This window comes from Phragmites australis, chromosome 7 (genome assembly GCF_958298935.1).
Source record: "Phragmites australis chromosome 7, lpPhrAust1.1, whole genome shotgun sequence".
In the NCBI taxonomy this organism is placed as follows: domain Eukaryota; kingdom Viridiplantae; phylum Streptophyta; class Magnoliopsida; order Poales; family Poaceae; genus Phragmites; species Phragmites australis.
In genome coordinates, this window is record NC_084927.1 from 17,606,361 (window position 1) to 17,678,449 (window position 72,089).

The following is a 72,089-nucleotide window of genomic DNA, read 5'->3' on the forward strand; positions in this document are numbered from 1 at the left end:
TTTCCGGACGTTCTTGATCGAATTTTCTTCATCGTCGGTAAAGGCAAGTGAATGTATTGTATGACTATGTTTTAATCTAATATTGGGTTGCCTACATTCTTTAATTGCAGTGCATTCATCTAATCTGAATGACTGATTCTGAGCTGAGTACTATGTTGTTTACGTTTCCAGAAGTTTACTCGATGATTGATTTATGAAGTGCAGTAGGCACGATATGCCATTCTGCAGTTGTGCATTAGTGTTGTATGCAATGTTTTTTTTTGAAGTCTCAAGCATATTCCGGAAGTTATGTTGGTTATGCTTGAAGCACGTCATACATATACATCTCATGCATTGGAAGTTTATCGTCGTCTTCTGGCCGCGACCGTATCGGTACAGTACCGTATGTCACCCGAGGAGGGGTACGGTGCACACCCTTACGTTACCCGAGGAGGGGTAAGGGTGAGAAGAGCTTGTCATGTGCATGGTTATGTATTCTTGTGAAATTCAATGAATTATTCATATCAAATCTTATTTCCTTTAGTTAGCGTGTATATAGATATATATGCGGCTCTGAAGGCTTATACCAACCGAATGTTAAAATGTTTAATGTTATCGTTGGACTTGCTTAGTCATAACTGTTTCTCCTAGTGTTGGCGGTCTGTTTAATTACTAGTTTCTATTTAGAATTGTTAGCACATTCAACTGTGGCTAAATAACTTTTTGTTAAAGTAACTTTCACTTGCTGAGATTTTCGAATCTCACCCGTGTTTTTTTCAGAGGTATGTTTAGATGTTGACGTGCATTTTGGGGATGGATCTCGGTAGTTGCACACACTAACTTATCACGATGTCGATAGCTCAACTGGTGTATACAAATGGTGTGTCTGATGGTCTGTCATTTGCTTTTGTTTATGTTGTGGTACGACGCTGGTAGCGTCGTGGCGAACTCTATATATGCTGGTTATATCTGATTCTGTCTGCCTGAGATTTCTCTTTTGGTCAGTTATACCTCTCTATAGAGGAAATACTGCCAAAATTTTCTCTTTTTTTTTAAATAAATAGGCTTGGTTGTAAAGTAGGGTGTTACATCAGACGAGAACATCCAAGCGAAGCGCGGCAACACCGTGCCCTACTTTCTAGTTCAGAACCTAGACACACACGAAGCAAGGGAAATGAAGAAATGAGAAGCAACTCATGGGCACCATGACATCGCAAGACAGGAAAAAGTAATTCAGAACCTAGACTTTGAGTAGGGCACTACAACCAACAACTCCAAAATTCTCTTATTTAGTTCCTTTTTCTACGGAGTGATGCAGAGTAAAGAGTCCCTAACAAAAAAAAAAAAACGTGAATAATACCACATAGGATTCCTAAGTGTTTTCAGATAGATCATACTTGATGTCGTCTGTGTTGCCGTATTCCATGCCGGCTATGTGCACAGGGCTTTCCTGGTAAAGCTGGATACGCATGTGTTTCTGCCATGCCGTAGCTGCTGTTGGCCACAGTTCGTGATTCCCCGGTGCCCGGGTCATATAGATGCCTGCCATTTGCATGGTATTCGTAAGTATGACCAAGGCCAACATAATCCCTTACCTATCCGTGTCAGATCTATGCTGTAGTCCAGGGCAGCCGCAGGAACACTTCATCGACGAGCTCCTCCGGCAGTGGGAGGACCGGCCTTCCTCCTCTTGTCTTTTGCCCGGGCGCCATGGCCTTCGTCTTGCCTCGGCGGCGCCTCGCCATCCTGGCCTGGACTGCGACACGGAGCCGGAGTGATAGGTCGGAGTAGCAGCTAGCTAGGCCATTCGAGAGAAAAAAGCACGGCTGGGATTGATCACGTACGGATTGTTCTGATTTCGAGGGTTAATTAATTTTTTTTTCCACTATACCGGACAGCAACTTTCCAAATGACACGCACCGAACTGATGTTCCAAAATGAGACATGAGCCTCACAAAAAACTTTATCATTTTGAGACTTTTTCCACCGCCACTTGGCATTTTTTTTTACCCTTGCTTGGAATCAAACGGGAAATGACATTTGTTTTTTAGATATACATGATCGATGTAGGATCACATAGGAGAGACTTATACGGCATGCACAAGGACATGTCAAAAAGTCTAAGTTGACGGGTGAAAGGTGGTCTCGTACTTAAAACACCGGACGACATTTATGCACCCGATCCAAATTGGATAGCTATTTAATCCGTACAAAGTTCGTACAAGTATATTTTTCTTCAAAGAACTTGGATACTTTTCTGGTTTGACCATAATCCGGTTCAGATACAATTCGTTTGATCATATTGCGTGTTGGATCTGGAACGCCTAGTCCTTTGCTTCGTACGTCGATCGACTGATTCGATTCGTCCCGGCCGTCGGCGCCCACCATCACACCATGTCAAAGCGTTGCGGTAACAAGAACAAGATGAGGAAGACAGCCACGGCGCCGGTCCTCCCGCTCCATCTTAAAGCATTTAGAAATCCAGTGTGGTATTGTTCTTGTTTCTCGCACATTGTTGCAATAGGAACTATAAAAGTTATTCTACATCCCTTTAAGGTTCAGTAGGTTTGCTAGTTATCTTTTCGTTCAAGTGGTGAGAGTAAAGGCAAAAACCTAAAATTAAAAAATATACATGAGCGTATTTGATGAAATAAACAACATGATATCGTATTTACAATTTTAGCATTCGTTTTCGGCACATTATTTACCGAAAATATAATTTCGGTACACCGTACGCCGAAAAACCGCGGGCCCGATCATATTCAGCACACCGTGTATCGAATACGGCACTGTAGCCCATATTTAGCACACCGTGTGCTAAATATCAACCGTAATCAGCACATTGTGTGCCAAATACGAGCTACAGTGCCGTATTCGGCACATAGTATGCCGGATATGGTCTTTGCCTGCCGTGCGGTCACTAATTCGGCACACGACCATATTTGATACACCGTATGCCAAATACGACACTGTAGCCCGTATTCGGCGCATCGTGTGTCGAATACTGGTTACAGTGCTGTATTCGGCATAGTGTGCCAAATATAGTTTTTCGACGTATGGTGTACCAAAAATTCATTTTGGGTAAATGATGCATCGAATACAGATGTTAAATTTGTAAATATAATAACATGTTGTCTATTTCGGCAAATATGCTCATGTATATTGTCTAATTTTAGATTTTTGCCGAGAGAAAAAAATATCAAAGACCGTCAGAAATTGAACATTCATAGACTAGTGACTACATTTCAGAAATCAAGACTCCAGCAAAACATGTCCTCCACAGCAGATTAACAATCAGCAGGCCACACGTTCCCATTGGTTCTACCCAGCATTCTGAGGATGAAGTGAAATCTCAACTTACATTGCCAGCGCATTTCAACTAGGAATGGCAACGTGACGGGGCTAGAGGCTGGCCCCTGTCCCCGCCCCAAGCCCTGAAATCCGAGCCCCACCCCGGCCCAACCCTGAAAATCGGCCCCATCCCCGCCCCGTCAGGCCCGTGGGTGATACAGGTGACAGGAGAACGGGAACGTATGCAGCCGCGACAAGCAGAAGGCGAGCAATAGCGTCACTCTCAGATGTGTCCTGCTGCACATTTTGCGTGTGAATTCAGGAGGAGAAATTAAAGAAATTGCACTGCTGCCCATGATGAGTGACGAGATGGGGATATGAGCCGGCTTGGTCCAGGTGTTCTTCTAAGCTTGTGGAGCAGAGTTCACTGGTACAGAAAAACAAACACTTCAGATATGAGGAAGGGAAGATTCACCTGCTAAGAGGGGCAGGCGCAGCACAGGACCTCCTTCAAGACATTCAACCAACACACAAAGCTAGAACATGGATTGGAGGGGGTGGCGCAGCAGTAGGTGGAGCGCGAAGCTGGCAGCCAGGATGTAGGCGCTGGTGCTCTGCGCCTGCAGGAACTTCTGGATGTGGAAGTTGACGGCGTACGCGAAGATCTGCGGGATGAGTCCGTAGGCGAACTCATGGTCGCTGGTGCCCTGCACCTGCAACTGAGTACTGCCCTGGAGCCCGGCGAGAAAAAACTATCAAATGCCCTGCTCCGACTTGAACTGCCCCCCCCCCCCCATGAGGAAAAACTGTCCCCGTCCCTACCCCGTAAGGATCCCCGCCTCCACAGGAAAAATTGCTCAACAAGCAAAAAGTACACATTTTAATGCAGTTGATCAGCTACATGGTACTTAGGTGACAATAGATGTTCATTCATCAAATTTAAGGAACTTCTGGGCAAAACTTGACAGGGGTAAAACATGTTTGTGCTAATCTAGGCCTTGATAGCATACTTCCTCATGGGGAAATACTTCTCACGCTTCTTCTCCCTCTCAGTCTTCAAGGAGAGCTGTGCAATGAAAACAACGCAAGTCAACAAACAGTTAGTGAAGAATAGACTACTGCAGTTAGTGAAGAATGCAGATACATAGGTGAGGATTTCATCTCAAAGGAAAACAGGACCTAATGTCTAAGCAACCAAGTAGTTAAGTGGTGCACTGAACAACGTCTAGAAAACTAGCACGGATATGTAAAGCCCAAAGAATAATCGAAGACCTAAAATAGCTGTGGTGACTAGCATTTACTAACAGTAACTTTTGGATGGCTTCTCAAGATGTTTCTTACAGTGGCCAAAAGAATCATAAACACAGCAAGACGTATACAACAAACAAGTAGCAAGAAGACATACCATGACATGCAACCCACACAATACAACTAAGACCTACTTTGACTATATCCAATTACAAAAACCGGAAGAAAAAAGCTGTCCTCAAGTTTGTATTTATTCACTAGGAACAGATTTGAACACCCCAAAGACATTAGACAAGAACCACAGCTCACTCAAACCATCAGGCCATTTGTGAATATTATGTTCTTGTAGGAGTACTACTAATTCAACCAGTACTATTTTCTCCAGCTCACTCAAAACCTCAAGCCATTTATGAATCCAATATTCTTGTAGGAGTAGTACTAATTAAATCAATGGTGTTTTCTCCTCGCTTGTGCCACCAAACATCTCTATTCATTTCTGCCTTTGGATTGGAGCTGAACAATATAGACTGCTTAATATTGCATTCAGTCAAACGAAGTAAATACTCAAGCCACCTAGCAATTTCACTGGCAATTAAACACACAACACACTGACACTACGCCAAGTTGAACCCAAACACAGAATCACTTTCCAAACAATAAAGTCAGCGAGGTCACAAGCCAATTAGAAAACAGCAGAAGAAACGAATTAAACAAATCACTTGCAAACAACTATTGAATAAGCCACACATACATCTTAAATGACACTGCAACCATCCATAACAATTTTTGAAGTATACCCATCTTTTCTACTAATACATAAAAATGGCATTTTGGACAAGTACATTTGACCCACATTTACATGACGCACATCAATTTCACTGAACACATCTAACATTAATAACTAGGGTTACCACACAACATTAAAACCTCCGTCAAATCGTAAGTTTCAACAAGGTAACAACACAATACGTGTAGGCGTTGTAGGAAGGGAGAGAAGAGCATGGCGTACATACCTGGTGCTTGGTGAGGCGCCTGCGGATGGCGCGGGTCTTCTTGGGGCGGAGGTCGAGCGGAAGCAGCTTGTTCTTGTACGCCTCCCGCAGTGCCGCCTTCTGCTTCTGCGAGATCACGGTGAGCACGCGCGCGACGGAGGTGCGCACCACCTTGCTGCAAAGAAGAAGCCACGGATCCACACCTCGGTTTCAGTCCGCCGCGAGCGCAGGGAGATGGAGAACAAGATACACAGTTTAGAAGCGAGGGCGGGGGGGGGGGGGGAGTGGAGCAAGCAAATCACATCTTGGAGAGCTTGTTGGGGGCGCCGCCGGTGACCTTGGCGACGCGGAGGAGGGAGAGCTCCGCCTTGAGTTCCTTGAGCTGCGCCTGCAGCTCCGCCTTGCTCTTACCCCGCAGCTCGTGCACCTTGATCCGGGCTGCCATCGTCCAAACAAAACAGGGTGAGATCCGGAGGCATTCAGGAACGGTTACGCTACTGGAGGCGACGGTGACGAGGAATTTCTTTCGATGCTTACCCATGGCGATCGGCGAGCTGGGGTTGCAGCGGCGGCGGCGGCTGATGAGGCGGCGAAAACGAGGGCTAAGAAGAGGCGCAGGCGGCTGCGGGCGGCTTATATATGTGTGCGCGCTAAAACTCCCGGGGATTGAGGAAACCCTAGACCTGTTATGGGCTTTTAGGCCGGGCCCAATAGGCTTGATAAATAATTCTAAATTCTCTTATGGCCTTTTGGGCAGTGGTTTGAGGACCATTACATTGCTGGTTAAATGTCTTAATCACCTAAAAAAATAAATTCCGTTCATTAATGGCTGATTCTTCACATGTCTCTGTTCTGATGCGTTTTCAATTTTTCAGTCATTTCGAACTCATTTGATTATCTATCCCTGATTGCAAAGATGAATAACAATAGATTCAAAGACCCAAGGATGGAAGAAAAATCATTGACACTATACTGATGAATTTAAAGAAAAAATTGAAATACGGCATATTCTAATTCCAGGTCCAAACATTTTATTTCCAAAAGAAGTGCAAACAGTATTACAAAGTACAAACACTGGTACAGATGTTTTTGGCCGTTAAAACCTGGAGCACATCACTAAGGTCTCCTCTTGACCTCTTCCATGAACATTCCACAAAGAACAGAAAAGGTAAGTACAAAATCTAAAATTTTCAACACTATTGTTTGAGCAGATATAGTACGTCGATAAAATAAACGGTCATCATATCTATATCAATATGCAGTTCTCCAAAATGGAGGTAGCTACGGTTCCTCCTTGTTAAGTTTGCCGAATGCAAGCTGGGCAAACAATTTCTCATCTCGAGCTCGTTTCTTCGCCAAGGTTTCTTCATCCAACACTTGGATAGGAGACAATTCTGAGAGAGTATACCAGTCTTTATTTCCGGAGAATTGTTCTTTCAAGGCATCCCATTGAGGGCCAGCTTCACTGCAGCGTAGTCCAATGCGCTACCGGCAGCTGCGATGGTGACCACATATTTCACTGTTCCAAAGTGTCCACCTGTGGTCACAAGCAGTCAATAGAGTGTACATAACAAACATCATTTTTAGTAGTTCATGTTGATAAATGAAGAGGGATCACATAAAAGAAAAAAAACGATGAGATACGAATGGGCCAATGTAATTCTCTATCAGTAATTTAAGAGAACACAGTTCCCGTTTCTCTAGAAGAACATAGAAGAATCTGACACTCAAGACACACAGAAACTTCTATTAAGTGCTCGGATGTATAATCACGTAAAAACATTCCGGCAAGTTTGGATAGGGCTCCAAACTCCAATCATTTGACACAGAAAGAGACTAGCATAAACTAAATACCCAAACATAACTGCAGATTCAATTGCATTGCTTCGACTCACAGAATACAAACAGTTGAAAATGTGCAACAACGCTTGAATTCAGCTGATTGCTAAAAAGTCAACTAATTAAGTTTTGGCAAGTTTAGAACAAAGATGCTAACTAGTAACTAATTTAAAGTAAGCAGATCGGCATTGAGGAGTGAAAATGTGCCGCTACAGCATTATTCTCATACATTATTGTCACACTGGATCAGAACCCAAGAAATACCACTGATTGGTCTCGAAGTCCATCCTTAGGAAACCGTACAAAGATATCTCTAGTAGTTTAATTACATTAGATCTCAGCAAGATTTTGATCAATCTGAAATCTTAAACATGTGAAATCAAGTTTAAATCTCGAAATTCACTGTAAATTGCATGCAGTATGTGCTGTCAACTTGCTACGTCACGGTTTTTAAGTTGCAATGTGAAAGCTTTGGTTCAGAAATTTCCATATGAAATCATTGAAACTTATTGGGACTAGTGCTTAGTGCTGGCTGTTGTTTCTGAAACCACACGATATTAATGGAGGTCCAAGAGCTAGGCGCCAAAACAGATACTAATCAATTTTGCATCTAGTTGAAGATTTGAAGACACTCAAATTTAGTAATAATAACCCTACCCCAGTACACATGCACCCTACCTGTGCGTACAAGTAGTCAGTGAGAATGAAGGGCACATCATCAACTAATATAAACTTGTTCCTATTATTGCCCATGATGCTAAATATGAGCATATCTACTAACTAGTGTCTATTTTTTTTAAATGAAAAAGAAGAGCTTCCTTAGACTAGACATTCCAGTGCTTATAGTATGTTTTGGCTTAAGTATGCAGAGTTTTAGGTTTTAAATACTATTTAACTCCACCTGAATGAATAAACCTCATCATAATCAAACTTTTAACTGGATTTTAGCCAGCACTATACATTGCTTTTATCTGCTAGACTGCTTGTATGCAGCAAGTAAAATAAGCTCCAAATATCTAGGTACTGATCTCATAATTAGCCTGTAAAGTTTGTGCCACTCCCCTAACAAACTTCAAAAAAATGATGAGTGGTTTTGAACCAAAATTCAAAAGTGATCTGAGCAATACTCTAAATGCTTCTCACTGCAAAACTTGGACTGGCCAACATTCAAGTACGAAGGATGGCGTTCAATTTAGTAACCAACCTTGTATTCGACCATGAACAGCTCCACTTGCTAGTCCACCAACAACAGAATTCATGGTGCCATCAGGTGTTGATGCTCGAGCATCTCTTGCGAGTTCACGTGCCCCTGGATGACAAGAAAATGATGTGTTTTATTGAAACACGTCGTATCTAATACATACACTTGGTTGGCAACAATACATCTGTAGTACTGTACAATACTCTATTATATAGATCACCTCACGGAAGCTAACAAACATTTCAGAAATTGAGCTAAAAGTGGTAACACATGAAACCGTGTAATATAAATATGCCAATGTCCAAATGTCAAGGAAATTTATATATCGTATTATCGTTGGCGGGTGTGATAAGCTTGAACATAGCATACCAAACCATACATAAAACATAACCCGGTAAAGCTATGAAAAGCAAACTGAAAACTATTACATAGAACATAAAAAACTATAACTACCTTTTACGTTTAACAAGTCCCCAGCAATTTCCCCGATTTTTCTGTCATTCGAGCAAAAGAACACCAGCCTTCGTAACTTTCACTAGTCAAGTTCTGCCAAAGTGCCAATAAGTCAATAACTAACATCCAGCAGCCAGCAGGCGCTGTAAATGTCCCGTAGAAGCTGATTGATTCAGTCTAACCTTAGCTGCCACAACTTATCTAAAAACATTGGTAAAGTACAAGAGCAAAACTTCTCCGGTTCTCCCCTCCCACACCAGAAATCATGAAACTAGTGAAGAAATTCTACTCCGAACACCCGCAATCGAAGTGTAAAGCCTAATTTACAGTAACAAACTTAGCTTTATTCACACCAGAACCAACGAAACAAAGAAATTCAGTTCATCTCAAAGTTGCAAACTTTGCAACACACAAATCTGACGCCCCCGGACCAGAGACCTCACCTCCGTAGCAACCGACGACGATGGCGATGTTAGCGGCGTAGGTGGTGGCGGCGCGGAGGCGCATCCGTTGCCCAGGGTTTAATTTATCAACGATAATCAGTCAAAATTCGCGGTTACTTAGCTTACCGCTCCGGTCTGGTTTCAGAAACCGAACGGTAACCGAATTTGAATTCAAAAAATTTGAAAAAAGAAATCAAAAAAATTCAAAACAAATCCTAAAATAAACTAGAGACAATTCTAAAACCTTATGTGAATTTATTTTCAAAAATAATGTCATTTGCATCATATTCTGTAGGTAGGAAGTTTGAAAAAAAAAGTTGAAGTGTGCGGCTCAGTTATTAACTCATGTTAAGGAAAATGTTAACACACAAACACATATTTTTCTTGTGTACGAAGTATCTTAAGAGATCTTTAAAATTAATTGCACTTCATTTAGAGTTTTATTAATTTCTCCATAATTTTTACAAAGTTCACAAGCATAAAATGAATATATTAAGAAACAATATTGTAATTAATTTTTTTCATGTCTACCATTATTTTTCCTACATAAAGAATAGTATAAATAAACTAATAAAAGTGGTTTCACTAATTTTGGAGGTGTGATGGGTCAGTTATGAATTAATCTACCCACAACACATTTACACAATCCTGCATGTTACAATAACAAATTCATGAGTTCATGTATTTTTAAAAGGCATAGCATCATGTAAGAAGACTAAAAAAATTAGTTTCATGATTTTTGGATTAGCAAAGAGTAAACTATGCATTTAACTTGGTTTAAAAAATACATTTTCTCACAGAAAATTTTCAACTTTTTTATGAGTATAAATACTTTTATCATGTAAACCATGTTACAAATAAACCAAAAAAATTTGTTTAACTTGATTTGAAGCTCATATGAATTAGTTATTGATTTTATAAGATTGAGCTAATTTTTAGGTTTTTTTTAACTTCACTGAAAATCGAGAAAACCGCTCGATAAATCGAGAAAACCGAGCGGTTACCGACAAAACTGAGCAATTACCGATAATACAAAAAATTCAAGAAAATCGCTCGTCGACCGGTTACCGAACGAAGAATCTGGTATTTTTTTTTGTCCAAATTTCAAATTTTAGCAAATGAATTTTATGCGAATTTCAGCCGAATTATCACGATAACCGTGCATTTTCGGTTACCGCTCGGGAGTGGTTACCGTTTCAAAAACGGTAAGTAAAACCCTACCGGTGCTGCGATAGCAGCCCGAATGTGGCTCCAACCACGCCTACACAGCAACCAAAATGACAGGGCCAGACGGATCAGGAACGCGGCGTGTTCTTCGCTCCAAGAAATGTAAGCGAGGATGGGTATGAGGCATGGCTCACCGGCGGCGGCGGCGGGGATGATGATCCGCTCCCTCCAATTGCCAGAGAACGGCGTGGTTACTTCCGGCGTCCTTGCGCCGGCTACCTCATCGGTGGAAGCAGCCGTCTTTAGGATGGCGGTGGTCGTGCCCTGCGGGGACCGTGGGATTTTTTTATTTTTATATTTTCTAACATAAATATTTATTTAAATATATTCATATGAAAAAATTTATGAAAATAAACGCCTACCACTCTTTTATGTGGTGGTTAGACCTTACTCGATGGCTTCAATTTCCCCTCTCATCTTCTGTATTCAAAATAGTATTCTTCTGTTACTCAAAAAATCCTATAACTTTTGTACATATTTTATAATCTATGTGCAACTTATTTTAATTGAATTAAAAAAATGTGTAGAATTTAAATTAAAATTCTCCAAAAAAGACTACTTTTATAACTTCTAATAATTGTTAGGGTCTCAAATAAATTTCTAAAAATTTGAAAACATTTACTAATATTATTCTTATATGATGTGATAATTTCTAAAATTATTTCTAGCCCTAGGTTATACGGTGAAAAACTCAGTTCCTTTGTAATGCTATATTTATATGTATTTTTTATTTATGGTGAAAAATCTAGCATTATAAAGGAACTTACTTTTTCACTATATAACTTCTGATTGGAAATAATTTTAGAAATTATCACATCATATAAGAAGAATATTAGTGATTTTTTCTAGTTTTTTAAAAATTTATTTGAGACCCTAACAATTGTTAGAAGTTATAAAAGAAATCTTTTAGAGATTTTTAATTTAAATTCTACACAGTCTTTTTAGGTGAATTCAATTAAAATAGGTTCCACGTATAATATGAAACATGTACAAAACATTCTAGAATTTTTGGAGCAACAGAAGATCATTGTTTGAATAGAGAAGATGGATTGGAAATTGAAGTCATCGAGAACTATTCCTACAGGTTACTGTTTATGCACGGGAGCTAACCGCTGTTTCACGGGGCTGTAAGGCCTACCCGCCTAATAGGAGAGTGGTAAGGGACTGTGGTATGAACGGGGCTGCTTACCGCCTTCTCAGGATACGGTAAAGGTCTAACTGTCCTATAAGGGCGGTAGCCGTCTAATTTTATAATTTTTTTATTAGTATATTTAAATAAATATTTATATTGAAAAATATAAAAATTAAAAAAAAAACTCGGGACGGAGCACGGCTCGGGTGATCGTTTCGGCTCTCAGCCTGCTTACGTGACTCGGCCCGTTGATCTGATGAGGCCCATCTGCCCATGAGGCATCTCCCCTGCAGTTCGAGAGGTCAAACTTTAACCTAAAAACAAGAGAGAATTTCTTATTTACTATTAGAAGGTAAGGTAAGGTAATTTCTTATTTACTATTTTATGAAATGATCTTTTTTAATTGTCACTATTTCTAATTTTTATTTGTTCGTCAATGTTATCTATTTTACTCATAAAAAAACACATTTATCCTTAGAGAGGAAGTATCTATTGTAGTCAGGTCACTTGTTATTTTCATATCTATTTTTCTATAATAGGAAACACAACAAACGCACATTAAAATTATCTACACAAAAATTTTCTACAATTTTAGTATTCATTACAAAAATTAATTCTAATAACCCAAGCAGACACAGTTCCGGGAGAGGGCGTCAGGGCCATGAACAGTGGTCCCCGAGTACCCGAGTTCCCCGAGAACCAAGAAAGGGCATATCCGGGAGAGAGTGCTCGGGGCTATGAACAGTAGTCCCCGAGCACTCACAGTTTCCCGAGAACCTGAGAAGTCCTTCATCGGTGGTCCCCACAAGGGCTCAGCGGTGAGGTGTCAATTGTGAGAGGCCCGATGCCGCATTTAAGAGGGAGCATAGCCTGTCACTTCCAACCACTCCCCCCACGCCTGCTGTCAGTCCTTGCCACTGCCTGGCAGGGAGGCGTGGGGATATTTAATACGGCGGGTCCCATCGCGCGTCATCCGGCGCGCCTCGGGATAACGTCGCAGGGCTCGAGGCATATCGCCTGCCGCTCTGCTGTGTCAGGCTCGCTCTGACCGGGCGGGCACGCGGGATTACTCGGTGGCTGCCCGGTGGGCCCTCCTCACACCCGCTAAAAAGCGGGATGATGACTATAGGACCGGACGGGGGCACGCTTTCAACCCCCCGTAATAACAAACTGCAGCCCATGATGGTTGCTTTCCATTTATGACGACTTGAAACTCACGTCATCTTTTCTGGGCATGCTAACCTCTCCGACGGGGTATAAAAGGGGGCGGGCTCCCCGGAGAAAGGAGATGGAGCTCACTACAGACCACATAGAAGACAACGGCTTCTTCAGGACCGAGACAAGTTGACGAAGAACAAGAAGCACGAAGCTCTAGACTTAGACAAAAATCTTTGTAACACAAGAGATTCTCAGAGAGGCATTTCCAGAGTATTTATAGCATACGCACAGGAAAAGCGTATTACGCTCCGTACGGCCCGAACCTGTCTAAAATCTCCTGAGCATTTATTTCCACTAGCATCCGATCATCCCTTCCATCTGCATCTCATTTACTCCCATTCATTTCGCGTACGAGGTAGATTCAGAATCATCCCCCGGCCGAATCTCAAAGGGGGTCCCTCCGGATCCCCGCTTGTGGAATTCATCTTCCGACAGGCGTGCACCGGCAACCGGGAGAGAAGGTCTCCGAAACCCTCGCTCTTGAGATCTTGAACTGGGAGAGGGCGAATAAGGTTTTTGAGAAGCGCTCTGCGCGACTGCTCAAGTTCTTCACCACAGCTCGTCTTCCTGGTCGCTTGGGCGCTGCCTGCTGTCATCGTCAACAATTTTAGCGCATCGTTAGCAGGATCGATCATGCCATCAATACGGTGCAACCAGCATCTTCAACAACCTCAATAGCGCAGGACGAGTACATAAAAATTATGTTACTCGTATTTTATTTCCTGCGATTTCTAATTTCGAGTATAGTAGATCTAGTCATTTGTTGTGCTTTCATACACATGTCTAGATTATGCTATGATAATATAATCATATCAGTTTATCAGTTTCTGCTTATGAATTATTTATGGATTAAATTAAACATAAAAGTGCATTATATTCCAACAGCTACATATCCAAGCAAAGAGGATAGAATGGCTGACAAAACATACATAGCAAGAAGCATCAAGGACCTGTATCGGTATTCATTCACATGCTACTTGCTTTCTGAGATTAAAAGGCAAGGCTTGGCAGCATGCAATTCTGAGTCCGGCGATGGCCCTGCAGCCTAGTGTGTCAGGGACTATAGATCTGCTCTTTTTCAAACTCCAGCATACGCAGAAAACATAAACACAAACAATTGTTATAAGGTCTTTCAGTAGTGACATAATATCATTAATTCATCATAACCAAAGGGCCAACTTCTTCTCCTGTAGTAGAAACAGATTACATACCTTTTGCACTTCTCTGTGAGACCTGAACAACATAATGAGAAAACACGTACAAATTATGTGAATTATAGCATCAGAATCATGGATCTTCCACATGTCAAACCAGACTACGTTACATTTGCATCACATAACTTGGCTCATGAAGCAGTTTTAATGACACAAAACCCATTCTTTGCTATCCAGCAATGTTCACTTTGTTAGCAAGCTTGGCTCTCAAGAGTCAAGATGTACACATATTTGCTATCCAGCAGCTGTGCATCAACTTTTTTCACACTGATCTAACCGAGTGTGCAGTGGCTGCTTTTCCCGAAAGCCACAACATTTGCCAGGTCAAGAAGTAAGACGTGTGCTTAGAACATAGTCCATGCTCTTATGAAATAATAATCTTTTCTCTACGTATCACTTGTTGCAAGTTACCGCTTCAACATTTACCACTGGATAATAACTACAGGTATAACAGTGAAATGTCCAATGGTTGTCAACCTGTCCTACCAGACCATGCATCAAAAGTTCAACAGAATCATAGGCACAGTTTCCGCCAATCTATACACCATGACCATGAATCAAAATTTGAACACAATCATGAGACATATTTGCTCCTCCAACATACAAACTCTTAATCATCCTGTAAAACAGGCATTGCAGATTTGCAGCTCAACCACTGTAAGTGGTATCCCTAATACTTGTACGGTATAGGCCAGTTATGACATTTTGCATATCTACATACTCTACAGCAGTTTCCTGGAATTTATCTGTAACCCGCTATTTGGTATCCAAAAAATCCCACAAAGTGTATCTGCAACAAAACAAAGAAAAGAAGTGGAGGTTACAAAGGTATACTTAGAATACTCCACATAAATTCATATCCATCACAACAGCACTTAAGCACACCAACATTTACCCAATGCGCTCAAAGAAAAATATCACAGTTAACATCATCCTCGATCAGATCGGTAGGGGACAATAAATAAGGTTCCAATCCCAGACATCCCCAAACTTTTTGGCCCATGCCCTCAATTCAGTGGCAATTATGTTTTACATATCAAATTTTGACACTGGATCTTGTCTTCCAAGGATGTCCCACATTTGGCCAACCAAGTACTAGATCACCATGTGCATTGACCTCCTAAATCAGCAACCTCACTTTTTCTTGTGTTTATTACTTCTGAATTCCCTTTTTGCTTCAGCATCTAGATCGCGACCATGGAATTCTCCATCAAAACAGCTGCAGAGGTAATGCAGCCTGGCACGAGCTAGTGTGTAGTTACGAACAAATCATTCTTCCTACCAGTATCCCTGAAAAACTTTGAAGTCATCAGAGGAGAATTTTCTTTATTACATTGTTCATCAGAATTGTTGGATTATGATCCAAATTCTTGTTGGATCAGATAAGGGACGTCTTCAGCCCATATTTCGGAACAGTCCGTATTAGACTCGAGTCGTATGTGTCCACCCCTATAAATATATCTTGTAAGCTGCAAAGAGAGCCAAGACGTTCATTGTAATCTCCTGCATTGTACACATCCTTGATATAGTGAAGATCGTCGATTGACGCCCATGGTTTTTTTCCGCAAGGGTTTTTTCACGTAAAAATTGTGTCTCGTGTTCGATCCTATCGTGTTTAATTCCTAATAAGTGGTACCAGAGCCAGATCAAACACAGCTCGAGCATAAAAAAAATAGATCTATTCGCCGTCGAGTTTTTCTCTTCGTTCAGTCGACCGGTCTCCTGATCGCTGCTGCCGGTCTTTCGCCGATCCACACGCTTCCCCGCTGCAGGCCGACACAAGTCCCGAGCTCCGATTCACAGTGACCCGCCTGTCCACTAGAGAAAAGGCAAGTCCACCGGAAAAAAAAAAGCAAGTCATTCACCCATCGAATCAGAGGTAAAAAGGATCAAATCCCGAGAACACCGTGACATCTCAGGTGAAGAAAAAAAAATTCAAATTTGCCAGGTGCACACAAGAATCATACCAGAGATTGGCTTCTGGTTTTATTGCTGCGCGTACATGAAGTGTACCAGGACTTCTGCAGTTTATTGCTTGGTGCACACAGGCTATTTTGTTGCTGATTATTCTTCTTCATGGCTTCTTTGAAGTATGATATTTCACTGCTAGATCGTGATACAATGTTTTCTCTGTGACAAGTAAAGATGCGGGCTGTTCTTGCACATACTGATTTGGATGATGCTCTTAATAATTTTGGGAATAAAGATCAAAAGTCTTAGTCTGATGAAGAAAAGAGAAAAGATCATAAGGCTTTGTCACAAATTTATCTTCATTTATCAAACAATATTTTGCAGGAGGTTTTGCAGGATAAAACTATTGCTGCTTTATGGCTAAAGCTAGAATCGATCTGCATGTCCAAGGATCTAACCAGTAAAATGCATCTGCAGATGAAGTTGTTCACGCACAAATTACAGGAGGGTGGTTCTGTGTTGAATCACCTTTCAGTCTTTAAGGAGATCGTTGTTGACCTACAGTCTATGGAGGTAAAATATGATGATGAGGATTTGAGTCTTATTCTTTTGTGCTCATTACCTAGTTCTTTTGCAAATTTCAGAGATACCATATTATACAGTCATGATACACTAACTTTGAAAAAAGTTTATGAGGTCTTACATGCTAAGGAAAAGATGAAACAGATAGTGTCTACTGATGGCTCTACTTCTAATGGAGAAGGTTTGATTGTGCATGGCAGGACAAAGGAGAAGACTTCGCATAATAGCCAAAGAGATAAAAGTTCGAATGGTTACAAGGGTCGTTCAAAGTCTAGAGGCAAAGAAAAATTCTGCAGGTATTGCAAGAAAAATAATCATGACATATCTGAATGTTACAAGTTGAAGAATAAAGAAAAGAGGAAAGGTAAATCTAATGAAGAAGTTAAAGCATCTGTTGCTGCTTCCGATAATATTTCTGATGAAGAGACTCTTATTGCTTTTGCTGGATGTGCTAGTAGTGGTGATGAATAGATTATTGACTCTGCTGCATCTTTTCATATATGCATATATAGAGATTGATTCACCACTTATAATTCTGTTCAAGATGCTGGTTCTGTTAGGATGGATGATGACAACCCACATCCAATTGTTGGAATTGGATCAATTATGATAAAGATGCATGATGACATTGTTAGAACTTTGACAGATGTGAGGCACGTTCTAGGTATGAAAAGGAACCTTATTTCTTTGAGTAATTTTGATAATAAAGGGTATGATTGGTCAGGTGGAGATGTTATTTTGAATGTGAAAAAAGGTTCTCTTATTGTAATGAAAGGTGATTTAAAGTCTGCCAATTTCTATCATCTTCGAGGCACTACAATCATAGGTGATGTCACTGTAAGTTCACATTCATTATCAGAATCTGATGCTACTAATCTTTGACATATGCGTCTTGGACATATGAGTGAACTTGGTTTGGCAGAATTGAGTAAGAAAGGTCTTTCTGATGGACATAGTATCGGCAAGCTGAAATTTTGTGAGTATTGTATTTTTGGCAAGCATAAGAGGGTGAAATTCAACACTTCAGTTCATACAACAGAAGGTATTCTTGATTATGTGCATTCTGATTTATGGGGACCATCTCGTAGGTCTTCACTAGGTGGTTCTCGTTATATATTAACTATTATTGATGATTACTCGAGAAGAGTTTAGCCTTATTTTTTGAAGCATAAATCAGAAGCATTTAAAGCATTTAAAGAGTGGAAGGTTATGGTTGAAAGGCAAACTGAAAAGAAGGTAAAGAAGCTTCACACTGATAATGGGATGGAATTCTGTTCTGATGAATTTGATTCATATTGTAAGTCTGAAGGTTTTGTGAGACACTACACTGTTCCTGGTACTCCACAACAAAACAGTGTAGCTGAACATATGAACAGAACTATCATCTCGAGGGCCCGTTGCATGTTGTCTAATGCAGGTATGCATAGGCATTTTTGGGCTGAAGCTGTTTCCACTACTTGCTATCTTATTAATCGATCACCCAATATTGCCATTGATAAGAAAACTCCAATTGAGGTATGGTCTGGTTCTCCAGCTGATTATTCAGAATTGAGAGTTTTTGATTGTCCTGCTTATGCTCATGTTGATAATGGTAAATTGGAGCCTAGAGCTGTTAAGTGCATCTTTCTTGGTTATAAATCTGGTGTTAAAGGTTATAAATTATTGAATCCTGCAACACAATAGGTGGTGATTAGCAAGAATATTATCTTTAATGAATCTGCTATGTTGCCAAATGCTCCTGTTCAGAGTCAGCAGAGTTCTAGCGTGCAGGTGGAGCATTTTATTAATGCAAAAAGTACACCAGATAACGTTGTCCAAGATACACCTATTGCTGAAAATTTATTTATTGATCATGATTCATCTAGTGCTCCACATTCTTCATCCGTTGTGTAGCTTACACAAAATTCTATTCTACTTGATAGGCCTAAAAGAAAATTAATCCACCCAAAAGGTTAATTGAGGAGTGTAATATTGCTACTTATGCTCTGAGTTGTGCAGAAGAAGTTGAAGGTAATGCAGAACCTTCTGATTACAATGAGGCTATTACTTCTGCTGATTGCAATAATTGGATGACTGCAATGCAAGATGAGATGGAGTCACTTGAAAAGAATGGTACTTGGGATTTAGTCAAATTGCCAAAAGAGAAGAAGCCTGTTCGTTGCAAGTGGATTTTCAAAAGAAAGGAGGGTATTTCTCCTAATGAAGCAGCAAGGTATAAAGCAAGGTTGGTTGCTAAAGGTTATAGCCAGATTCCAGGTATTGATTATAATGACGTCTTATCCCTTGTTGTGAAGCATAGTTCTATTCGCACTTTACTCAGTATTGTTGCTATGCGTGATTATGAACTTGAGCAATTAGATGTTAAAACTACATTTTTACATGGGGAGTTAGATGAAGATATTTATATGGATCAACTTGAAGGTTTTGTTATTCCTGGAAAAGAAGATTTTGTCTGTAAATTAAAAAAATCTCTTTATGGTTTGAAGCAGTCTCCTAGACAGTGGTACAAGAGGTTTGACTCCATTATGCTCTCTAATGGTTTTAAGCGTTCTAATTATTATAGTTGTGTCTATTTAAATATTGTTAATGGTTTGGCTATTTATTTGCTTCTCTATGTCGATGATATGTTGATTGCTGCAAAGGATAAATCAGAAATAACCAAATTGAAATCACAGTTGAGTAATGAATTTGACATGAAGGATTTAGGTGCAGCAAAGAAAATTCTTGGCATGGAGATCATTAGAGACAGGAAAGCTGGAAAGTTATATCTTAGTCAGCAAGGTTATATTGAGAAGGTCTTTCGTCATTTCAATATGCATGATACAAAACTAGTGAGTACTCCATTAGCTGCATATTTTAAATTATCTCAGTGGATTTTCAGATATCTGCGTGGTACTTCTAGTGCTTGTTTGCAGTTTGAAAAATCAGGAGATTGACTTGTTGGTTATGTTGACTCAAATTGTGCTGGTGATTTGGATAAGAGGGGATATCTCACAGGTTATGTTTTCACCGTTAGTGATTGTGCTGTTAGTTGGAAAGCATGTTTGCAGTCTACTGTTGCTTTATCAACTACTGAAGTTGAATATATGGCTATTTCTGAAGCATGCAAAGAAGCTGTTTGGTTGAGAGATTTGTACACTAAACTTTGTGAAGATAATTCTTGCATTAATATATTCTGTGATAGTCAGAATGCTATTTTCCTTACAAAGGATCAAATGTTTTATGAAAGAACAAAGCATATTGATGTGAGGTATCATTATATTCGAGATGTCATTGCTCAAGGTGATATTAAAATATGCAAGATAAGCACTCATGATAATCCTGCTGATATGATGACAAAGCCAGTTCCTGCTACTAAATTTGAGCTATGCTCAAGTTTAGTTGGTGTTACAGTTTGAGTTCTAGAGACTTTTGGCGTCGGTGATATTTATTATTGAAGGGAGTTTATTGATGATTCTTTATTTGCTACAAGATGGAATTCGTCTCAAGGTGGAGTTTGTTGGATTGTGATCCAAATTCTTGTTGGGCCAGATAAGGGATGCCTTCGGCCCATATTCCGGAACAATCCGTATTAGACTTGAGTCGTATGTGTCCACCCCTATAAATATATCTTGTAAGCTGCAAGGAGAGCCAAGACGCTCATTGTAATTCCCTGCATTATACACATCCCTGATATAGTGAAGATCGCCGATTGGCGCACATGGTTTTTTTCCGCAAGGGTTTTCCACGTAAAAATCGCGTCTTGTGTTCGATCATGTCGTGCTTGATTCCTAACAAGAATTGTAGTCCCAATAGCCTTTATAACCTCTGGCAACACCTTTTCCTGCAAATCAAAGTTGTATGCCACTCTCTGAGAATGGACGCTCTCTATCTGCAGTCCTATTTCTGAATTGGAGCTCCAAGTTCTTTACACATTCACTATTTCCACTATCATCACTCAATAACTTTGAAGGCATCAGAGGAGAACTTGTTTTATTACCATGTTCATCAGCATTGTTGTCTCAGTTGCCTCCAGAATCTCTGGCAAAACTTTTTCCTGTAGATCTCATATGTCTGCCACTCTCTGAGAATGGATGCTTTCTATCTGCATTCCTGGTTCTAAATTGGTGCTCCAATTTCTTTACCCATTCATTGTTGCCACTGCCATCACTCAACAACTTCGAAGAAGTTATCACAGGTGCACATCCAGGAGTACCAACCACCTACCCTTAAAGGAGATAACAGACAACTTAAGGGAAATTACCGCAAAGAAAATGGGTAGTAAGCTCAGGAGTCATATATCATCATTCTATTTCTCTCTAAGTTCTCATGACAAGGAAAAAGTAATGAGAAATAGGCAAGAAAGCTACAAAACATCCAAATATTAGCGCAAAATATTGTCAACCTAACATAGATGACATGGCTGAACCATGTAGGAGAGGAGGGTTGAGTATCTGATACCATTTAAGTTTGATTGAAAACAGCTTGATTTTCAATACTAGATTATTAGTGCCATTGGTCAACTCAAAGTTTCATCGAATATATTCTTAGTAGTTGAGACACATGAAAATATAACTGTTTTTGAGTTTCTTAAACCAACAATTCAAGGTCATAGAATCAGTCACACAAACTGAAGTAGAAAGTGATGAATTACTATTGGATAATGGGTGGCCCTAAAACCTAATAAGTTAAGGACCTAGGTACATTAACTCACATGAGTTAGTTATCTCCTTTTACTTTCTAATTACTTAGTGCACTGGATCCTTTTGACTGGAGAGCCGCCTTCTAACTTCTGGGTGGCAGAGCCTACCTTCAGATGAAGCTAGCTTTCAGGTGGCAGAGTCAACCTTCAAATGAAGCCCAAACCTTTGTGATCCTGAGTGGCAGAGCCGGTCTTCAGATGGATCATAACTTAGTATGAATTTAGTAGTAAGAAGATGTGGCTTACCGGGGAGACCACACTTACACAATGGAAGTCAACACTTTATTACTAACACATTGATACAACACAAAAGATTCAACCCTTTTCCTAGTGGCTACTCCTACACTCTACTAATGTCATCCTATGGCATGACACTCTTCATGGTGGCTATGTATGCCATGCCATGGCTCCTATGGCTTATTGTGACTTCTTCTTGGAACTCCTATTCCATGGTCTTGCAAGTAAAGGGGAGAACACCTATTTATAGGTGCTCATGATCATTGGAATGTTTTCATTCGCACATTCCACACACTTCTTACAAAATATCCAAACTCTAGAAATTTCCTCATCCTTATTTAAAATCTACTTATTTTCTACTATGAAAAAATATCTATGTTCCACACATTTCTTTACTTTGCCATGAAGCATGTCAACTCTTGTCATCTTCAAACTATTCTAGAGAATTTCATGTATGTATTGCTACTTCAACACTAACTATAACCTAAGTAAAGATTTTTTTTTTTATTGTTTACCTGCCTACACAACAAATTGTATGGAATTTGCGACACTGCCACTTTAGTCATAAATATAGTGGATTCAACTTTACTCAATAAACTCAACACTAATTATATAGTCGATAATCTAGAAAATTGCCTACATTACCTTAATCTAAAATAGCTCATAGAATCGTAGAGCTCCTTTTTTCGCTATTTTAAACTCTAAAGCATGTAAACATGTAGCATGTGTTCATTAAAGATGTCCCATACAACTTAGTTACAAATTATGGTTCTAGGACATGTATATTCAATGTAGTTGGCTAATAGAAGTTTTAGTTTTATTTTGCATCATTCTAGTAAACTACACAAATGATTCCATTGTTTCAAATTTTCATGTGAAACATAAAACTTTTGTCTTAACCTTAGGTATTGCACCTCTTTACAATAATGGTAGATGTTACCGGTGGAGCACTCCAAGTCCAATTTGAACATGACCAACATATAGTATGCTACCTCTACAAATTATTCGTATGAATTCAGAGCAATGTAAGGCATAATTTATTCACCTCCATAAAAGTTTTGTTTACTAACCTAATATTTCAAGATCAAATATTTCAACTCGTATGTGGTTTACATACTTCAATGGAAGTTATCATATCTATCACCCCGGCAAGAGGCAAACGTGACAAATTTTGATGTGTTGTAAAAGAATTTAAAATCTGTGACAAAATTTTCTTTTACAAGCTAATCATGCAAAAGGAGTTGTTAACAACATTCATTGCCATGGAATTAACACATCATCAAAATTGCTAATAATTGCAAACATAATTCAAAGCCATGATACACATACCTGGTATTGGTGCTTCTTAGTATCAGCTGGGGCAAAATACCCCTCTTCCTCCTTATCATTTTCACTGGTGTGCAGACCTTTGATAACTCATACTCATATTTCTTCATTCTCAGCACGCCTTACCATGATTTATTCTATTAATCACAATCACAATCATAAACACCCCTTGGTTATTTCCCAAGATTCACTTCTGAATTCAATATGACATAATTCTTGCACTAGAAATAAAGACAACCTTGGAGAAGAATCTAAAGCATGCGAGCATTCCTCAAAAAAGAAATGAAAGAAAGTGCATGTGACAAAGAATAGCAAAGGACCTTCTTATCTTAGGTATTAGGGAAATCCCATGATTTACATCGGGGATTCTGGGAAGAACCCTTGAGGTCTTTCTTTTTAGACATAATTCTTTAAGGTGGAGCCGCTTTGGCCTTCTCGGCTGCATCCACCCTAAGAAGATTCAATAGAAGTCAAGAAACCAACTTAAGTCAGTAGAGAGATCAATTGAAGCAATCAAGCATTGCAAAAGGGGGAAATTAAGCAATCAAGAACACTTGGAGCGAAACAAAAAAAACAAAGATGCACCTCGGTAGCGGTAGGGGTGGTGGCCACAACATTGGAACCGGAGGATATCACGATATAGGAGGAGGAGATCACAACATAGGAGGAGGAGGAGGAGGAGGAGGTCACAACATAGGAGGATGTCGAGATGGTGGTGGCAGCAGTGGTGAAGGTGACATGGCTCCGCCATCGCCTTCCTTGTTGCATCCCACACTGGAGATGGGCTCTTCCCTAGTGGGCCGCACTTCGTTGACATTGCTGCCACGAGTTTGACTTTTTAATCATTTTGTTCTCTGCTTTTCCCCTTTCCTTTTTGAGAAATTATGAGAGTTCCTAACCGAGGGGTTGTGGTGTTAAATTTATATGTGCGAAGGAGCACAATGAGAGAAGCCACCCTCTATGATGCAAAAAGGAGCCGTTTTTCTTTTTCGAAGCAAACAAAAAACATGTTATCTTTTTCTTTGTGGGATCAAACAACATAGTACCATTAGTCATGATGAAATCTTATGTTTAGCACTTGTTTTGAAAGAAAGAGGATTGCCCTAGCGATTGTTTTTATTCAGTACAAATTTGAACTAAATTTTAGGAGTTTGGATCTTAATCCCTCGTTTTCAAGCATGCCCTATGAGAAAAATCACCTTTAGCTCCATTGCGAAAAAGAGTCTCCATTAGCTACTCATATCGCACTTTAGATCAATGCATAATCTTTTCCACACATCGATCGTGTAAGAAAAAGGTAAGGGTTCGCTTGAAAAAAGAAAACAGAAAAGGTTAGGGTTAGCGTTCACTGTGATAGAGATCAATGATGCCTTTGTCATATGATTAGGGTGTGAAGTGGCAACTTGCTGTTGGTGCAAGCCACATGACTAGGCCAGCCAGCGAATTTTTAATATTCAGGCATCCACCATGAAGTTACATGGTGATCCACTTGTTCCTCTCCTTCTCTTTCTCCCTCTCTCAACCGGAGGCACCACTAATGTTGGACTTGCATGCCCTAATCTTAAATGTTAATTCATTTTTATTTTATTTTTAATATAAGTTGAACCTATCCAAAAATATTGAATTGAATCTTTTCAAACTGAGTTGAAACATTTTAGAGTTTTGCTAAACGTTTTCAAACCCAACTTAAAAAACATGTGAATTGAGCTAAACATTTCAAAACCAAGTTTTAACTTCAAAAGTTTTAACTGAGAAGTTTCAACCAAATTTGAACTGAAAAGTTTCAAGTGAATGTTTTAACAAGAAAATCTGAGATCACACAGCAATTTTTTTTTTTAAAAATAAAGTTGGCGTGCATTACTTTCCCAGCACATGCCTGCTATGTGTCAATTTTAGGCCAATCGATGTGGTCGATTACTACAGCTAGTCACGAGGGAAGAACAATTCTTTGTAACTAGCGATAATTAGCATATTTGGATGACAATACAATTTCCTCTACATAATAATCTTCTCCAAGAAAGGCTAGGGTTAAATTTCTGGTTCAAGGTTTACCAGAGTTAGCATATAAATAGGGTGGAAGGCAGCAACCTGATGGTTTGAGGAGGTGGTGGTGAGGGCACCACTTGTGGTTACGAAATAATGCCATTACCATTTTGGTAGCAACAGTCAGTCCAGATACTATTGGTGATATGCCATAGAGACAATCATAGAGATGATTGTATCATGTCTATATTTCTGTACTTTTGAATAATGTGTTATTCGGTTCCTTAGATAATTATTATTTACATTGATTAGCAAGTATGTGACTTGTTTGTGAAGCTATTTTTTTATTTTGATGTTATTCTAAACGATCCCTAGTCTTATATATTATGTTGGATAATAATGATTCACAGACTAGCACATGTATTGATTGATGATGATTATTCATGGATTATAGATATGGAGATATCAAATCAATAATGTTGACACATGTTAGAGAATATGGTATTGGATAGACCCACCTTGAGATACTGCTGAGATCATGGGCGGAGCTAGGATTGGATGATAGGGGGGCAAAGAAGAAGCAAATTTGAATCGGTTGTAGAAGCTATTGAACTGATCTTGTAAAAGAACATATTTCTCTTGATATTGGTTAATTCATTTTCAATTATTTATAAGAACAAAATATAGGTGTTGCGATGAATCCATATTTCATGATCAACATAAAATATTCTTTTTTCTTATTCACACAAAAAATTTCCCACAGTAGCAAATGTATTACATTTCATATAATGGATGATGATATCTATCCATTCAACGTCTTGATATTGTCTTTGCTAGTTCGATATGGATCTACCATAGAAGTTGCTAAAAAATCTCTATAATTGAAAATAACTAGAGCTCAGGTCAATAAAAAGTAGATTAACGGAACATGAATTATGACTATTAAGGACATGTTTTAATTTGGTAAAGTTTGTGACATTGATTACTGGATAACTACCATACCCGGGCACCCCAGGGTTTCCTGTAATTCTCGGGGCATATCTCTATCTCCAGAAAGGGAATATCTGGATGAAAGGAAACTACCCGTAGGTACCCAAGACATCCCATAAACAGGGAAGTTTATCACCAAGAATAGGAATAATGACTCCAGAGGACATATGACCTCCCTATATATACGGAGTCCGAAGACGGTCCAAGCCGAGCAAGGAAGTCACCGACTAGGTTTAGATCCATCTAGGCTAGTTATACATCAATCTATAACAGGTTCAAGCTAATACAAGACAAACAGGATGTAGGATTATTATCCTCAAGGAGGTCCAAACCTGCATAAAACCACCTTGTGTTCTAGTATGATTCATCTACTCAAGGCATCCTCTCTTCAACCTACAAATTCGTAAGATTGGCGGTTCACCAATCGTCGACAGTTGGCGTTGTCTGTGGGGATCATGACAATATGTGTTGAAGAATCTACACAGAATATACCACCAGCATCGCCCAAGCCTTCACCGAGAACCGGTTTTTTGGATGAGGGATTCTACGAAAACTTTACCCCTCTCCCCGGTGAGCCGGTGATTGATCGGGTGAATTTTGACGATGAACTTTTCGACAACGATTCAAGCAATGAGGTAAGTCGAATTATAGATCAATGCACCAAAGATTACAGCATCGAGTTCGAATCACTTGGCTGCCAAGACAATTGTGAACGTTCAATTCACAACAAGTCGGGATCTACCCCCGCAGCTTCTGACAACATGAATTGTTAAGACACCAATCCGGAGCAATCCGATAAAAAATCCATGATGGATCTGGACACTTACTCTAGCAGAGGTTACCCCTAAGAAGTCTTCGCTATCAGAGACATGGTGATGGTCTGGGCAATCATGACAATGACCCTATAAACGGACAGGGCCCTCCAGCTCTCGGTAGGAGTGATGGTCAGCACCAGATGAGCAGACCTCCCCAGATCCTATATGAAGCACTGGTTTTATCGTATCTTGACCATCAGCAGGGGGCGGAATGCTTCAGATCTATGACCACGAAGTGGATCATTCTTCTACAAGAGGCCCTCATGCGTCCTCCGACCACAGATCTAGTAATCCCAACCGGTAAGGACTGGATGAACTCAGCCATCAACTTAACAAAAGAGGTCATCATCTAGGCTGAGAATTCTCATCTGGCCCTAGCCTGAAACAATTCTAATAGGGGTCGATCACGTAATCCCCCGTCGTGAGACGTACCAGATTCGGAGAGGCATAATCCCCAGAACAAGGCTTCCTAGGTTGGCAACCGAGCGAATAACTGCCGATGAGCCTTGCCAATCAAAGGTCATCCAATCAATGACTTGTACGAGGTCAGCGAGTCCAGTGAAGATAGTTGAGGACCCCTGAAGGGGCTTTGTCTACCCATTGGCAATCCGATCGGGGGACGCCCTGACACCAATCAAATCGGGGTTGATCCCCAACCCCCATGGGAAACACTCGAGGCTACTGGAACAAAGCAGGACACCATCAACGGATGCCTGACCTTCTCTCCAGATCTACGAAACATAAGCTAGACAGCAAGATTACGTCCTGAGATGATCGAGAAATACAACGAAAGCATAAATCTCATTGAGTTTCTCCAAATCTATACCACGGTCAATCAAGCGGCTGGTAGGGACAAGAAGGTAATGGAGAATTACCTCCCTACATCCCTTTAAGGGGCAGACAAGACATGGTTGAGTAACCTATCGTCGGGAACAATCTACTCATTGGATCAGCTTTGCGATGTATTCTGAGCCAACTTTCAAGATATATACGTTAGCCCAGCACGAAAAATGACTTCTATAGTTGTGAGCAGACGGGGAATGAAACCTTGCATGAATTCGTACACCGCTTCAGAAATATCCGGAACAACATCCCCAAGATCAGTGACTGCGACGTCATACAAGCATTTACTCAGGGGATCAAGAGTCGGAGTTGCATTGAAGTCAAATCCCTGTCTCTCGAGACAATATTAGCATTTTAAAGTCCATACATTATTCTCATTGGTTGGCTCATTAAGCTAGTACATTGACAATAATCAGGTGCTACGCCTTTTGTTCGAAATTGAAGTGTTTGATGTTGTAGGATTTCAGCGAGAGACATCTTTACCTCGTCTCGTGGTTGCTACGTTTCATAAGATTCGATTCAACTCCATTGTTCATTAGTCACCACGGGTGTTTCACAAGACTCAATCCCATTGTTCATTACTCACCGTAGGTGTTTAGGAAGACAAACTGAAGCCACAGGGGAGGCCAGTCCATGAGAAAACAATCACAACTCTTTGTAGCTGCTATGGTCGGGTTTATCCTTCGAGTGCAGCAATCCAATGTTGCACTCGGAAATGCAACGGCCTCATTGCACTTGTCCTTGGCGTCGGTGGCAAATGATCACTTCCACGGGGGCGTGTAACTAATTGCTACCAGTTGCAGCGCTCAGACTCCACATGCCCACCACGATTAGCTTGTCGGTGTACACGGTATTAAACTTCTTTTGATCCGTACCGAATTCTAAAAACTCAGCTAGGGCACTAATAGCACTTTAAGAAACAAAGCTGCCAGGCCAAAAATACCCACCACCATTCTCCTTTCGGTAGATGGAAAAAGAGTCATCATCGCCGACGATAAAGCATAATGCTTTCTTTTTTAGATGTGATAAAGCATAATGTTGATCATGGATAAGTCGTAATGCAGGGTCAAATAGCCTTGACGAATCGGCACATATCATGACATCAACGACATATCTCAACTTCCTCATGCCATGCCTGATTTATTCCCAGTGAGCATTACAAACCATCAGACAAAAACCTAAATTTGTAGTCCAAAAATCGCCCCGTGCACAACACGTACAACACTAAGGAAAAGTTGAAGCCCATCAAGCTTGCTCGAGCCTTACATTACCATCCCTCCATCAATAGTAAGCACCTGCGTGTACAAGAGTCAGTTGAAATGTTACAAACAAAACTCTGAAAACTCGAGGGAACATATATTCGTAGTTCCACGCACCTGTCCGGTGATATAGCTAGCCGCAGGATTAAGGGCCAAAAACTCAACTACCCCCGCAACTTCCTCTGGCTGGCCATATCTACCTGGAAATTGCATGATAACATGAAGCATTAGTGGTGACCGATGACGTTTGAGTTAATGTAGAGAAAAGAAAGAGAGAATGTGCAGAACAAGAACCAAGCAATCTGACATATCTCAATATGACTACTTGCTATTCTGCCAAAATCAATAGATGACAGCTTTACAGAATGCAGCCTGAGCCCTTCTGTGCGTCATCTGATGTAAGGTAGTTTTAACAAAATTTTAGATCTCAATTTCATAAAAGAAGTACCTAGCCTCGGCTTTTATTTTACTGGTTTGCTTTCTAGTTTATACAAATTACTACTCAGCTATTGCAGTCTATCTACATATTATATACGACTAGCAATGTTAACTCTAGTTGTCCTCCGCTGCTATCTACAAATGAATGGTCTCCCTCTTGCCATCTGTCAAATAAATACCAGCAATGATTTTCCTCTAATGATCTATCAGAATACAAATAACAGCAAGTAGCTTTCGTAACCGGAGCATCACTAAAGAACTATAAGACAAACAAAGGTAACAATGCTACTTGGCCGAGGGTCCACAGCTTAAGACACAACTTAAGATGCATACCTAATGGAATAGTTGACAAGATTTTCTTCTCAAGCTCCTCTCCAAGTTCAGCAGTCATATCAGATGCAATGAATCCTGGTGCAATAGCATTCACCTGCATGAATATTCATAATCGTTTCAGAAGTCAGACTAGCCTAAGTTACAAGTGAGCTCATAATGAAAAGACAAAGATCAGACATTGATATTTCTGCTTGCATATTCCCTAGCAACTGTTTTCATGAAGCCGATCACCCCAGCCTTGGCCGCACTATAATTAGCTTGGCCAATATTGCCAGTAAGGCCAACAACTGATGCTATGTTGATAATTCTTCCCTGCATTTTGACATAAAATACGCACATTACTAACCATGGCAAAATAAAGAACAGGGCAACTTTTGAGAACAACTTGTTTCAGGTTAGACTACAAGACAAATAAAAACATAACTAATGGCAACCAAGTAACAAACTATCAGTCCATTACCTTCCCTGTGAATTCGCTACCTACTGAGTCACAACTCAATGGTTATGGATTGGTCTTAATTGTTATGCTTCTTACCAGTTCAGCTATATGTAATTTCATATATACAAGGTAAACAAAACGATGCAAGGAGGCACTCATTTCATTGTGCTACTGCAAGGAAATTAAGCATAAAATCCTCAGTCCTGACACAAAGCTGTATGAGGAAGAGGGGTCTGCAATACAGGGAGTTGCGAGAGTTGGTTCGTTCTGAAACCTGACTAGAGTTGGTGCTTTTCTAATTAATTTGCCAGCAGCCTACAACAATGCATACATGTTTCTAATTCTAGGGTTCATCTGTACTTACAGAATCCTGAAAACCAGTTGCCAATAAATAAATGAAAAGTTCTACTCCAATTAGCGCTCAGCATAGTCATAGCAAAGTGTGCAGACAATTTTGAAGAGCAGACCAATCTTACCTTTTTCTTCTTCATCATTACTTTTGTGGCAGCCTGCAAAGAATATGCTGCTGTAAGATGCATATAACAATTCAAGTAAAATAAAAACAAAGAAAGATTGCAAACTCACCTGTGTACACAGGAAGACACCTGTAAGATTCAGATCAATTACATCTTGCCACTGAGATTTCTTCATCCTCATTAATAATGTGTCTCGTGTAATCCCTATAAAAACATTTTTTTTTCTGAAAGAAATCAACCAAAAAGGGAGTTGACAAAGTGCAATCTGCCATGGGAACATACCTGCATTATTTACCAACACATCTATTGTTCCCCATTTATCCAGAGCCTAATTGATTCAGAAAGTAATCATAATCATGTTTAATAAAGATTGATGTAAAAGTGTCAAGGAACATTTCCCTTCTGTAAACAAACTGCACTTACTGCTTTCATCATAGATTCTACATCAGCTTCTTTTGAAACATCTCCTCCGAAGGTGATAGCCTCACCACCAGATGCTACAATCTGCAAAAATAGCACTGTGAGCATCTGAATGAATGCATGTTTCAGTTAGGTAAAGGAGAAAAAGGAAATAAACCAACAAATAAAGATTGCCAAAATGCTGGTCTCTGCATATTACTAGCAAACAATTGTCGCTAATTTTAATAGATAGCTAAATAGCTAAATTTCTTTAATAGTACAAAAAGATGAATTTTAATCAATCACATTTCAAGAATCACATTTCTATGTCTTTGTAGTTCTTGCATTGTGGTTATTACTATCTACTAGTCTCGAAAAGAAGTAACAATATGCCAGAAAAACAACCAAAGCTAGTGCAGAATGAGAAGTTATATTTGATAATTGCATTTATTTGATTTATGAGACATAATTCAAGGGGCCTGTTTACATATTCTGAAGTTGCAGTGCCTCACAAATGGCAATGAGAATTCAGCATAGCGGCATTATCACTTACTTAGATAGATCACAATGACAATCCCTTTATGAGGCCAAACATGGAAGAACAATTCAGACTGAGATAATAACTGTACAATGTTGAGAATAAGGGAGAGAGATAGAAACAATGATGCTCTGCAAGGCATAAATCTGGTCACTTGTAGTGAAACCAAAACAAATAACTAGTAACAATTACAGTCAATTGGACATGCACTGCTTACAGATCGTCTTTGTCTTAGCCCTCTAAAGAGTTTCAGACATAAACTGACAGACAGAAAAATAATGCCCAACAAAGTAATTTGCGAAACGACATGCTCACCTCTTTGGAGACATCTTCAGCCTCTTTTGAGGACCGAGCATAGTTCACCAGAACCTAAAAGTCAAGCCAGAGTAAGGCCCTCAGGTTACTGCTAACTTGCCATTGCATGGGAAATAAGACATTTTTGCATTTGCAAGCAGGTAAGTACAATCATATAGCCACATGTCTATCCTTCCTGGAACACCCACTGCCACGGTGTTAAAAGAATGTAAACATTTACATATCTCATTTATAGATAACGGAAGTAAAATATAAAATAAACAGCATGCAACCACGTACGCAGTTTTGCACAGACACATGCGTTCACAAGGATCCCACTGACTGTAAGTTGCTGGCCCTCTCTGGATTTATATAACGTCTTCTCAATATAGAACGATTGCTTTAAACAGGTAAGTAGCTAACCTTGCATCCTGCTTTTCCAAGGGCTAAAGCAGTGGCTTTTCCAATCCCTCTGGAGGCACCTGTAACAACAACAACTGGAGCTTCCAGCTTGGTAGCATCTTGTGCAACTGCTTGTTCAACAGCTGCAACATGGGTTCGCACACCTGCAGATGGCATTGCTTACTTGCTTAGTACTGAATACAAAAAAGAAAAGACGTTAAGATGTTTCCATGACAGAAGATTGAAAAGGATACTACATTATTGCTGAACGTTTCTGAAAGAAATGTGTCAACTATATTTTAGAAACATTACGAATCTGTGAGGAAGAAAAAGAAGTGCCAAAACTTTATCTCTAGCTACTTCAACAAAGATACAACAAGTCTATAGAAGTTCAAGAACAAATCCATTAAATATAAAAGGCTTTGCTTTTCTAACTAAGGTAATAACAAATCTCCTCTCCTAGATAACATTTTACTGTTTGGTGCAACTGGATCTAGTTTACTTCGATTGTTCCTCGTTATCATGATGATCAGAAAGTAGCATCTGCAGGCTCAACATAACACACCGTTGTAGCATAGTGAAGCACATCAATTTGTGCTGTCAGATAGTTCGGCCATTACTGTCTTACTGGTCCTACATGTGATGAAATTCTAATTGCCCAAAGTATCGCCAATGCTTCGCTCCACTGATGGACCATGTATCTAAAACTGTTTACAATATTGGGTAGAAGGGAAATAAAGGTACAATTCCGAATTAACAAAGTTCGAGCCCCTGTATCAATCGATATAAAACAATTCTGCATAGACATAACTCTCCTATTGGGAAAGTTAATAGTAAGCTATCCTCTGCAGCCTTATGTTCTATCATTTTACATTTGTCAGGTTGCTTCTGTCAAGTGGCATATGATGCAGCTTTCCACTTTCATAGATTTGTTAGTTAAATGTCCTATAAATTCCCACAATATTCAACTACTTCCAACTACAACTAACATTCAATAATTACACCTACAATAGTGATTGATGTTTATAATGATAATCAGCCAGTCCTCTCCTCATACTCAATAGTTTTTCCAACCACCAAGCAATCTCAGTTTACCCCATCACCACCACGAATATGTCTGCAGTAAACCCTGCTGTTGTCACCATCAAGTAAGGTTGCCTGTCCCAATCCCTGTACATGCCTATCCCAATCCCTGCACGAGACGGGGTGATGGCAATGTAGTCCAGGTGTGGCAAGCAAGAAAATTGGTAGGTTAACCCAGGCGTTGCAGGGGAGGCGAGACTCGTGCCACAGTCGAGCTCGAACGATCTTTGTACCAGAGCTGAGGACGCAATGAAGGCAGAGCACACTGGCCAAGGTGCTATATTGCCCGGGACAGAACATAGTTGAATGCCCGGGGGAACTAATGGTGTGCCGGCAGGCTCAGCCCAACAGTGGCGGCTCAACATGCAAGGATAATATGATCCTTTTATCCTCTGTGAGTCGCAACGCGCACAGGCATTCAACTAGTAGGTTATCTTAGAAGTGACTGTGGAGTGAATTACAGATAACTGGTCCAACTAAGGTCCAACAATAGAAAATTTTAAATAATATCAGACCTAAAACATCCTACCACTACAAAGTCTGTTACGATCAATCTCTACTGTTAAGACTGCCAGACATGATGACAGGTAGAGAACAAGGAGCTTCCAGCACAGAAATTGATGGCCTGATTTTCCAAAGGATAACAACGTTGTGAACTCTTCCAAACTGAGCTCACTCGGAGTTATAGTCTTTCACTAAATTTTAGTGAAGTCTATGCACCAACACAGAAATGGGAAGTAAAGTAGAAATGTCCTAGAAATTCAGACGCCCAGTATTACCACACAACTCGACTAACTCCATCATAATGCTCCAGTGGTCCAGTTGGTCCTATCGAACTCAAGCCATCAATTGCGGCAAGACAAAGGGATCCTAAAAGAAGAGCGTAGTATAATACATCTCTGATCTACATACTGTGCAAAGTTTCGCCTAGTGAGCGTGAATCCTAGGCCGCAAGAGCAGAGTGCAAGCATTCCACCACAGAAACCTTCACATCAACAGCAAGCATTCTACCCCCACCGTGCTACGCTACAGAAGCTAGATCTCAGAAATCTAGCGCAACACGACGGCACGGAGCCACACCACTAGCCCACAGAGGAGATCAGAGAGGGGGGCGGGGTGCTCACTGGAGAATACGCGGGCGGACCGCAGCGAGGGCGAGCGGGCGGCGCCACCGAAGGTGACGAACCCCCGGAGGGCGACGGCGCTCCGGGATGGTGCGGCAGCGGCGGCCGCCGGGGAGGAGATTGCGGCGGCGGCGGTGGCCATGAGGGACTGGAGGAGGGGTGGCGGGGCGGAGGAGGCGAAGAGGCGGGAAGCCAGAGGAGCGGCGCGGGGAGGAATGCGAGCGTGGTATTTGTAGCCGTGACGGAACACGGAAGCGGAGGATTTCTATTGGCGGGGGGGTGGGGCTTTGGAACTTTGGAAGCTCAAGCGACGACGATGTGCCGGGCGGAGCGCACGAGGCGAGGAAGGGGACGAAGACGAGGGCGGGTCCGAGCCCGGGGGATCTCCTCCGTTGCCTGTTTGGGACGAGCAAGACCCGGGGTCTGACCTAGTGATAGAAACCTGCGTGTCGCACGGGAGATGGGATCATGGGCACACCCGGGATAGAACACTTTGAGCTTCGTGTTGGGACGATGGACGGCAGTGATGCAATACTGGCTGCTATGCGATGGGGATGGCGGTGAATAGGTGTCGCTTTCTGGTTGGCTTCGGCGGATGGTAGATGGGAAGGTCAGTTTGAATCCTCACAGAATGTTCGGTAAGGTTTGTTTGCCACAGTTTCAGCCCTGAGATCTATATTTAATTTAAAGTTTATATAATAAAATAAAATGATTTAAATTTTTATTTTTAATTTAAAATAAAAATCAGATAGCTCAACTAAATATCCTTAATTCACCTACAACTATTAAGATTTTTTGAAACTAAGTTTGATCTGCTCAAAAAATTTAGATCTAAAGCTATGCCAAACATGATCAATTCTTTTCAATTATTACAAATGTGTTGAACATAAATTTTAAAATTAAGAGCAAATTTCACTTTGAACTATATATTGGTGCACTTTGAACCATATTTAATAATATGTGTCATTTTCAATCATATATTTTACGCTAATTTTTCAGTTTGTACAGTGTCTAAGGATGGTGTTTTAACTGTGCTCACGAAAGAGTAGTTCCATCCACCATAGCTCCACAGATTCAATTGGAAGGGTACACTATTGTTTCTAGCCTAGGCTTTCTTTCTCTCAGTTCATTCTTTGTTCTGTGCTTCTTATTTGGCTTTAAGTTGTAGAGATGCCTCTCCATATCGGGCCTCTAGAGTATGAGTGCCATCGCTCGCAAACTTCGTCTTATGCCTATATTTTCTCGCTGCCACCATCACCTCAAGTTGTCGCCTACACAACCGCTCCTCTCTAGCCATGTCTAACTTACCGTTGCCTCTCCTTAAGTCACCACCTCACCACTCTGGCCATATTTACCTCGCCGTCGGCCTGACGCATATCTTCGTAATGCTAGTGAACAGGTAATCAGAGGGTCAGATTATATGTAGGATGTTGACTTTTTGAAAGGTCGGTGGTGATATAAACCTGATACTAGACGGCTCTAACAATTTGAGGCTAGAGAGGAAGCAGGTAACGAAGAATGAATCGAGAGAAAGAAAACTTGATCTAAAAACATCAATCGACCTTTCTATATGAATACGTAGAGCTGAGGTAGATGTAAATGCTCGTCAGGTGAGCATAGTCAAAGGTCAATTCCTTAAACATGATGCAAATTGAAAAGCATCAAATATATGATTCGAAGCGAAAGTTGTTGTTAAAGGTGGTTCAAAGTACACCATATCCACTAATACAAGGTTCAAAATAAAATTTGCTCTAAAATTAAATTTCCCAGATCGTTAAATCTACCTTGTTAAATTGTAAAAGCACAAGAATCATAAACCCGGGCCACTGTGAACTAATAATAAGGATTAGATATAAACGGAAGAAAGGAAAAAAGAACACTTCGGCGACGAACCTTCGGAGCTAAACATTTTTCATGAAGCACGGGAATACTATCTCAAAAGAATATAAAGAAATGACTATTGAATGTAATAATTATTTGTCATGCTTATTGTCCAAAATAATTTATATTGCACAAGATGATACTTATTCGTGCGGAAGAATATGCACATTGGTCATCCTTCCTGATTCCCAGTACCACCAAAAACTCTCAACATTCAAGCAAGTGAGGTTTAGATAGGTAGCAACCACAATAAGCAACGTGCATCCGCATTTTCGTGCATGACTCCACGAGCCAATGGGACCATGAGGAGCTTCTCTTTCCGACATGTGGTCAACCCAAACACCTCAGTCATGTCAATGCCATCGTCTCCTCCTGGCAGCTGCTAGTCAAATTGGTATATAAGATTTCCCAACATTATCACAATGGAGGTCAACACAAAGTTCATTCTAGAAACACATCTAGGATTTTTCAGTTAGAACAAGGTGACTAGTGATAAAAGGGGAGCAAGCCCTTAAGTCATACATTAATCAATTTACACGGGCAGGCAAAGTAAACAATGTTGAGAATGATATGCTCACTGAAAAGGAAGTGAAAAAAGCAATATTCCAAATGAGATATAATAAAGCACCCGGTCCGGATGACTTCATTTTTTTAAGTCATTAAAGGGGATTTGATAGCTCTTTTTTATAAGTTTCATAAATGATCCATGTCTCTTTATAGTCTCGAACTTTAGAATAATTACCCTGCTGCCCAAGAAATCAGATGCATCTCAAATCCAACACGTTAGAACCATTTGTCCCTTTAAAGTGAGTTTTAAGGTTTTCACTAAAGTGGGTTAAATAGACTTGTGGGAGTGGCACATAATGTAGTACGATCAGCACATATTGCATTTATGCCAGGAAGGTTTATCGAAGTGGTGGTTATTTTGCATGAGATGATACATGAGATGTATAGAAAGAAGCTTAATGAGGTCATCTTAAAGATAGATTTTGAGAAGGCATTATGAAAAAGTCAATTGATCTTTTCTTGAACCGACTTTAAGGATGAATGGCTTCTCCAAACAATGGTGTAAGTGGATAGAGCATTTTGTCACAAGGGGTAGTGTAGGTGTTAAGGTTAATGAAGATGTTAATAGATTTTTCCAGTCTAGGAAAAGTTTGAGACAGGATGACCCACTTTCACTACTTATTTATAGTAGTGGATATAATGGCTATCTTGATTGCAAGAGCAAAAGAAAATGGTCATATATTGGGAGTAATACCTCATTTAGTTGATGACGGTATGTCAATCCTCCAATATGCGGATGGTATAATACTTTGTATGGATCATGATTTTAAGCAGACTAATAATATGAAGCTCTTGTTATGTGCATTAGAACAATTATTTGATGTGAAGATCAATTTCTATAAGACTAAGTTATTTTTTATGGGGAAGCAAAGTTTTATGGTGAACAATATTCTCATCTTTTTGGGTGTGGGATAGGAGATTATCCGTTTAGGTATCATGGTATTCCTATGCACCATCGAAATATAAGGAACAAGGACTGGAAAATGATCAAGGATAATTTCAAAAAGAAATTGAATAGCTGGAAAGGCAAGCACCTTTCTACGGGGGCAGACTTGTCCTTATTAATTTAGTCCTTGGCAGTCTTTTAATGTTCATGCTATCTCTTTTTGAAGTTCCTATAGAAATTCTCAAAAAAGTGAATTACTACAGATCCAACTTTTTCTGGCAAGGTGATAGACATAAAAAGAAGCACATAATGTCTAAACGGAACATCTTATATAGACCAAAGGATCAAGAGGGTTGGGTATTCAAGACCTTAAGATCCAAAAATAAGTGTCTATTGAGTAAATGGCTATTCAAAATGATCGATAAAGATGGAGTATAGCAAAAATTACTTAGGAGTAAGTATTTAGGTGGCAAGACAATTGCTCAAGTAGAAAAGAAGACAGGAGACTCTCACTTTTGGTTTGGTCTTATAAGTGTCAAGCCTCTTCCTCAATATGGGACAATTTAGCCTACAAAGTGACACACAAATTAGATTATGGGAGGATAAGTGGATTGGCAGCACTACACTAGAGGAGCAATATCCCTCGATTTATAACATAGTCCGTAGGAAACAAGCAACGCTACCAGAGGTGCTCAATTCATATCCACTTAATGTCTCCTTCTGGAGAGCTATTGTGAAAAATAATCTAGAGGCTTTGCATGATCTGGTAGCTAAGGTGGCTTCAGTGCAGCTTACTGAACAACCATATAGCTTTCGATGGTTCTTACATCAAAGTGGATTTTTCTTAGCCAACTCTATGTATAAGGCATTGCAAGACTCTAACGTATCCACACTATCTGCTACCTTTGGAAACTTAAGTTGCCTCTTAAGATTAAATTATTCCTATGATACTTATATAAATGAGTTATTCTTACCAAAGATAATTTAATAAAATGGAACTGGCAAGAGAATGCGAAATGATGCTTTTGTAGTAGTAAAAAAATTATTCAACATTTATTCTTTGAATGATATTTTGCTAAGTTTATTTGGAGGATTGTAGAAATCACTTTTGCCTGCAGCCCTAAGGAGTGCCCATCTCGCCGAGAAGAAATCGTCACCCAGAGCTCATCTTCGACGAGTTGCGAAGCTTTGCGCCGCTCCTCGTAGTCGCCAGCCTCTCTAGAGCTTCTCTGACGCCAATACGTGCCCTAGGTGAGTTCCCTGTGCCGTCCCGATGCTTTTCCACAACTCGCCGTAAAAAATGTGTGCAGGGATTAGAGCAGATCTAGTGTACCTGTAAGTATGGTTTGTTTGCCTTAATGTTTACCTCTAGCTGCTCGAAGGATGTTAAATTATTTTCATCAGTTAGAGAACACAAACAACTTCTTAAATTCTCGTATTCCAGATAGGCTTATCTTTACCTAGCTGTTCATGCACCAGCGGTCTTGCAAGGAGACAGAGAGCGTTGAATCTTGAATTCCCTGCTGCATTTGTGTAAATCGCCCAGGCCAAGATCAGTCTCCAGACTTCCCTTGCAAAGCCACGATTCATTCATAAGTGAACTGGTGTGATCTCCTGCCCTGTCCCGCAGAACTGGCTCAAAGATTCGTATGCGGCCAGTGCCATGCAAAGCCAGATTTTGTGCGTGTTTGGATCTTGTTTTTGCATTTGGATTCAGACGAAGAATTTGCTGTTGGGTTTCGAGACAAACTCTGATTTGAATTTTTGGAAAGGACAGGCAAACTGGATCCCTGTCAGTGTATTTTTGTGGAGAATTCCTCGTTGCTGTCCATTCCCAATGCATTTCGTCTGGGCTGTTCGGCCCGAACTTAAAATTTATTGGCGCTAAGTTCCAGAGAACAATTAATACATGTCCATTCCCGATGTATTTCGTCTAGGCTGTTGGGCCGAATATTAAAATCTCTTGGCACTAAGTTCTAGGAATACTGAACTATCCTCTGCGGTAATTCGGCTCATGTGGAACTTCTTTTCTCAATTGCAGACACACTGTCACGCTCGCGTGAGTTTGCTTACTATCATATGCCTACAAATAATATACTAGTTGAAATCACTCATAGTTGTTTTCCAAACCGTCTACACTGAAACCACTGTAATAATTGAATATTATCACCGTTGAGGTAGACAACCGGCTACGATAATAATTATCCTAGCCAAATCTAACCACAAATCGACTAGAATAAATCAAATATTCTAGTTGGTTCAGGGTTTGAACTGATCGGAACCGTTCAGAACTTGAATCGACTATTCTTTGGCATGTTTTTATGGTCGGTATTATGTATAAGTATAAAACCAACTAGAATGTTTTAAACAAACATTATTAGTATTTAGTAATAGGGCTAGGCTCAGCAGTTGCTAGGCATACCTTCTGAAATAAGTAGCAAACACTGATAACAGATACAAACATACATTCATCACAACATCACAGGCAACACATACATTCACACATATTCACAGGAGCATCATCAAGTTCACTACCACAAGAGCACCAATAAAAGACAGTCACATATAGTCATAAGTTCATTGGAAGATAGAAACCGGTAGTCTCCATTTGTTATTGTTAAACTTTCATCGATTCATGAAACATGTAGTCTCTACTGGTTAATGTCTCCACTAGTTAATGTTGTAGAGCTCACCATTTTTGGGCTGATAACCTGGCTCAATAGGAAGTAGCACAGGTTTTTGCGGATTTTGCAAGCTCGTACTCATCCAACCCACTTTGAGAAATGAGCTTACACTGTGTAAAAGGGAAAAAACATGTGTAAAAGGGAAAACATGTAACAATAAATATAAAGATTAGAAGGTGAAACTAATATTGTATTTGTAGAATGACAAAACCTCAGGAGGTTCATTGGGTATTATTATCATTATTTCCCACATACAGTGGCAAATATAGGATCCGTAAAGCACAGTGTCTTTTGGCTGCTCGAGGCATTGAAAAACATAATAACATAATCATCAGCTCAATAGTCTTCATCATTAAAAAAATTGTAAGATATACAAGTATGTAGTTACCAAGATAATAAGCACTGCAAGTCATTTCGTCATTCTTTGAATGGTGGTGTCTGCTTTGGAGACCTAGCCCCATATTTACGAGAACCTCGTAGGTGCTAGTTTTCAATTCTAACTCATCACAAAATAGGAAACAGATCTGGTCTCTTCATATATACGGAGAGTCCATGACATATGCATTTAGATGCTTAGGCCATAAGTAATTTCCTTTAGTCGATCACTTTTACTTATGGGTCAAGTTATATGATAGCTATGATATGTGCATGTTGTGAGTACACCTAATGGGAAATAATCTAACTCGAGTCCCCTTCCACTCCCATCGCGCAGACCTCAAACCGACCCCCACTGGAGGTGTCATCCGCTCCCCTTTCTGTAACTGTTGAACCCATGCAGATCTTCCAAAGAGTCCATGAAGCAGTCGCAGAACACAAACAGGCTCATCGGCTCCTTCACAGACAGTAACCACCGGATCACTCCTTCTGAGTCTTTTTTAACCGTGAAAGTGCCTAGAGGGGGGGGGGGGTGAATAGGCTTTTATGAAAATTAAAACTAAGACAGCGGATTAAATCTGCCGGATACTCCGGTGAAGGTCGGATACTCCGGTCTGGTCCGGAATATCCGGTCTAGTCCGGAGTCTCCGGTCTATACAGGAATTCTAGAACAACTACGAATTAAAGCAAGTAGCTAGAATCTAAGGTTGAAGCTAGGTCTACTGGATATCATATAGCTAAAATAATACTTAACACTAGCAAGATGATCACTAGAGCAATTTGTATGAAGAATCACAAATTTCACACGATAAAATAAATTGCACGAATACGAACACAAGAGATTATCCCGGAGTTCGGCCACCTCACAAAGAAGTGCCTACGTCTCCGTTGAGGAGCTCTCAAAGAGCCGGGTCTTTTCCAACCCTATCCTCTTCTAGCGACCACCAAGATCAAGCTAGAAATTCTTACTCAATTCGAAGATGTTTACAAATTTCCCGTGGCACTCCACAAGTTTGGGTGCTCTACGGGCGACGTCTTGCCGTCTAGAAGCACGAAGCTTCAAGAGAAATGATTGCAGCGAATTCTCGAGGAAGAACTCAATGCTCAAGTGGCTTAAACTCTCTCCAAACACAAACTCTCTAAATTTTTGCAAACTTTGCACTAGAGGTGGTTGGAGGATCTTTGAATGCTCTTAAAGTACTCAAGAGGTCTAAAGTTCACCAGCAACAGCAAGCTCTAAATGCCATGGGGTGTGGGAGCATTTATAGCCCTCTCTAAAAAACTAGCCGTTACTGTTTTGTCAGAACTGACCGGAGTATCCGGTGAACACTGGAGTATCCGGCCCTAAATACAAAACCGGTGTCAGAACGGTCACAGAACGTGTCAGAACTAGCCGTTACAGTTCTGTTAAATTACCGGAGTCTCCGGTCCTGACAGGGCTTCCGAAAACACTAAGTCCGGAGACTAGTCGGACCCTCCGGCCTCTCCAGGTACCGAAGTATCCGGTGAACACCGGAGACTCCGGTCTTTTTATCAAAAATATTAAAAGCTAACCGAGACTCTCTGCCGGAGTCTCTCTCGGAGACTCCGGTTAAAACTTAAACTTTTACTGGAGTATCCGGTGAACACCGGAGACTCCGGTCTTTTTCAATTAAAATAAAGACATAACCGAGACTCTCTGACAGAGTCTCCCTCGGAGACTCTGGTCTAATAACCCATAAATTACCGGAGTATCCGCTGAATACCGGAGACTCCGGTATTTTTTCAATAAAAATAAACCGGAACCGAGACTCTCTGCCGGAGTCTACCTCGGAGACTCCGGACTAAATACTGAGTACTGGAGTATCCGGTGAACACCGGAGTATCCGGACTCAGTGAATTTTTGCAGAACTAACTCGGTGTTCGTGGGTGATTGTGTCTCTCAACAAGTTGGTTCTAATGGATATTTTGAGCATTGAGACACTAACCAAGCAATCAAATGCAACCCTCTTAATAGAGCGGCTATCCTAGACTCAATTTCAAAAATAAAAGAATTTAAATCCTATTGAGTATTCTTCGTTGATTCTCCATTTGTTTCGACGGGCGTCAAACGTCACTTCTCTTTTCAACTAATACTTAAACATTTTCATAACTTAGATAAACATATTAGTTCCTTAATCGTTTTGTCATCAATAAGCCAAAACCCACTTAGGAGGCCTAGATGCATTTTCATGCGTCTGCTTGCTCGGCGCAGCGGCTGTTGCCAGCCCCCCAGCCCCGGCGAATCGCCCATCCCTAACCGCCATGTTCTCATCCCATATGACAGCCGCAAAATTCACCGCCCACGTTGTCAACTGCCACCCCCATGAGGCCATGAGCTGATCTGCTGTTGTCTGTTTTCTTTGTACGGAGGTCCCCTGATGGCCACTAGGCTGCCTGCTAGCTCCTTTGAGAGGTTTGTAGGGGAATCCTATCTTACAAAATTGCAAGAGGGCTCTTTATTAGTTACTTAAAATTTGATTACAATCATGAGCAACTAGATGCTTGCGTTCATGCCATACTGCACTACGGCATAAACATTTTGCTAGCTGAGCGAGTTTGTGCGCTACTAGATTCTAGACCCTCTTAACATGCCTCATAATGACCTTAGGAAGTCAACTTGCCTCTTCCAATGTCTCCTGATGATGAAAAAGGATGTTTGCCTCTGATTCTTCCCCGTTGAAAGATGTTTAATCACCGAGCTACAGTCGAACTCCAGAATTGTTGGAGCAGGATTCCACTCTGCTGCAAGTGCTAGACCTTCTCTGCAAGCCATAGCATCCACCTCCTCCGCATTAATAGCATAAAACAGGAGATGCCAGGCCTATAGGATCACCTTCCGAGTGTGGTCTTGGATAATGATACCAATCTTTGCCTTACCACGTGTTCTGAGAATGCGTCATCCATATTAATTTTGATCCAGCCCTCCTCTGGCGGACTCCACATTAATCGCTCTACCTGATTAAGGACCGATCGGGCCCTTAATCCACCCATTGGACTCTTCCCCTTACACTCCGCCAGATCCTGTTGACGGACGACACACAATGTGTCCCAATAATTCTTCAAGAACTGCACAGAGCTGCGCGTAGAGGCCTTCCGGTCCGAATGCATGATTTCATTGCAGACAAACCACGCATGCCATAATATTAGAAGAAGTCGTCCCTTGCATCCTGGTCAGCTAGACTAATAGCATTGAGCAACCACTCGGGACCAGAGTTGGAAAGATCACAATCCAACAGAAATGCCCAAATCGCACGCATGGCACCTCGTAGATTCACATCATCATCGCATCTCATCACAGCGTGATAGCTATCCTCATCTTCGCAAAGACCTTGACTTTTTGCGGAACCAGAAGCGACCAAAATTTCTTCCATATCGATCTTGTTCCATTCGGACTCTTACTAGATGTTGTCATACCCATCCCAAGATCACGAAGCTCTATACCCAGGTTGTATGCACTTCGGACTGAGAAACACCCTAACTTTTCAAAGTGACATGCAACAAAGTCATCTTGTGACCTTCCAAGCAACTTAATCTTCATTGTCTCATTCACATCATGCCTGTGAAAGAACTTCTCTAGCTCCTCCTCCTTCCAACATTTATTCTCCTCATCCATTAGCTGAGCCACCCATTTTTGATGGCATAGCCTCTTTTTTCCTGCAAGATTCAGGGAGATAGAACACAAGGAATCCAATTACTATCACTGTTCTCTTTTAGATATTATTTTAGCATTGACACATAGAATAAGGTTGCAATAAATTCTTTCGTGTATGACATATTTACCCCTCTCGATTTCTTCCACATTCAATCAATGACATATAAGTCACTAATCCATCACACTCACTGAATTGAAACTCTATTTTCTAATAGACTTTAATATGAGTGCTTTACTAAAATACCACCTTAAAAACCTAAATAACATTATTTAATAACAAAATTAAGTTCCTAAAACGATATTTATTTGAGAATGAAGGTAGTATGTCGCCAAATAATCGATTTGCCATTTCCAACATGCCAGATAGCGCCCTTCTTGAGTAATTCAAGGCCAAACATGAGACCTTTCCAGGTGACAATAACCTGAGATGGAAAAGCCTTTTCTAGAAGATCACCATTGGGAAAATACCTGACTTTGAGTAGACGAGCATAGAGGCTCTTCGAAAACTCAATCAATCTCCACGCATGTCCGGCTAGCAAAGCTTGGTTGACGATCAAAAAGTCTCGGAATCCCATACCACATCGTCTTTTGCTCCTAGTAAATTTCTCCCATGTGACCCAATGCGTTTTCCGGGCACCTTTCTCCTCTCCCCACCAGTAATCACAAACACTCGTGCTAACTCCTCGCATATTGTCTCGCATAGTTGGAAAACACTCATGATATAGGTCCGAATGGCTTGCACAACCGATTTAATTAGCACCTGCTTTGCAGCACACGGGAGATGTTTATCTGACCAAGCTGTCATCCTTTTGCCGAGCTGTTCCCGTAACGGTTGGAACCTTTGCTTCTTTTGCCTTCCATCCGGGGTGGGGAGCCCCAAGTATTGGCTCAAATTCCACCCTCTCCACACCCAGAATAGTTCAATTATTTTCTCGTATGATAGGATCAAGATTCTGTCGTGTCAGCAAAGAACACTTGGTCGGGCTGAGTAACTGACTTGTACCTAACTCAAACTGATGTAGAAGGCCCCTTTTACCCGATTTATCTGATCTGAATTAGCCTTGAAAAATAGAAGTGCATCATCTGCAAATAGAAGATGTGAATTAGCCTTGACCGCATATATGACGTGTTCTTGCCAATGTTTATACATAATTATTCTCCTTACAGGGGGCAACTAGCTTCTTGCCGTAGCTGATCGTTTTGCACATGCTGTCAAAATTGGTATGCATCTCTCGAACCGAGGTATGCATAGAAATGTAACATTCTTATTCACTGGCCAACAGTGTAAATTATTGTACGAAGTTATTTGGTCTTTCTACAACCCATGTAAATTTTTGGGGGTGCACAACGTTAAGGTCATTCATTGTTCAGGATGTTCTTCGGTCAATTCACTGTGTCAGTTCATCTTCTTCTGCTAGTAAAACTTTGTTATGGTAAATATGCCCTCTCTCCAAGCCTGCTATTTTTCCCCCCTAGGAGAGGTGGCAGGTTATCTTCAGTTATAAAACTTTATCAAACTATCAATCAATTTTGTACATATTCTGATATGCATTTGTACTGTTAACAATACTAATTCATAAGTTCTTCCCCTACTTAGGTGGGATATTCTGTTGTTCTATATGTCCATAAGTGTTATTGATATGATGCATGTGATTGTTCATGAATCAGATTACGTTTCTTTAAGATGAATCAGATTATGTTGATTGCGGCACACAGATAAAAAATGCAAGTGATCCCCTTAGGCTGCAGCTTAGATTTCAATCATTCCCTCTTTGCTGTGAGATTATTTTCTATTTTGATCCTTTTTATTTTAATACTAATCCTACCAGACTATATTTGTATGAACTAATCCTTTTTATCACACCACCATGTGTGGCGTGACAAGACAACCTTGACACATTTTATCACACCATCTTGGATGGTGTGGCAAGACAATGTGATAAGTAAGAACTTTTTGAATAGTTAGTGTGACAATAGTCATTTGTCACGTCATGACAATTGGCGTGGTCAAAGAGATTAGTTTATGAAAATATAGTCTAGCTAGGTTAACATTAAAATACTAGAATAAAAAGGGTTAAAATAAGAAAATTCTTTACTGCCCTTGACTAGATTCAATTATTTAAGATTTTCTTAATCTATTCATTATGCATGACTCTTATCCTGTAGGATTTGATGATTTCTTTTCCCACTGACTTTCTAGGAGAAATTGAAATGTCATGCATATTGGATATGTTAGCTGCTAGCAGAAGATGTTTCTATGTCTTTTTGGCCCTTTCCAAACTCCAAAGTACCAGGATACTCCAGAATTGTTGATTGTCCTCTGATATTTATTACATTGTCTCTCATTCAGATAACACCAGCACGTTCTCTCATTCAGATAACACCAGCACGTGGAGGGATTTGTTTAAATTTCCATTGCAATGCACCAACATTTGTCTATTAAAGAAAAAATAATACTGCACTGAAAAGCAGTTGACGGAGGCGACAGTGAGTGCGAAAACCGGATCGCCGACGTGAAGCTGGAACTGGCTTGCCAGCGTCGTCCGCTGCCGCCGGTCGTGACCTGAGATTCAGCTTCCCATCGCGTCCCACTGTTCCCGATCCGCCAAGGAGTCTGATATGGATGGGGACTCACCCGTCTGGACTTGAAGCTTGAAAGGTTGCCGCTGAAAAACAATGGAGTCGACTTCGATCAGATCGACATCGCCGTCATTGCAAGGTTCGCCCTCTTCTGCTGTGCAGGGCGTTCGACGATTTTCTGAGGAGATAGAAGAGGCGGACGTCAAAACGCCATCAACACTGGAGCTCGTGCTCGCAGCTTCGGAGGCCGGCGTTACGATCGCTGAACTGATGGAAGAAGAATCGAATCTACAACTCAATAAAGATGGGGACCAGGAGTAGTCCGTTCCTGGAGGCTGCTCTCTGGTCTAAAAAATTGCTGATGTAGTGGCAAAGAGGCGTCTCAAACCATGGCAGGGACCTCTATCAAAAACACGGATCTCTCCACCAACGACTCTGGGTGAAGTTCCGGCTAGAGATCTTCGCATCAAAAGCGACTCCAAAGCAAGAGATCGCGGGTGGAGCTTCTGGCCTGGGAGAGAACCGAGATCCAAATCGAGATCGCCGCCTCAGGCGGTCTTCTCGGATATCCTTTCGGCTGGATCACCAATGGCCCCCAAACAGACTCGGGTGATCCCTCAATTGAGGATTGCTTCGGAGCCTTCCACTTATTCAATCCAGGTGATCACGGAACCTGCTTTGGAAAGTCTTCAAAATCAGGAAAGCGACTCTGTAGACCACCCGAAAATGCAACAATGCAAACATGCTCGTGGTGAAGGATGGTATGATATTTGTGGCCGATTGTGGTCCATACAGGAGCCGCATGAGCCGCATGCCGTGAGAACCAGGTCAGACGGTGGTGCTTCGTCTTTGGCCAGGATAAACATCCAATACACATCTGTTCGACAGGAAAGAAAATCTTATGTGCAAGCTCTCATGGCCGGCTACAATGGAGCTGGCAATTCCAACAAGGATGTTCACACGCAGACAGATGAAGACGCCAAATCCCAGTTTTTCAGTCATTCAGAGACGCCGGATCCCACGGGGCTTTGGTGTTCATATACTGGTCCGGGGCCTTCCAACAGCGGCACTTGCACCTTCGGGACGTCGGAGCCTAGACGTCATCCGGCCAGCGGAGGCAGACCAAAGAACCGTGGGGGACGTGGCCGGGGGCGCAGCCAGCACACCGATTGGCCGATGCCAAACGCTGGGGCACATCCCGGAACACGACCATCCCCATCGAGAAATCCGCAGCAATCTTAATTGGCCACCGATCCCAAGGACATCAAACAGAAGGCTCATAAAGCGCCAAACTGTTTTCGATGCAAAACAAAAGGACATCCTTAAGATGAATGTGTTGCGATCCTCTACTGCGTTATTTGCGACAAGAAGGACGACGAGGCATAGTGCGAAATAGATACGCAATGTCTAAGACGAAGAGGCATAGTGCGAATGCAGGTGGTAATGTTATATGCTAATTTGCTTCCACTTAAATCGGATGTTGTATATGGCATCCAGGATACGACATCAGGTTTTCCCTCGAAGCACTGGATTTCAAAGTGGACGAACGCCCAATCCATACAGGCAAGGACAATGAGCCTAACCTTGACTAAGATGATCTCCAGGAGGACGATGAACATCAAGAGCATCCACTACTACAAAATATCATATATGTACCGATCTATCAGTGCCGGTTCAATAGTAACCGGTACTATTAACGTATTAGTGCCAGTTCTTAAACTCCCATGCGTAAACAGCCACTACGGAGTTAAGAACCAGCACTGATAGACACTATCAGTGTCGGTTTTATATACTAACCGATACTGATGTGACCCTACAGTATAAAGCCTGCATTATCCCCCAAGCACGACCAGAGCCGCCGCAAGCCCACTAGAGCAGCGCTGTTCACCATTCTTGTCATCTCTACTGTTGAAGGAATCAAGATTTGGACGAGTCAAGTGCTCTAAGGTTAATATGATGTTCTATATTTATTTTTTAGATAGATTTACTTGTAGATTGCTTTAGGGTTGATGCCTGGTGCTTGTTCTACTATTTTGGATTTAGAGATGTAATTGAGATCTAATTTAGGGAAAGTTTGCAACTTTGTCATTACTAGATATATAGAGATGATCTGCATTTAATTCTTAGTTGAATTTAGTTGCTATATTGCTCTAGATTTGAATTTAGATGGTTGTTCTTTGGTGTTGAAATTTTGGAATTAGCAAGAGCTCCATTATGATATAAATTAGAGAAAGATCGATATTTTGTCATTATAGATGATTTAAGAAGTAGCTTAATAGTCACATGTAAATATATGTGGGTACGTACATTAAAATCTATGGACAATTGCAAATTTGTCACTACTAGAACCGTTATTGCCATTAAAAAGTTGCAAAAAAACCATTAGAACTGTCATTCGAGTGGCATCCTTGCAAAGAATAAAAAATCAGGGAGGTATTTGCAAAATGGCCCTAAAATCTAGCTCCAATTTTTTATATGTGGTTTGCGTATATTTTCAAAGTCTTGAATTTAAATAATAATCCAATGGATTTTCTCTTTTCATTAATTGACGTAGTTAATTTAACACAATTGATAGAATACTGTGTCGTAGGGATGGCACGTCCACCCACGTGTCACAATCGGGCGCGGCAGCCTTTGGAAGGTGGGTCCCCCAACCTAGCCCAAGTACCGGAAGGAGATGTGCTCTCAAATAGGGACCAATCAAGATGCGAGGTAATTCAATGAATTCGTTCTAGATTTTTAAATGTTTAATGATTATAAGTTGAATGTATTTAATTATAATAATTTACAGATAGATCGGTCATGGATGTACAAGGATCGAGGGCTAGAGTTCTTTTGTTGATGTTGAGGATTTTCTGAGGGCTGCAGCAGTGTACAAGAAGCCAAAAAGGAAGCGTGCCGATCACTATATATGTTGTCTGTGTGTCGACTGCAAGAACGAGAAGGAGTTTTCAAACATAGAGCAGATCTGTGCACAGGTTTCAAGGCTGGATATTCCTGTTGGACTGAGGACGTTGAACTTGAAGATGTTGGGCGTGAAGGGCAACTTACAATCGAAGAAGACATAAGCAACGACATAACAGCTAACGAAGACTTCGATATGTCATCATTTGAAGATACTTTTGTCGAGAACGATGGAGGGAATACTTTTGTTGGCAACAATGAAGACGGCTTAGAGCAAATATTGTGTGATGGGGAGGGGAACTTCACCAGTGAAAGACAACATCAAAAGTTTCAGCGCATAGTGAAGGACTCCAAAACACCAGTTTACCCAAACTGTAAAGATGAGCACAGCAAGTTGCATGTGGTGCTGATACTGATGCAAATGAAGGCTAGCAATGGTTGGGACGATAATGGTTTCAATGAATTGTTAGAATTCTTGAGGGAATTGCTTCCAAGGGGGAACGTGTTGCCCAAAAATACGTACCATGCCAAGCAGGTTGTATGCCCGTTGGGATTGGAAGTAGAGAAAATACATGCATGTGGAAACGACTGCATGTTGTTTCGCGGCGAGGATGCAAACTTGAAAGCATGTCGCGTTTGCAATGCACCACGCTACAAGCGCAACATTGATGACATCGAGAGCAATGACGTGGTGGTGAAGAGAAAGAAGAAAATACCCCCCGCTAACAGGGCGAATGCCGAGTTGATGCGATGGCACGCCGAACAGTGCAAGAAAGATGGAATGCTTAGACACTCTGCTGATGGCATACAATGGAGGAGATTCGATTCAAAATACAAGGAATTCAGAGATGAAGTGAGGAATATAAGGTTCGGGTTGAGTACGGATGAGATGAATCCTTTCGGCAATACGAGAAGTACTCAAAGCACTTGGCCCGTGACTCTCTGTATCTACAACCTTCCACCTTGGATGTGCATGAAGCGGAAGTACCTTATGATGCCTTTGCTGATTAGTGGGCTGAATCAACCAGGCAACGATATCGATATGTACCTTAAACCATTGGTTGAAGATCTTCTTATATTGTGGAAAGGTGGCGTATGAGTATGGGATGAGTACAAATGTGAGAATTTCACCCTACGCGCAATGCTGTTCGTAACGATCTCAGATTGGCTCGCTCTTGGTAACCTATCAGGGCAGACTGTAAAAGGGTACAATGGACGTGTTCAGTGCTTGGAGGAAACCAGGGGGGTGGCTGACGAACAGTTGAAAAATAATCTTCATGGGTCACTGTAGGTTCCTTCGTTCAAATCACTCATACCGCAAGAATAAAAGAGCTTTTGACGGGACAGTGGAGCATCGTCAAGCTCTGAAGATTTGCACTGGAGAACAGGTATTTAAGATGGTAAAGACACTTAGAGTTGTACTTGGAAAGGGGCCAGGCAGTACGAAAATCCCGGCTGGGCAACATGCTCCTATGTGGAAAGAGTTATCAATATTTTGGTTGCTGCCTTATTGGAAGTATCTTATGATCCGACATGCAATCGACGTCATGCACGTGGAGAAGAATATGTTTGATAGCTTGATTGGTACCTTATTAGATATATCCGGCAAAACAAAAGATACACTAAATGCACGGCTGGACTTGAAAGAAATGAACCTTAGGAAGGACCTGCATTACATACAATTAGACAACGGTAAAAAAAAACTTCCCACAGCTTGCTACACTATGATCAAGGAAGAGAAGATCCGCCTGTGTGGTTGCCTGTGTGATGTCAAAGTTCTGACTAGTTACTCCTCCAACATCAGGAGCTTAGTAAACATGAAAGATAAGAAGTTAGTTGGCATGAAGTCTCATAATTGTCACGTGATAATGACGCATATGCTTGTAGTTGCAGTTAGAGGTATTCTACCGGATAAGGTCCGGGACCCAATCATAAAGTTGTGTTCATTCTTCAACGTAATTTCACAGAAGGTCATGGATCCGAACAAACTGGCAAAGCTACAGGAAGATGTGGTCCATACTATATGTCAGTTTGAGACTATTTTCCTTCCGACATTTTTTGATATAGTGCCTCATCTAATTGTTTACATTGTGGGTGAGATAAAGAGCCTTAGCCCCGTGTTTCTGCACAGATGTATCATTTCGAAAGGTTCATGGAGGTTCTGAAGAAATATGTTCGTAACCGAGGTCGCCCAGAAGGTTGCATTGCCCAAGGGTGGAGTACGGAGGAGGTCATTGGGTTTTGCATTGACTACATGAAACTGAACATGATTGGTATGCCTATATCTCGCTATGAGGGAAGGCTAAAGGGGAAAGGGACGATAGGTCATACTTCAATCCATATCAAAGATCGTATTTCATTCACTAAAGCACACTTTGCAGTTCTGCAACAGTCACTTATAGTGAGCCCGTATGTTAATATGCACGTGAGCATACTACGCTCCACAAATCCAACGAAGTCAGATAATTGGATCGCAAGAGAGCACAGAGAGAATTTTAGTAATTGGTTACATCAACACATGATGGGTAAGGATACCGACGATACTGTGTTGAAACTACTGGCTAATGGGCCGTCAACTACGATTCGCATATTCGAAGCATACGAGATCAATGGCTATACATTTTATACGAGAGCACAAGACAACAAGAGCACTAATCAATATAGCGGTGTCCGTATTGATGCCTACGACTGCGCTGGCAACAGGGAGACCTACTATGGATTCATAGAGGAGATTTGGGAGCTTGAGTATGACGAGTTGATGGTCCCTCTATTTCAGTGCAAATGGGTTAGACTCCTAGGGGGAGTCAAGGTCGATAAGTATGGTATGACTACCGTGGACCTCAAATTCATTGGCAACCATTTGTTCTTGCCAAGGATGTTGCACAAGTCTTTTATGTAAAGTACCCAGACCCAACTAATAAGGAGGAGTGTCACGTGGTTCTTCAAGGAAAACGAAAGATTGTAGGTGTTGAGGATGTTGTCGACGAAGAAGACTGCGCCAAATTTGATGATCTGCCTCCTTTTGGAGAGAATGTTGAACTTCCTCTCGCTGATTATACTGAGGAAGCTACCTACATACGTCACGACCATAATGAAGCATTAATCGTTTAATAAAAGTAGCTTTCAGGTATTTGGCGACTGTAACAAGGAGTAACTTTTTAAAAGTTCATATGTGAGTGTTGGATCAGGAAATCGGGTTTATGTGACACCACACTTTTCTCTTGTTGGAAATCTAAACTATTAAGTTTGTGTATGTTTGATTTGGTTAAAATTCAAATTTAGTGCACATTTCATGCATGCAAGTATTCATTACTTTTTGTATGTACTTTGACACTACAAGTATCGTGCACCAATTTCACACAAAACCCGATTTCCGTTTTATCGTGCACATTTCATGCATGCAAATATTCATCAATATTACAAATTTTAAAATATACAAGATCAACTTTGACATTAATATTACAAATGTGAATTGGTTAGAATTCAAATTGGATTAAAAGGAGAAAATCAAATGAAGAGCTAAAAATCACAAAGTTAACCAAGAAGCAGTGGTTAATGTTAATTATCATGTAAAGAGTATGAAAAATTAAGTTTAACATAATTAGATTCACATTTTTTTATACAGATATTTCATAACTTCATTACGGAATTAACAAATTAATTAAATGCATATTTTATGTATGAAAGTATTTTTATCATGTAGGCGACATTAATACAAACTCAACAAATTTAGTTTCATATTTTTCTCAACTCTAATCATTTTTCTATGAATTTTCAAGTTTTCAACCGAATTTAACAATAGAAGAATATTTCAAGAGAAAAAATATTTATCAGTGCCGGTTCTAAGTAGTAACCGGCACTGATACTCAACATATCAGTGCCAGTTCTAAGTAGTAACCAGCACTGATACTTAATATATTAGTGCTGGTTAGAAACTAGAACCGGCACTGATACGTGCATCAGTACCAGTTGGAAACTAGAACCGGTACTGATGCTTCTGTACATAAATATAACAACACCTAGCCTCGTTCGCTCCATTCACCATTTCAGCCTGCTCCTCCTCCCGGCGCTCCTCATCTCCGCTGCCGCCGCTCCTCCCCGACCGCCGCCTCCTCCCCGGCCGCCCCGTCGACGCTCGAAGCCCTGGCTCGCCGACCCCCGACGCGCCGCTGCTCCTCCCCCCGCCGTGCCGACTCCTCCCCGACATAACAACTCCTCCCGTGGCTGTAAGTAACCCTAGCTAGGTCCAAATTGAACCTGGAAAGTTCAAATTAACTAGCCTTTCATTGTTTTCCTGTCTCTAGCTAGGTCTGCATCACCTTTTTTTTCTAGCTAATGTCCCTAGCTCCTAAGGGTGATCAATTCAATTTCTATTTGAGATACTTGTGTCATGTTCTGATTAAAAACTTCAAGGCTTTCGAATTTGTGGTGATGCCTGGCATGTTTGCTTCAATAAAATCTCCTTAACTCCTGGAAGTCGTCGGTCTTTTTTTCTTCTTCTCGAAATATAAGTCAGGTTTTGGTTTTTCGAATGTGTAGTTGCTAGGAAGATAAGATGTGGTGTGCAATCTCTGAAGCAATTGGTTTTAATATAGGTGTTGACTTTGAGTCTGTAGCAAAACATTGGCTTAGCAATAAAAAGATCAACTTTCGTTGGCAGGCCTGTTTGGCAAAGCTTGAGCTCCTAATATTATTGGACAAATTCATGAAGCTAGAGCTAAGGTACATCGCGGGTGTTTTGATATGTTAAGTGCAGCAGCAATGTGGGGTTTGTGGAAATTGAGAAATTGTCTTGGTTTTCAGAACAATTGTTGGATAGGTTAATAGGTATGACATTAGTCCAGAGGAAGGTTATTCCAGTCGTTTTCAGAACAGCTGGAGAACAGCTGAAGTGGTCTTTCCAGCATGCTGTCTTGTGTAAGTCAAATGTCTATGAAACAATTTACATTTTTATAGCTAATTTATTATGACATAGGTAGCCAACTGGTTGATTTATCTCGACATCAGTACAAAGATGAGAGTTTTCTCAGTACTATGATCACTCACCATTCTGTCGTCAAAGTTACAGATCAAAATTTCAAAGTGGGCACCTGGTATGTTTGTATTTTGATTAGTTTGTTAGCCTGATTGGTGCAGTGAAATATATATCGGATATTTGTATTGGGCGTCAAATTTAGGAAACATGCACCTTACTAAGGTCCGGTTTGTTTTCACTTTTGCTTTTGGTTTTTTTAACAAAAGCTAAAAATCGAAACAAACGGTTTGATTTTACAAACCACATTCCAGGATTGGATTATACCACAATATAAGTGTGCATGAACCCTGGCAAACAAAAAGACACTTCCTATTTTATTTTCTAAGGAGCAAACACCATTCCCTGATACTAAATTACAGGAAGGAATGCCCGTCTTACTTAACAGGGCAAGCTTTCGAGTGAAATAACCAGTGCAGTGCATGAAACTCAATATGCTGTAATTTTCAAAAAGGGTCCTAGTTCAGAAGCCGAATTAGAAAATAACTCAAAAATGTCAACAGTGTGAACTGTAAAAGTTTCCTTGTATTTTTGAGACTTTTGAGTTCCGAACTGCTGTTACATTTTGTTTGGGATGTTTTTACTGGTTGAAGGTAACATGCAAACCCCAAATGGAAGGACAACTTCAAAAAAGGTACAAATTTGCACAAGTGAATGGCAAATGGCAAGTTCCCTTATTTTGTAAGGCAAGAAACAAAAAAAAAAAAAATCCTATCTTATAATTATGGCAATGAAGAGAAGTGAGCCACAAGTGATAAGTAAAGAGTAAATCTTTTTTTCTTTGGGCCATCATCAGAGGGGTTGTTGAGTGCGGAGAAAGAAAAAGGAGAGCAAAGAGAGAAGGTGAAATAACAAGTGGAAAAGGATTATGGTGCTTTTAAGGGATATCTCTACAAATTCCATTAAAGGTAGGGTATATGTCTGCAACTTTTTCACTACATAGGACACGCCAAAGGTGCCCTACAAGCTCATATGGCAGGCTACTTACTCATCATCACTGCAACAGTCAATCTCCTCTGCTGACAGGTCTTTTCTTGCCTGCAAATCAAGTATTCCAGTAAAACAGTAAGATTATCCTACTAGATCATATGCAGAACTACACTAATAGCAATTGCACTTACCGAAGTACGGCCTCATAAGGTTCTTTTGCCCTTATTTGCTGAGCTGCTTGCTTTCTCAATAGATTTTGCTCTGGCCCATCAAGAAGTCGTATCATTTTCTTTATACCTGCATGTTTTACTTGTCTTTTTCTAAATGTCAATCGATGTATATATTATGATCATAATTTGATTACGTATCTCATTAATTTTAACTCTAAATCAAGTACTTCTTGTGTCAAATTTTTTTATGTAGAAATGGCAGTACAAAATTCAACCGCCGTGCATGGCCTCATCCCCGTCCCCCTCCAATACAAGGCCCCTCCTCAGATCTAGCTCCAGCTATGATACAAGATGAGCCTGTAAACATGGAGCTGGACCAGACGGAAGGTGGTAGCCCGAGTGTGTACCTAAACATGGATCAGTTTGAGTTGGAGACAGCCGCTGAGGCTGCGCAGGGCAGGGCCGAAGATGATGCTCTGGAGGGTCAGATCGGTCCAGATGCTGATGCTCCGGAGGGTGACGAGATGACATGAGAAGAGAGGAGTGGACGAGGTTCCAGCAGGATGCCTGAGGGATGTTTCATCATCACGGAGGTCAATTCAGTCGGGGAGCCCACGAGACCTAAGGTTGTTCTGGGGCTATTCAAAGCAACAATCGGGTGTCTAGTGAGGGACCATGTTGCAATCACATATAGAAGTTGGAGAGGCAGACGAGATGACATGTGGGTGGTTCCCGATAACATCAAAGGTCTTATGTGGGGCAATTTGGTGGCAAAATTTGAATACCCTGAAGGATGCAACATGGTCAAAGCGAAGAGTCGTGCCCTATCAACAATAGCTATCGTGTTCAAGAATTTCAAGGGTAAGCTGTGGAGAAATTATTACTTGGTGAGCCGGACACCGAATGGGATGATTAGCCGATGGTGGAACCATTTTGGAACGATTTCGTAGAGTATAGGCGGTCAGAGGAAGCTCAACGACTAAGTGAGGTAAACAAGACCAACTCCCATAAGAACATGCACCCCCACAGAACTAGCTCGCGTGGGTACGTGAGGAAATACGATGAGTGGGCAGAGATGGAAGAATAAGTAACCCGCAGTGGTGCGATACCTCAGACGGCCGACTGGATTGAACGAGCAAAGCACTATCTGTACGTGAGAAGGGTGACTTTGTCGGCAAATGGCAGCCTAAACTTCAAAAGCGATAGAGAACAGGAAGTGATGCAAAGAATTGCAGATGCCCACACCCAGTCATCGCAAGGCTCTTTCAGGCCAGAAAGGGGAAAAACCAACTAACCTTGGCTCTGGGAACCAAGGAGTACCCAGGACGCACAAGAGGCAAGGATGTGGTGGTGCCTTGGATAGAGGGATTCCCAGAAGTCACCGAAAGTTACAGGAGTCGGAAGAGAAGGAGAGAAGAACTGGAAGAACTGCTGGCTGTAGTATGACAAGAACTTGTATAGGAGTGTCAGATGACAGACGCCAAAATCAAAGAAGCACTTCAGCAAGTAAATAGGTAGCAACAAGGCGAATAAAATGTTGTGAGCCCTGGTGGTCGTCGGAGCAGCTGCGCGTCCGTGGGGTTTGCAGAAGAAGAATTGGCCCATTACCCCGTGGACGACATCACAGAAAGCAAAGTGTGTAAGCTTGTTGTGCCCACCTTGAACATTACCACCACGGTGGTTATGGGGCAGGTCGACCAATACGTAGAAGGAGCTCTCTTCAACGATCTTCCAATACTGTGAGGATACGCCAAGGTCCACGTGGACTCCGTGAGAAGGCCGTATCGTAAGATTGACATGGATGACCACGGAGAGACGGGTTCCAAGAGGCTCGAATCAAATGTGGGTGGCTTTGTTCTATGGCCCAAGCGCTACATAGTGTTTAAAGATGAGACCGACGAGTTGTCTGATGCGGAGTCAGACCCACCACACAGAATTTCTCTAACTCCTCCACGGTCGGCGCCATCGCCACTGTGACCCAGAATAGAGGCAACTCCTCCCACTCTGAAGTTGCCACCAAGGGAGCCAACTCCTCCCCCTCCGAAGTTGATAACATCTGCACAGTCTAAGAATTTAAGTTCATCTCAGAAGTCGGTTTCATCCCAGAAGCAAAGGGCACCTAAGAAGGTGGTAGCACCTGAGAAGTTGTCTTATGAACAAACACCAGAGGAAACCAGAGTGATAGTAGACGCTAGTGTCAAGAAATTCTTTCATAAGCCAAAGCCTGAGAAGAAAAAACCAATTTGTGCAGAAACACAGAAGTTTTTCTTGAAGATGGCCAAACCTGTTGAATGTAAGAGTAAATCAGACTACGAGCGCATCAAAAGCAAGAAATACTTGAAAGAGTCTTCTATCGAACAGAGATAGAACAGATACGAAAAGAACAGAATTTAGAAATTTTTTTTGAAGATGCTCAAATGACAAAAGAGCAATTTCTAGACGAGTCCCTGGCACCAAAAGCAGCTGAGAGATGGTAATTTAAGTTGGACGAACTCTTGGTCGTGCCAAACGTGTGGGACAATTTGACCTTTCAACTTCGAAAATTCCATGCGTGATACATGAAGGAGTCACAGGATAGTAGAGAAATGTTCGAGGCCAGATACAAGGATCGAGATTTCCTCCACGGGGATGACTCTATTTATATATTATTTGAGGAAATATATTGACTGTACCAGTAAGATGCCCTCGACGTGTCTATCTTGAGTTGTTGGACTCTGTAAGTGTCATATACGTATAATTCACAGTATACATTCATGTATCATTGGATTGAATATCATAACTTATTCCTTATGTAGAATGGAGGTACAAAGATGCAGGACGGAGGGTATCGACCATGTGAGATTCATTGACCCACATCATGTAAACCCGACAATGATGCAATCCGATCCAAAAGGAACCGATGACTATGCATTGAAGTGTATTCTGGAGCTACAATTGAAGAAATACATACTTTTGCCCTACCACTTCGGGTATGTGTTTTCCTCCATGAATGTTACACTCTTTTTGAGCAATACATAGTTAGAAATTAGGACCAATTAACCTATGGTGACCTATATGCAATTATCACTGGATACTCTTTGTCATCCAGCTAGACATCAGTAAGATCGTTGTTTTTGACTCACAGAATAATCTAAAAGAAACCTACTAACCCGTCATTGACTTTCTACAAAGGTAAAACTCGATTATTTCGTTATTGCTCTTGTAATATTTGATTAGATTGAATCTAAATCTACTTATGGTAATAATCACATATATGCAGAGTGTACCTATGATATATCAAGAAGAGTGTCAGACACCGGCCATTCGCGAAAGAATGGATTATTCGATATGACTTTCCTTGTAGGAAGCAGGACCCGATCAATAATTTATGTGATTTTTATGTAATGGAATTCATACACGGATTCAACGAAGACGCATCGTACCACGTTGTCGATGCTGAGGTATGCGACATACATCTTGATAACTAATTTTCAGGTCCGGCACGTGTTCTAAGGATTGATTTCTTTAATTATTGAAATTGCAACTCCTCGCGCTGTCCAGAGATCGACTCATGGACATTGAAATCATCGCACTTCAAGAACAATTTGTTGGGTTCATCAATGACCAAGTCATAAGTCCAACCGGCGAGTTCCATAAATTTGGCTACTCTCTCGTTACATTCATCCAATAAGAAAAAGTAGAGTTCATAACCTTCGATTAGCAAGAAACTTTAAATAATTTTTTATTTTTTAATGAAAACTCACATGTATGCGGTGTATATATACTGTGATGAGACTAGATGTTTTTGAAATGAAATTTATATGTGCTTGTGTATATATGCTGCGATAAAACTCGACGTCTCGTAAATTAAATTTATATGTGCATGTCCATAAATATACTGTATACTATTGCCGACAACCACTAAAATTTGAAAATGTCACGGAATTAGCGGCAACCGCCACATTTTAAAAATGACAGGAAATACCTATCAGTACCGGTTGGTAAAACAAACCGACACTAATGTGTATTATCAGAGCCGATTCGATCCACAAACTGGCACTAATAGTTATTTTCAGTACCGGTTTCATACCCGACACTGATAGTCACGAACTATCAGTGCCGAGTAATCAGTGTCGGGTCCAAAACAGACAATAATGAGATTTTAAAACCGACACTGTTCATCTATTTTGTAGTAATGAACAGGCAGGGCAATCAAACAAAAAGCCTAATAATGCCTCAAACAAAGGTAACACAGCAAATACGACATCATCTGAATCGATGCAAGTGGAAAATTGTTCTCCAACAGTGGCTCATGATACAGTGAATACCACCACTATCGGAAGCTTTGTTGGTGGATCGCGACTCGTACCGGTGACGCCATTCAACCCCAAAACCGCTGGGGGAAAGATGAGGACATCCGAATTGAAGAAGAATCTGGTGCTTCCAGCGATATCGGCTGGAACCTCCACCACAACCGGCTCTGCACAACAACAGGTCACCACTTGCGACTCCTCGGGCTCCAAAGGCTCGGCTGTTGTGCCTGACAAGGCGACCGGGGCAGTGAGGTCACTCGAGATGATGGTTGCACCCAAGGCAACAATGACATTGGCTCACCTAGCACTATATGGCATGGATGGTGGTGACGCAGTACTGCCTCCGTGCCCGGTGCCTGACACCGAGCTGACAACGTCACCACTGCCCCAGGCTGTTCCATGCGCTGAACAAGGAGACACGAACAGTGGCAGCGACAATGGCTTCACACTCAAAGGCAACGGCAGCGATGTCATGGAAATGAACAAGCATGAAGACAGCATGATGCTGGAGAAGTCGATGGTGCACACTGGGTTTTACAGGTGCAATTCTTCTTCATCCGTCGAGGCTGTAGCTCCGGGTGCAGTTCAGCCGGCGAGCTCGTCTGTCCATGCTGACACCTGGAATGCTGGTGGCGGTTCTGTGATTGCCGGATGTTCTGAGATGGGAGCCAAGCTGATAGGAGATTCATCGCCTATACAAGGACAGGCTACGGGAGCTGACATCCAGATTGGCTCAGCTGTCATCACCGCTCCGTGCAGCGGCTCGAGTGCGATTAACAGTAGAGCGTTCCATCCAATTGCGTTTTCACTATATACTCAGAATAGGATCTATTTCTATTCGATTCTTTTCGACTGCAAATCTGATCCATCTTACTCAATTAGGCTAAACTTAGCAGTACCCGAGTAGGCACTTGTAGAAACAACCTTTCCTTCTGAGTAGAGTTATGTGCTACTGTCGAATATCTAACTATGTGTTATATACGTATAAGGAGTACACTGCATATGAACAGGATATATCATGCACATGTATAACGACTTCAGATACTATGGAACTGAATCTGCGGTACCTAATACACCCGAAAATCTAGAAAATGTATACTAGGGAGGTCTCGATTGGTTGCCTAACTTGAGAACAACTAGTATCCAAATCAGATTCATCTGTTTTGTCGTGGTAGACAAGATGAAGGACTCTCGACTACAGCTGGATAGGATGTAGCATATCAAACCTATATAAAGCAGGGACCCAGATCCCCAAGGGGAGGGACGCATCTGCAACTCGACACAAGCACCAAAACCATAGGAGATACCCAATGACATCATCCTTAGTTAGCTTAAATTTGATCTCTTTCCTATAATAGATCTAGACATATTTTTGTACTCAAAAGAATACATATACATCACCATCCATACAGGACGTAGGGTATTACTCCAACCGAAGGCCTGAACCTGTCTAAATCGCGTGTTTCGATTCATGTTCAATCTTTGATCTTAAAGGTACCCTAGCAAATTACGGACATATTGTCAGGAACTAATCTTTTCGATAGATGGAAATGAAAAGAGACAGCATCTCCTAGGTGTCTGATATTGAAAATGAATATCTCACTGCACCTTTCACAGAAACAGAAGTTAGGGAGGCCATTTTCCAAATGAAACACAACAAAGTATCGAGCCCCGATGGCTTTCCAGCTGAATTCTACCAATTCTTCTTGGACGTCATTAAGGAAGACCTTATGACAATGTTCCAATGCAAGAATTACATGCTAGAAAGCTACAATTGCATAATCTCAATTACGGCAACATAACTCTAATAGAAAAAACCGAAGAGACAAACCGAATTCAACAATATAGGACAATTTGCCTATTGAACGTAAGCTTCAAAATTTTCACAAAAGTGACAACTAATCACGTCTATAGCATGGTGGACAAAATAATTCACCCCACTCATACAGCTTTCCTGCATGGGAGAAATATTTTAGAAGGCGTAGTAATTTTGCATGAAACTATGCGCAAATTCCACGGTAAAAGAATGAATGGTTTCATTCTCAAAATAGATTTTGAAAAGACATATGATAAGGCCAAATAGTATTTTCTCTTACAGTCTCTACGGATGAAAGGTTTTTCCTAGAAGTGGTTCTCCTGGGTAGATAACTTTGTCTCAGGGGGAAGTGTAGCCATCAAAGTTAATAATGACATCAGACATTACTTCCAAACAAAAAAAGGATTGCACTAGGGAGACCCTAGGGATGTCAATGGGGACCCAATCCTTGATTCCCCGTGAGGAATTCCCCTATTATGGGCGAGAATGGGGAGATTTTGTCCTCCGTGGGGATACAAATGGTAGAAATCATATCCCCGTCAGGTCTAGCGGAGACGGGTATGGAGAAGCATTCCCCATCCGTTTCCCGTGGGGACCCATTTTGGCCTGACGGACAGTAGCCTCCGCGGTTCAGCAGATAGTAGCACAGCTCGCGCGATGGCGGCTTAGGTGTGCGTGGCCTAGCATGGTGTGTTGGCCCAGTAGACTGCCTCGGCCCATGAGGGTGTGCATGAGGGAGCCTGCCTAGGTGGCCCAAGCCAGAGCCCAACAGCTAGGTAGGCTGGCAAATGTGGGAGAGGCCATGTGGGCAGCTGGCTCTTCAATTGTTAGAGGGGACGAGTTCCCTGTCGAGTCCCTATTCCCTGTGCGGGGACGGGGATGGGGAGAAAATAGTCCCCACGAGTGGGGCAGGGACGGTGACGGGGAATTTTTTTTCGTTCGGGAATGGGGATGGGGAACCATTCCCCAATGGAGAATTCGCGTTGACATCCTTGGAAGACCTACTCTCTCCAATACTATTTAATATCATAGTTGGTATGTTAACAGTGTTCATAGAGAGAGCAAAAAGTGTTGGCTAGATTAGAGGGGTGGTTTCACATTTGATTGAGGACAGACTATCCATGCTTCAATATGTGGATGACACACTTCTAGTTATTGAACATGACTTGGTCTCAAAATCAACTTCAATAAAAGTAAATTTTTTTGTTTCAAGGAGGCACAAGATGAGGCCGAACAGTATACACAACTTTTTGGGTGTGTGATGGGACAATGTACATGATGTCCATCTTCAAAATCCCAAGAGGCGTCCTTCAACGAATTGATTACTTTACATCCAAATTCTGCTAGCAAAGTGATGATAATAAATTGATGTACCGCCTAACGAAATGGAGGATCATCAGCCAACCCAAAGACCAGGGTGGTTTTCAGATACAAGATTTAGATGTACAAAACACATATTTATTATGTAAATGGTTGATGGCAAGTGGCAAGAAATGCTAAAGAACAAATATCTGGGGACAAAAGCTCTCTCACAAGTCCAGTGGAAACAAGGGGATTCTCATTTTTGGGCTAGGTTAATGAGCATGAAAAGACATTTGTTCTGCTTTGACTCCTTTAATATAAAAGATTGCTCACAAATTAGATTCTAAGAAGACACGTGGTTAGCGAACTCACCTTTGAGGGATCAATACCCAAGTATATACAATATAGTACGGCACAAAGATAAAACAGTAGCCCAAATGATACATTTACTTCATGGGACTATTACGTTTCGTCAGAATCTAATAGGTGCAAGGTTGTATGCATGGAATGACCTATTAACAAAATGTGATGCCATTACCATCACATAAGAACAGGACGAATTTAACTAGAATTTGACCAAATAATGGTCAGTCCTCGGTAAGCTCTCTATATAGAGTGTTAAAACATATCGATACACTAAATATAAATAAACAAATATGGAAGTTGAAAGTTCCCATAAAGATCAAAATTTTCCTCTGGTACATGCAACAAGGAGTTCTCCTAACCAAGAATAATCTAGTTAAAAGAAGATGACAAGGTAGTCAGAAGTGCTACTTTTATCACACAAATGAGATAATTATGCACCTCTTTTTTTTATTGCCAATTCGCTTGTTTCGTATGGTTTATCATCTAGGTGGCTACAAACCTTTATCCACTCTGTAACACATCTCATATGATGAGAAATTGGCTTAGAGGCATAAGTAAAAGATTAAAAGCTCATATACTGGTTGGAGCAACAACACTTTGCTGGCAATATGGCTATATAGAGGCAATATTATTTTTAACAAAAGAAAAAATTCATTTTTTTTGCTGGTTATATATACATGTACACACTGACTCCGTACTTGATCTGTGCTTCAGCAGTTGGATTCTCAAAGTAGCAGCATGCACACGACTGGAGCAGATGGTCAGAGTTATCTTCATTAGACACTGATGGGGGCTCTCTAGGCTACGGATCATGCTTAATGCCACTTGTTTCAAGTTTACTCTTACATTTGAGATTATCCTTTTATGTTCGGTGGTCTCCTTTTTTTTTTGTCTTTTGGGCTATGTACATTTTGGTGATGCAGAGGTTAAGAGCAAGCTCTTATATGATTGTATCTCCTTGTTATGACGATAAGAGTTAATAAAGTTTTTATTATAGAAAACAAAGATTACTTAGATCACTGTATATAAAGTTAGTTTATTGTGTGCTATTTATGAGTTCTGGTATCCCTACCATCAGAGATGGCCAAATGGGCGGCCCGGCCTGGCACGGCACGGGCCCATTGAGGTACGGCCCGTTTAGGCCCGTTAGCTAAACGGGCCATGCCGTGACTCCAGCCCAGGCATGGCCCATTTAAGACCGGGCCGTGCCGTGCCGGCCCGTGGCACAATAGGTCCGATGACTTTTTTTGGCTCGTCAGCCTGTCAGCCAGCGGAAAATTAGAAAAAAATCACAAAAACTTGCTTTCACTCGGAATCGAACACCCAACCTTCTACTTGAGAGTCAAGCATACTACCATTACACCACATATTCTATATGGTATTAGATCTAAACACATTATATAAAATACTTAAAAAATATGAATAGTTAAACAGGCCGTGCCATGCCGGCCCGTCGTGCCGCGACTCCGGCCCAGGCACGGCCCAAGTCGTCGTGCCATGCCGACCCGACCCATTAGCCATCGTGCCGTGTCTAGGCCGTGCCAACAGTGTCGTGCCTCGGACCACTGCATATTGCACGGTCCATTTGGACATTTTACCTACCATCCATGCATTTCTCATTGATAGTTCACATGCTGAATATGCTACCATTCGCTCTCATGTCCCGTAGCAACGCTTGGGGTATTTACCTAGTTAATTATATCTGCTAAGTCATCTTGTCGGGCCAAGCTCAGATAGAAATATTTCAGCTAATTTCTTGTTCAGACTAAATAACAAAACATTTCACTAAGGTGTGAGTGCGCCATGGGTGCATCTATATTCTATAGGATGGAAAACTAGGTTGTTAATGGCCATGCATGTGTAGGGATTCGATCAAATATATTGTATTTGTAAACATGGTTTGTTTGTCTTAATTTCTAACTAGCTTCTCTAACGTTCTTAAATTATTTGCATCAATTAGAGATAGACATTCAATTTATTAAATTCTCACATTCCAAAGAGGCTTATGTGATGTTGGGCAGGAGTTAATAATCTGGTCACCGTCTCACTTATGTATTTTTATCTAGTAACTAGGAGATATAGGACCTCTGCCTACTCGACAAGTTAGAGAAAGAAATAATTTCACGAGGTTACAAAGTCCCTGGAGTCCTAGACAGCTACTGCGGATCACAATGAAAACTGCCCAAAACCGATATGGTGTGAAAAATTCAAGAAAGCAGTGGCTCTATGGAGTGTGGGTGCATAAGCACCTCTCCGATCCAAAAACACTGTTAATAATAGTTAGTACAAACAGTAATTTACTGTTCATACAATAAACAGTAAAGGACTGTGTACCTCTGGTTTGGCTGCTAGCTTCGCCCCCTGTAAGAAAGCCTATTTTGTCATTCAACACAAGCTTTAGTTGTCCTTGATGTAATTAACCGACTTTTTATCCACTGAAACAATGGGTTAGTCCATTCTTCATAATTTCTTGGATTCCAAATGCATAGGAGTTCGTAAACATAAACAAAAAGATATTGTGGCTTAACCTTGGCATGCGTTTCATATTCAGTTCCAGAACATTGCCTTTGTTTGCTTTAATTTGGAAGTATTTTTGCCGCGTTTGTGGTAATCTGCTTAGGATAAATTTCAAAGAGCGTCCAAATTGAACTGGTAGTAGAAAGGAAAAACTTTTCAATTGGGCATATTGCTTTGAGGTCAGAACACGGCGCATATTTGACAAATGCATGGATGCAACTTATTTGTTTGTTTCTGTCGAAAAGGATGAAAATTTGTTTCAAGTGAAATTGTACATGAGTAAACCATGGCTAGTCAATAGAAAAAAGTTGTACAGTTCAGTAAAATACTTCGATTTACACCATTGTTGATGCAAACTCTTCTCGCTTCCTAACAAAAACAGTGTTAAGAAAAATTGAAACTGCTGCTCGCTGCACCTACACGAAATTATAATACAATGAAATACATCACAATTTTTCTGCAATGCTGATCCCCTACCTCCAGTGTCAAGAACTCAGAATCGCTGCAATCCAGTACGAGCCCTTGGACACTAACACCACACAAGAATTAACAACCCCAAATGGATATGGAGGAACACATCATGCTTCCTCCGAGGCAACCATGAGCCCGATCGAGATGTCGGCGCCGGCGCCGGCGCCGGTCCAGGAGGCGACTGAAGAGTTGGCGGCACCCGGACCGGCCCCTGTGTCTGCCTGACGCCGGTGTCATTCTTCAAATTCGACGAAATTTCGTTCTGCATCCAGACCTCCGATGCTGAAACAGGGTGCAAGGTGGGTAAGTATCAGCTCAGCACTGACATGGCAATGGAACAGTGTCACTGGCAGACCTCTTCTGGATACTGTGAGGTTGGCATCGTCGTAGTTCACCGGCCACAGGAAGTAGCCGAGGAGCCCGCGCCGCATGGCGAAGCCGAGCTTCTCCGCCACGACGGCTGCGCCGTCGAAGGCGACCCAGACGTCGCCCACGGACAGGTAGGACGACACGGACGCGTTGTCGTACGTGGTGGTCACCGCGCGCTGGCCCGCGCCGGCCACGGCGAGCCTCTGGACCTCGGCGTAGGACATGACGCCCGTGGCGTTGCTCCCGCGCTGCTTGGGCCCCGCGGCGACGACCGGCGCGCCGACGCCGTTGTTGGCCTTGTTGCGCAGGAACCAGGAGCGGGCGTAGAGCGGGAGGCCCATGACCACCTTGCTCGCGGGCACGCCCGCGTCTATCCACGACACGACGCCGTAGCTGGCCGAGAAGTGCGACGCCCTGTCGTAGAGCGGTGCGTCGAAGGCCGTGGCGTTGGTGGCGCCCAGCGGCCGGAGCCCGAACGCCATGACGTTGACCCAGTCGAGGCCCCTCGCCACCGCCTCCGACGGGTAGTCCACGCTGGGGAGCGGCGCGTCGAAGACGTGGTTGGAGAAGTAGACCGTGGCCGTGAGCAAGAACCCGGGGGGCAACGCGGCGCGCCACTCGGAGACGAGGAACCCGAAGTTGGCCATCTCCACCGCCGACGCCGGGAACCACCACGCGACGTCGAGCCCGTCGAACCCATTCGCCCGGGCCAGCGCGAATGCCGCGGAGACGAACGCTGCGCGGGACGCCGGGTCCGCGGCCATGGCGGCGAACGCCGGGTCGGACTCCGCCGCCGCTCCACCCGCAATGCCGGCGGTGCCGACGGAGAGCAGGGTCTTCAGCGCGCGGTTCTTGGCCTTGAGCGCCCAGGAGAAGGTGGCGAGGAGGCGCGCCTGGTCCGAGTCCACGGGGACCACGGGCGTGAGGCGGGTGGGGTGCACGGGGAGCGCGGAGTAGTAGAGGTGCGTGTAGAGGGAGGCGTCGAGCTTGTCGAGCGGCCGGAGGCGGGCGCCGGCGGCGAGGTAGTATCCGGCACGCACTGTCGATGACAGCGGTGCCGTTTCTCGAGCGTCGGACGGCGTAGGGGCCGAAACAGAGAGGGAGAGCGAGAGCGCGACGGCAATGGAGACTAGGACGGTGCGTGTGCTGGTCTTGGTGGCGGCGGCGGAGGATGCCATTGCTGGCGGGGAGGTGGCGGTGGTGGGTAGGAAATGTCTTTGTGTCATGAAAGGGAATCTAGCCGTGTTGTTATTCAAGTGTTTGGTTCTGGTGCTCACTTTGCAAAGCTTCTGCTAAGATTCAGACAAATGATGCTATGATGAGGGCCGTCCTGCAAAAGATTAACTAGTCAGCAGATAGTGATTCCATGCTCTTTCGAAAGCTAAATTTGTAACAGCAGTAAATCACTAATAATTCAGACATCCTGAATCCGAAATGTCGCATAAACTGTGGAGTGAGAGAGGGGTTAAACTGAAGTGACTGTGTTACGTAGCAGCACACTGCACACTACCAACTACAGTATATATGCCGCATGTGCTGGCTGTCGATGATTGTCCGCTTCACTTGGAAAGGATTATCCTCGTGACCAACTGCACAGGTCCCCGACATCAGCAGTAGGCACGGGTCCGAAGTAAAAGCATCTGCACTACTGTAGTAATTGCACATATTTTTCTTTCTCCAGCCGTTGAGCCGTCTCTAACAATCTACTCCTATAGGAGTGTTCACATCATATTTATATCCATGTGGAGTAGAGAATGAATGAAAAGAAAGAAAATCTAGCTACAAACTAGTAATCTGTCTATATATGCATAAAACTTATTACCCTATTACATGTGGATCCAAATTAAATTAGAAGAATATATTATATTTGATCCACTAAAGAGATTATCTGTTATAATAACTATAGATAAAATTGGCTTTCAGTTTCGGCTCTCGAGCACTTAATTGGAGGTGCGCCTACTCGACCCGCTCAAGTGCTCAGAGTCCTCAAGAAAGAAAATTAAATCACATATTATTTGGAGTAAGATTAGTGTCATTTGGAAACTGTAATCTCGAGCGCGAAGGCGAATGGTAAACCTGAAGATGCTGTCCGCGCCTACAAGCCAAGCCCGTTCAATCAGATCAGAGTCAGACTGCATCAACCTGGTGCACAGTGTGGAGCGCATGCGTGTGGATGTGGGCAGCATGCGTGAGGAAGAGCCGCGTGTGAATCCCATCCGCGTGTCCTCTTGTGCGACGCCGGCACCTTTCTACCATGCAGGTGTGCACCTCAGTCAGTGCGCAGCACGTTCACGGGAGCTGGGAGGTGTTCGCCGGAGCTGCGAAGCGAGCCCCGACGGCTCCGTGCCGCCGCCCGTCGTGGAGCTCCTGCCTGCTGCTGTGGCGTCGGCGTGGCCGGCTTCACAAGGAAAAGTGATTGAGCAGCGACAGGCAGAGATTTTTAAGCGCGCAGTGCTCGCTGCTCGATCGAGCCTAACCCGATAACATAATCGGGGCCGGGGGACTACAATTGAGCTCGCCATGCCCAACTGATTCTGGGCTCTTATTGGTATGCTAGTCTGCTCGTTGGTGATGCTGGTGAGGTGAGAGAGGATGGCACTGACAGCCGAAGAATCAATGACAAGCAACTTGTTTGTCAGTCTTGCTCTTTTATTGTCGATTTTTCATAGAAAATAGAATTATCTAATTTATAAAGTAAATCGGGTTAAAATTTTCATAACTACGTGATTTTAAAAGAAAACAGACAAACAACCCTGAAATGCCACTACGACATCAACTTAACAAATGATGTTCACACCAAAAACATAAACTGACAATAGACATGACCAACTCAACTTAACTCGTACTAACAAACTGGCAGTCTTGCTTTTAATTATATTGTCTAGTTGTTGTGAGTTGTAATTGAAGTGGTTAACGTCAGGAATGCCAATGAGAGACATGAACGTTTTGTTTGATGATTAACAGATTAAGAAGAACTACCATTGGTTTGATATATCTTTTCAATGCTAATATGGAAGACCATTGCTAGCCTTCTTCTGGAATCTGGAGTGCCGCAATTTGTTCTCATCAGGGTTACACATCTTCAAAGCAAATTTCTTGCTGAATCAAAATTCAGAACAGATTTATTTTTTCCTCTTACACTAACATTCAGCAGACCGGCTCATCTAAAATAAGCTTGCTAATTTTAGATAAGATTCCAGAAATCATTGAATATCCAACAGCCTTTTGTTGTTTGTACAGAATCCTCATTCAAAAGAAAATTCATCGAGAAGAAAACTAATCTGAACCCAGATTTACTTTTCCTTTCATCGTTTTTATCCTCTGTTTCGGAGAGAGCCAAATAGCAGTTCAAGAAGTTCAAAACCCAATTCTTTAATTCTGCTTTGCTTATAGTTCCTTTGGTAATCATTTGTAACACAAATACGACATTGGAAAATGCGGATTTTATGACAGATCGTAACTCACTGTTCAGCGGATCGTAATTATGTACTTTTCGGAACCATAGTTGGGGATCTTGGTTGTGTTTTTTCCGCCCCCTACTCAATAATTAGGATCAGATTTATATTCATTAGGTTGTAAAATCACTAGGCATGGCATCTTTAAAGGTTGTGCTTTGATTTAGTTATTCGTAACACAATTGTGACACTAAAATATGCAGATTTACGACTGATCGTAACACACTGTCTGACGGATGTTAATTGGATATTTATTGGGATCATAATTGGCGCATATGCACAGAGTAGCAACTATAATTATCTTATTTATATATCATATTTTCTCATTCGACATATGTACGAGAACAAAACTCATATCTATACGTTAAGATTCAAATTTATAATTTACGAATAAGGTATATCTAAATACTTAAAATAGTTGATAAAATTATATTTCACATTAATAACCTCATATTCAAAGGACATATTCATTCCCCATGGGGATCCCTGTAGGGATTTGGTCGGGCGGACCTTCCTATAGGGAGGGTGGCGCAGCCGGCTCCTCTTTATCACTCACACCTGATGTTGTGCCCGGCTCAAAGCTCACTCGGAACCCTAACAGATAGCAACGGCGGCTGGTGCTCGGTTGGCTGCCAACACGTCGTTGGTGAGTTGCTGTGCTGATGGCGTGGGTGCGAGCAGGGTGTCGGGATCGTTGCGGCCATGGGGACCGGCAAGGCTCCATGCATGCTCCAACCGCCAGCGCAACTGTCTTGGATGAGAAGGGAGCACAGTGTCAGCATTTTTCTCCGTCTCAAGGCACGAACAATGCTATGTTCTTAAGTAAAAGGACTATTAAGTATCTATATAAAAATTATAATTTATAATACAAAGAAAGACAATAAATAATAAATATAGTTAACTATCATGTTAGTATTAATATAAACAACTGTGCTTAACTAAACATGCTGCCTTCATTTAAGCACATGTGCCAATGCAATTGAGAAAAAACGGTTTTTCCATAAACATCTCCTCTAAACACTATATTGTATATATTCTCATCCCTCCTGTTAAACTGTTGGTGTCTGGCTACATAATTTTATGATTTAAAAGGTAGACTCTATGTTGGATCTAAGGTGCAAAAAATAGAGTTTGACATAGCCTTGACAAGGGAAATTTCCCCATCCGATGATGTTGTCTTGACATGAGAGTTAAGTTATAAATTATTAGCTACAAGAAAGAAACTGTGATCTAATAAAATTAGTTACAAACCTCGAAGCAGTAGCTCCGCTACATCGTTCAGTGTACACATCTAATGAAAATTTTCTAGATCTGTGTGTTAGATTTGGCGATTATGTTGTGATGGTTGTTGGTGCGAGTCATATGCCATTGTCTCCGCCCCCCACCTAAAATTTTGTGCTGAGTACAAAGGGTTTAAATGGATCTCGTG

The 72,089-nt window shown here is 41.6% G+C and overlaps 2 protein-coding genes and 2 pseudogenes across 2 annotated transcripts; all 4 read right to left on the minus strand.

The window, feature by feature from the left end:
* Positions 1 to 4,127: 4,127 nt before the first annotated feature.
* On the minus strand, positions 4,128 to 6,179 carry LOC133924060 (large ribosomal subunit protein uL29y-like). Its single transcript, XM_062369431.1, has 4 exons — positions 6,048 to 6,179; positions 5,813 to 5,948; positions 5,532 to 5,685; positions 4,128 to 4,336 (listed from the first exon to the last, which is right to left on the minus strand). Exons 1-4 carry the CDS (start codon positions 6,049 to 6,051, stop codon positions 4,262 to 4,264), a joined length of 369 nt encoding a protein of 122 aa, XP_062225415.1. The 5' UTR covers positions 6,052 to 6,179; the 3' UTR covers positions 4,128 to 4,261.
* A 354-nt stretch (positions 6,180 to 6,533) lies between these two features.
* On the minus strand, positions 6,534 to 12,598 carry LOC133925433 (uncharacterized; annotated as a pseudogene).
* A 15,996-nt stretch (positions 12,599 to 28,594) lies between these two features.
* On the minus strand, positions 28,595 to 34,815 carry LOC133924062 (3-oxoacyl-[acyl-carrier-protein] reductase 4-like). The gene is made up of 11 exons (XM_062369432.1): positions 34,391 to 34,815; positions 32,205 to 32,347; positions 31,803 to 31,856; positions 30,974 to 31,054; positions 30,833 to 30,878; positions 30,660 to 30,754; positions 30,551 to 30,583; positions 29,813 to 29,947; positions 29,636 to 29,729; positions 28,982 to 29,064; positions 28,595 to 28,900 (listed from the first exon to the last, which is right to left on the minus strand). The coding sequence occupies exons 1-11, from the start codon at positions 34,530 to 34,532 to the stop codon at positions 28,868 to 28,870; spliced, it is 939 nt and encodes a 312-aa protein (XP_062225416.1). The 5' UTR covers positions 34,533 to 34,815; the 3' UTR covers positions 28,595 to 28,867.
* A 31,833-nt stretch (positions 34,816 to 66,648) lies between these two features.
* Positions 66,649 to 68,680, minus strand: LOC133923459 (class V chitinase-like; annotated as a pseudogene).
* Between the last annotated feature and the right edge of the window lie 3,409 nt (positions 68,681 to 72,089).

Bases quoted from the DNA above. Each gene is read 5' to 3' on its own strand.
- LOC133924060 (XM_062369431.1), bottom strand. The intron at 5,686-5,812 runs GTGATTTGCTTG...TCTTCTTTGCAG, and splicing joins CCCAACAAGCTCTCCAAGAT to CAAGGTGGTGCGCACCTCCG. The intron at 4,337-5,531 runs GTATGTACGCCA...TTCATTGCACAG, and splicing joins GGCGCCTCACCAAGCACCAG to CTCTCCTTGAAGACTGAGAG.
- LOC133924062 (XM_062369432.1), bottom strand. From the start codon at position 34,532: ATGGCCACCGCCGCCGCCGCAATCTCCTCCCCGGCGGCCGCCGCTGCC. The intron at 31,857-32,204 runs GTTAGCTACTTA...CTTGACTTTTAG, and splicing joins TTGGAAAAGCAGGATGCAAG to GTTCTGGTGAACTATGCTCG. The intron at 29,065-29,635 runs GTATGCATCTTA...TGCAATTTCCAG, and splicing joins CTTGTCAACTATTCCATTAG to GTAGATATGGCCAGCCAGAG.